Raw genomic sequence first — 71797 nt, forward strand, 5'->3', positions numbered from 1 at the left:
ACCAGCAATCCCGGGATATTCAAGTAACCATAAAAGTAAACAGATGATTCAAACACAGACTATACAACCACAATTTGACTTCATCTCTCAATGACAAGGAAAACAACCGAAGTCTCACGGCTTCTGCATCAAGGTCTTCAAATTTATTGCCCCACAAGTTTCTTGAAGTCTCAATCGTCTTTTGCACATCAAATTTATCGTAACCCTTGCATCTAATCAAGGGTGAAAGTTCAAGTACCCACCTCACTGTCTAAAAAAACCAATCTAATACCATAAACGAGTAGTGCATCAAAAGGGAAAAAATAGAAGCTATAAAATCTTAACATACACAAACAGAAAAAAGAAGGGCGCTAATGTTCCATCTTGGCTGCAGGCACAAACAAAGTCGCGATCCCATAACAAAAGCTGATGAATTATAACAATACAGCAGAAAGAACAAAATCGCGAAAGCATAAAAAAAAAAAATGAATTGCAAAAGAATGATATGGCTCTAGATTGGAGACAACATATTACTGATTTTAAGGAAACCATGATGTATGTTAAGGTAAGGGTCTGAAAATTCAGAAGAAAACGTAAGAGAAACATATTACTAATTTTATAACTCATTTAATAATAACCGAAGGAATATGCAACAACAAAAACAAATAACTTCACCAATTTTTTTGGGCGCATATAGATGTACCCCGTTTTTTTCACATTTACAAATGTACTCCTGTTTTGACCGTTTTTTGAAAAAACGGCTAACGGAAAGTTAACCTCCATGTCAGCAGTTAAATCATCCAACTCACTTGCAACCTCGTCTATTCTTCCACGTAAGTTGTGTACACGTTGCTGGTCCCTTAACAATCAACATTGCTTCAAAGAGAACTGTAATTCCAAACTCAAATTGAACTTGTGTAAGTCTCAGCCTGTGGAGAAGACAATCAATCCTTACTATTTTCAAAATTGTTCACTTAACAATCAACAGTGCTCCAAAGATAATTGTAATTCCAAACTCAAATTGAACTTGTGTAAGATGCAATAGTTATAGAAACAATAGTATATGAAGTATGCAAGGAATTCAAGAAAAATCTGCAAATGTAACTGCAATAGTAATAAAAGACTATCTATTTCAGTAACTCTCCACTGTCTTATCTTAACATAACATTCCAGAAATTGTCTTAACATTCAAATATAAAATAGAGTCATCATAAACACAAACCAACATAAAATAGGTACGTCTAAAGCTTCATATACTTCTTTGCTCTCTTCTTTCCTTTTGGGTTTGGAGCTGTAAAGGTTATGTTGTTGCTAACAGATCCAACATGGGTGTTGTGCTGACTGAAACTGGGCTGAGAACAAGATTCATCACCTGCCTTTCTCATGACACCTTTGGATTTTGCAGAATATGTTGCAGCTGGTTGGGAAGATTGAGCAACGCTTGTTTGCGTCTTAGATCTGCTAGCACAAGGTTGAGAATTTGCAGCAGATGCACCTCCAGAATTTGCAGCAGCTTTAGCTTTGTACTTTCTCTTTGGTGGAGCTTCAACTGTTGTCTGCTTTGTGCCATCAACACATGTTCTAGGCTTGAATACCTTAGGATTTCCTCCAACTGGACCACCAACACAAGTTGATGAGTAGTGACCTTCATTTTTACACCTACTACATCTTCTAGCCTTCTTCTGACCTCTTGGTTCATCATATGACAATATCCTCTTCAAACCAAAAGTCATGATTAAATGTTTCAAATTGTTCTTCAGGTATGTTACCAGCTACGCTAGACTGTGTTTGTTGTGTAAATTGATGAACATATACTTCTTCTTTATCTAAGTCAATGAATAACTTCTTGTTTGCTGCCTGACATTGGTTCTTCTTCTTAGACAGTCTAGGACTTGTTCTTATAGGAATTTGCTTGGTTTTGCTCACTGGTTTCTTTGGTGTTGAAGACTTTGTTGGTGTCAAATACTTGTGTGGAATAGCTACCTCTGTTAACCCTTCAGAATACTCATGTGGAATGATAACTTACATATGTAGTGTAGTCCAATTCTCATGTACTTCTGCATTATCCCAAAACCTCCAAAATTATTCTTCAGTAAACAATGACTCTGGTAAACAGGGGCCACTAAACCATACTAAATCCACTTCCTCATGTAGCTGCAACCTAAGTAGGGGCTTGATCTTTTCCTTCAATTGAAGGAGACCCATATCTGCTCTAGCCAAACCTTTGAATTCAAAAGTCATCACTATATCCATAACCTTAACCCTTATGTCTCTCTTAGCATACTTGTCTTCAACTTCATTTCTACGCCAAATGTACGTAAACAGTGTTAGTTCAAACATTCATATACAGAAACACATACACATATAATATTCCACAAAAATGAGAGATTCATGTGTTACATATATAAGAGATTCATGTTCAAAAATATATATAAGAGTTAGAACTATTTACATATATAAGAGATTCATGTTCAAAAATTAGAGATTCCACAAAAATGAAATAACAATCACTGGTTGCTTCTATAACATTATAATTTTTTCCACAAGCCATATACATAAAGACATTTTCATTTGCAGATTATTCACTGGCAGTTTCTATAACAATTTTTGCACGTTTCATTTGAGTAAATTAAACATTCCATCTTTCAAAGAGAATAGTAATAGCAACAGTAATCAAAAAATAAACCCTAAATCCATACATCTACTGTCATACACACAACACCATTTAATCAAAAAAAAAATACATACAATAACAGTTTCTAAATTAAACAGAACACCCTATAATCAAAAACATGTACAGAACACCCATAAATCAATAACAGTTTCAAAATCGTAAAAAAAATTATCTTAGAAATAAACCCTAAAACTGTATTTCACTCAATAATCATGAACTCTAACAGAAGACTCAAAATCGAAAAAAAATTAAAAACCCTAAATAATCATAATAATTTACATAATACCCAAAATTGAAAAACAAATTAACGGAAACCCTACATCACTGTCATACAAGAATACCCTATTTCATGAAATAGAAGAAAACCCTTTCTTTCCCAAAATCGAAAAAGAAAATGAAAACCCTAAATCTTTGTGTACAAGAAAACATTGGTGTTGCTAACACCATAACCCTTTCTTTCCCTAACCTTTCCTTTTCTTTTTCTGGTTTCTTCTTCTCCTTCTTCTTTCCACACCTTAGCTTCACCATCTTTACTGGTCCTTGAAACAGAGAGAAAAGAGAGAGACGAGGGAAGAAGATGAGAGAAAAGAGATTAGGTCGACCCTTCCTTCTTCTTTCCCCCTTCTTAGTTTTTTCTTTAATCTCACACCGTCCATTTTCTCATCTCGTTAAGATGTACGGTTAAAATTAGCCCACATGTTAAGATTAACGGTCCAAATATCACACACGTGTTGGCGGAGAAAAATACTACACGTGTTGGCGGAGGTAACAAATACACTAAATCCGAACCCTTGATTTTCAACGAGATCTCCTTTACCCAGATGTGTGACTGAGATCATTGCACATGGTACACGTATACGTGGCACTATTTTCTCACACGATTTAAACACGTGGCGTCAATTTCTCACCATAAATTGACCAGTGACGAGAAATTGACGAGAAATTGACTTTTCTAACAGTTTTGGATGGAAAACATCCAACAGGCCTATATTTGTAAATGTGAAAAAAACGGGGGTACATTATTAAGTCGGGTACAAAAACAGGAGTACATCCGTTTATAACAGAAAAAAGAAGGGCGCTAATGTTCCATCTTGGCTGCAGGCACAAACAAAGTCGCGATCCCATAATAAAAGCTGATGAATTATAACAATACAGCAGAAAGAACAAAATCGCGAAAGCATAAAAAAAAAAAAATGAATTGCAAAAGAATGATATGGCTCTAGATTGGAGACAACATATTACTGATTTTAAGGAAACCATGATGTATGTTAAGGTAAGGGTCTGAAAATTCAGAAGAAAACGCAAGAGAAACATATTACTAATTTTATAACTCATTTAATAATAACTGAAGGAATATGCAACAACAAAAACAAATAACTTCACCAATTTTTTTGGGCGCACACAGTTGTACCCCCGTTTTTTTCACATTTACAAATGTACTCCTGTTTTGACCGTTTTTTGAAAAAACGGCTAACGGAAAGTTAACCTCCATGTCAGCAGTTAAATCATCCAACTCACTTGCCAGCTCGTCTATTCTTCCACGTAAGTTGTGTACACGTTGCTGGTCCCTTAACAATCAACATTGCTTCAAAGAGAACTGTAATTCCAAACTCAAATTGAACTTGTGTAAGTCTCAGCCTGTGGAGAAGACAATCAATCCTTACTATTTTCAAAATTGTTCACTTAACAATCAACAGTGCTCCAAAGATAATTGTAATTCCAAACTCAAATTGAACTTGTGTAAGATGCAATAGTTATAGAAACAATAGTATATGAAGTATGCAAGGAATTCAAGAAAAATCTGCAAATGTAACTGCATTAGTGATAAAAGACTATCTATTTCAGTAACTCTCCACTGTCTTATCTTAACATAACATTCCAGAAATTGTCTTAACATTCAAATATAAATAGAGTCATCATAAACACAAACCAACATAAAATAGGTACGTCTAAAGCTTCATATACTTCTTTGCTCTCTTCTTTCCTTTTGGGTTTGGAGCTGTAAAGGTGATGTTGTTGCTAACAGATCCAACATGGGTGTTGTGCTGACTGAAACTGGGCTGAGAACAAGATTCATCACCTGTCTTTCTCATGACACCTTTGGATTTTGCAGAATATGTTGCAGCTGGTTGGGAAGATTTAGCAACGCTTGTTTGCGTCTTAGATCTTCTAGCACAAGGTTGAGAATTTGCAGCAGATGCACCTCCAGAATTTGCAGCAGCTTTAGCTTTGTACTTTTCTTTGGTGGAGCTTGAACTGTTGTCTGCTTTGTGCCATCAACACATGTTCTAGGCTTGAATACCTTAGGATTTCCTCCAACTGGACCACCAACACAAGTTGATGAGTAGTGACCTTCATTTTTACACCTACTACATCTTCTAGCCTTCTTATGACCTCTTGGTTCATCATATGACAATATCCTCTTCAAACCAAAAGTCATGATTAAATGTTTCAAATTGTTCTTCAGGTATGTTACCAGCTACGCTAGACTGTGTTTGTTATGTAAATTGAGGAACATATACTTCTTCTTTATCTAAGTCAATGAATAACTTCTTGTTTGCTGCCTGACATTGGTTCTTCTTCTTAGACAGTCTAGGACTTGTTCTTATAAGAATTTGCTTGGTTTTGCTCACTGGTTTCTTTGGTGTTGAAGACTTTGTTGGTGTCAAATACTTGTGTGGAATATCTACCTCTGTTAACCCTTCAGAATACTCATGTGGAATGATAACTTGCATATGTAGTGTAGTCCAATTCTCATGTACTTCTGCATTATCCCAAAACCTCCAAAATTATTCTTCAGTAAACAATGACTCTGGTAAACAGGGGACACTAAACCATACTAAATCCACTTCCTCATGTAGCTGCAATCTAAGTAGGGGCTTGATCTTTTCCTTCAATTGAAGGAGACCCATATCTGCTCTATCCAAACCTTTGAATTCAAAAGTCATCACTGTATCCATAACCTTAACCCTTATGTCTCTCTTAGCATACTTGTCTTCAACTTCATTTCTACGCCAAATGTACGTAAACAGTGTTAGTTCAAACATTCATATACAGAAACACATACACATATAATATTCCACAAAAATGAGAGATTCATGTGTTACATATATAAGAGATTCCATATATAAGAGATTCATGTTCAAAAATAAATATAAGAGTTAGAACTATTTACATATATAAGAGATTCATGTTCAAAAATTAGAGATTCCACAAAAATGAAATAACAATCACTGGTTGCTTCTATAACATTATAATTTTTTCCACAAGCCATATACATAAAGACATTTTCATTTGCAGATTATTCACTGGCAGTTTCTATAACAATTTTTGCACGTTTCATTTGAGTAAATTAAACATTCCAGCTTTCAAAGAGAATAGTAATAGCAACAGTAATCAAAAAATAAACCCTAAATCCATACATCTACTGTCATACACACAACACCATTTAATAAAAAAAAAATACATACAATAACAGTTTCTAAATTAAACAGAACACCCTATAATCAAAAACATGTACAGAACACCCATAAATCAATAACAGTTTCAAAATCGTAAAAAAAATTATCTTAGAAATAAACCCTAAAACTGTATTTCACTCAATAATCATGAACTCTAACAGAAGACTCAAAATCGAAAAAAAATTAAAAACCCTAAATAATCATAACAATTTACATAATACCCAAAATTGAAAAACAAATTAACGGAAACCCTACATCACTGTCATACACGAATACCCTATTTCATGAAATAGAAGAAAACCCTTTCTTTCCCAAAATCGAAAAAGAAAATGAAAACCCTAAATCTCTGTGTACAAGAAAACATTGGTGTTGCTAACACCATAACCCTTTCTTTCCCTAACCTTTCCTTTTCTTTTTCTGGTTTCTTCTTCTCCTTCTTCTTTCCACGCCTTAGCTTCACCATCTTTACTGGTCCTTGAAACAGAGAGAAAAGAGAGAGACGAGGGAAGAAGATGAGAGAAAAGAGATTAGGTCGACCCTTCCTTCTTCTTTCCCCCTTCTTAGTTTTTTCTTTAATCTCACACCGTCCATTTTCTCATCTCGTTAAGATGTAAGGTTAACATTAGCCCAAATGTTAAGATTAACGGTCCAAATATCACACACGTGTTGGCGGAGAAAAATATTACACGTGTTGGCGGAGGTAACAAATACACTAAATCCGAACCCTTGATTTTCAACGAGATCTCCTTTACCCAGATGTGTGACTGAGATCTTTGCACATGGTACACGTATACGTGGCACTATTTTCTCACACGATTTAAACACGTGGCGTCAATTTCTCACCATAAATTGACCAGTGACGAGAAATTGACTTTTCTAACAGTTTTGGATGGAAAACATCCAACAGGCCTATATTTGTAAATGTGAAAAAAACGGGGGTACATTATTAAGTCGGGTACAAAAACAGGAGTACATCCGTTTATAACAGAAAAAATAAGGGTGCTAATGTTCCATCTTGGCTGCAGGCACAAACAAAGTCGCGATCCCATAACAAAAGCTGATGAATTATAACAATACAGCAGAAAGAACAAAATCGCGAAAGCATAAAAAAAAAAAATGAATTGCAAAAGAATGATATGGCTCTAGATTGGAGACAACATATTACTGATTTTAAGGAAACCATGATGTATGTTAAGGTAAGGGTCTGAAAATTCAGAAGAAAACGTAAGAGAAACATATTACTAATTTTATAACTCATTTAATAATAACTGAAGGAATATGCAACAACAAAAACAAATAACTTCACCAATTTTTTTTGGCGCATATATACAGATGTACCCCCGTTTTTTTCACATTTACAAATGTACTCCTGTTTTGACCGTTTTTTGAAAAAACGGCTAACGGAAAGTTAACCTCCATGTCAGCAGTTAAATCATCCAACTCACTTGCAACCTCGTCTATTCTTCCACGTAAGTTGTGTACACGTTGCTGGTCCCTTAACAATCAACATTGCTTCAAAGAGAACTGTAATTCCAAACTCAAAATTGAACTTGTGTAAGTCTCAGCCTGTGGAGAAGACAATCAGTCCTTACTATTTTCAAAATTGTTCACTTAACAATCAACAGTGCTCCAAAGATAATTGTAATTCCAAACTCAAATTGAACTTGTGTAAGATGCAATAGTTATAGAAACAATAGTATATGAAGTATGCAAGGAATTCAAGAAAAATCTGCAAATGTAACTGCAATAGTAATAAAAGACTATCTATTTCAGTAACTCTCCACTGTCTTATCTTAACATAACATTCCAGAAATTGTCTTAACATTCAAATATAAAATAGAGTCATCATAAACACAAACCAACATAAAATAGGTACGTCTAAAGCTTCATATACTTCTTTGCTCTCTTCTTTCCTTTTGGGTTTGGAGCTGTAAAGGTTATGTTGTTGCTAACAGATCCAACATGGGTGTTGTGCTGACTGAAACTGGGCTGAGAACAAGATTCATCACCTGCCTTTCTCATGACACCTTTGGATTTTGCAGAATATGTTGCAGCTGGTTGGGAAGATTGAGCAACGCTTGTTTGTGTCTTAGATCTGCTAGCACAAGGTTGAGAATTTGCAGCAGATGCACCTCCAGAATTTGCAGCAGCTTTAGCGTTGTACTTTCTCTTTGGTGGAGCTTCAACTGTTGTCTGCTTTGTGCCATCAACACATGTTCTAGGCTTGAATACCTTAGGATTTCCTCCAACTGGACCACCAACACAAGTTGATGAGTAGTGACCTTCATTTTTACACCTACTACATCTTCTAGCCTTCTTCTGACCTCTTGGTTCATCATATGACAATATCCTCTTCAAACCAAAAGTCATGATTAAATGTTTCAAATTGATCTTCAGGTATGTTACCAGCTACGCTAGACTGTGTTTGTTGTGTAAATTGAGGAACATATACTTCTTCTTTATCTAAGTCAATGAATAACTTCTTGTTTGCTGCCTGACATTGGTTCTTCTTCTTAGACAGTCTAGGACTTGTTCTTATAGGAATTTGCTTGGTTTTGCTCACTGGTTTCTTTGGTGTTGAAGACTTTGTTGGTGTCAAATACTTGTGTGGAATAGCTACCTCTGTTAACCCTTCAGAATACTCATGTGGAATGATAACTTACATATGTAGTGTAGTCCAATTCTCATGTACTTCTGCATTATCCCAAAACCTCCAAAATTATTCTTCAGTAAACAATGACTCTGGTAAACAGGGGCCACTAAACCATACTAAATCCACTACCTCATGTAACTGCAATCTAAGTAGGGGCTTGATCTTTTCCTTCAATTGAAGGAGACCCATATCTGCTCTAGCCAAACCTTTGAATTCAAAAGTCATCACTGTATCCATAACCTTAACCCTTATGTCTCTCTTAGCATACTTGTCTTCAACTTCATTTCTACGCCAAATGTACGTAAACAGTGTTAGTTCAAACATTCATATACAGAAACACATACACATATAATATTCCACAAAAATGAGAGATTCATGTGTTACATATATAAGGGATTCCATATATAAGAGATTCATGTTCAAAAATAAATATAAGAGTTAGAACCATTTACATATATAAGAGATTCATGTTCAAAAATTAGAGATTCCACAAAAATGAAATAACAATCACTGGTTGCTTCTATAACATTATAATTTTTTCCACAAGCCATATACATAAAGACATTTTCATTTGCAGATTATTCACTGGCAGTTTCTATAACAATTTTTGCACGTTTCATTTGAGTAAATTAAACATTCCAGCTTTCAAAGAGAATAGTAATAACAACAGTAATCAAAAAATAAACCCTAAATCCATACATCTACTGTCATACACACAACACCATTTAATCAAAAAAAATACATACAATAACAATTTCTAAATTAAACAGAACACCCTATAAACAAAAACATGTACAGAACACCCATAAATCAATAACAGTTTCAAAATCGTAAAAAAAATTACCTTAGAAATAAACCCTAAAACTGTATTTCACTCAATAATCATGAACTCTAACAGAAGACTCAAAATCGAAAAAAAATTAAAAACCCTAAATAATCATAACAATTTACATAATACCCAAAATTGAAAACAAATTAACGGAAACCCTACATCACTGTCATACACGAATACCCTATTTCATGAAATAGAAGAAAACCCTTTCTTTCCCAAAATCGAAAAAGAAAATGAAAACCCTAAATCTCTGTGTACAAGAAAACATTGGTGTTGCTAACACCATAACCCTTTCTTTCCCTAACCTTTCCTTTTCTTTTTCTGGTTTCTTCTTCTCCTTCTTCTTTCCACGCCTTAGCTTCACCATCTTTAATGGTCCTTGAAACAGAGAGAAAAGAGAGAGACGAGGTAAGAAGATGAGAGAAAAGAGATTAGGTCGACCCTTCCTTCTTCTTTCCCCCTTCTTAGTTTTTTCTTTAATCTCACACCGTCCATTTTCTCATCTCGTTAAGATGTACGGTTAACATTAGCCCACATGTTAAGATTAACGGTCCAAATATCACACACGTGTTGGCGGAGAAAAATACTACACGTGTTGGCGGAGGTAACAAATACACTAAATCCGAACCCTTGATTTTCAACGAGATCTCCTTTACCCAGATGTGTGACTGAGATCTTTGCACATGGTACACGTATACGTGGCACTATTTTCTCACACGATTTAAACACGTGGCGTCAATTTCTCACCATAAATTGACCAGTGACGAGAAATTGACGAGAAATTGACTTTTCTAACAGTTTTGGATGGAAAACATCCAACAGGCCTATATTTGTAAATGTGAAAAAAACGGGGGTACATTATTAAGTCGGGTACAAAAACAGGAGTACATCTGTTTATAACAGAAAAAAGAAGGGCGCTAATGTTCCATCTTGGCTGCAGGCACAAACAAAGTCGCGATCCCATAACAAAAGCTGATGAATTATAACAATACAGCAGAAAGAACAAAATCGCGAAAGCATAAAAAAAAAATGAATTGCAAAAGAATGATATGGCTCTAGATTGGAGACAACATATTACTGATTTTAAGGAAACCATGATGTATGTTAAGGTAAGGGTCTGAAAATTTAGAAGAAAACGTAAGAGAAACATATTACTAATTTTATAACTCATTTAATAATAACTTAAGGAATATGCAACAACAAAAACAAATAACTTCACCAATTTTACTTCCTTATAAAGCTTAATCTAATTCCTCTATTATCTCTTCTCCTCAACATAAGTACCAGACTTAAGAGAAACCAAGCTTTCAGAATAATTCCCCACAATCATGCTGAAACTATGAATTTCACTCAGTTCTCTAGCACTTCCATGTTCTTAAATCATACAAAACTAATCCACCCGAATTCATGAATAGAATTTTACCGTTCTCAAAAGACCACAACGCAACTAAACTTAAATAATGGCCCCAGATAATGCTCTCATGAGTAATGATATAGCGTTTAGTCCAAGATTCATGAACTCCATAATCCAGCATCTTCCATACTTCAACATTAATTTTAACATGATTGACGTACGAGCTGTCAAGTATGCAAAGGCACCCTTCCAACACTCCCGGACTTATATATTCATCCTCACAACTCTTCTCCAAAGGTTCATTTGGCAGTTTCATTTCTTTGGAACTATCGTCACATATATCTAAAGAGAGTAAGAAAAACGTATCTTGAGCCTTCACTAACCAATGATGGTATCCATTAACAACCACGGCAGTATAACTAATCCTATAAGGCACAGTTGGCCCAAGTTTCCATGAATTTGATGCTAACGAATAGAATTGGAAAACTGTATCCTTGCTAGCTGTTACACCTACTGACAACTTGTAATCATCAGTCTTGTTGTCATAACCCAAAGCAAATATTTCAATTTCACCAAGTTTACTTTAATCATCGGTGGTAGTTTTTTATATTCTCTCGTTGCTGGGTTCCAAAGACAAAGAAACTCCCCAATAATATCATATGCCATAACATGATCCCACCAATAGATGAGCATAATACGATTTAAATTTGAATGGGAAATCGATTTCAATATCCCAGGAAATGATTTCAGATACTGATGATTCTAATGAATCATAACCGATGGAGCAAAGTCTATTACTACGGGAAGATGATTCAGAAGTTTCAAGCATGAGAATAGGTTTTCTTGTGTGGGTAGTAAACTGAAGATGCAATTTAACAAAATCAGAGGTAGAGATTAGGGCATACCAATTCTTGCAAACGGACTTACATACAAGTAATGTCTTAACAGGTAACCTCACTAGAATTTCACTGTAGATGATCTCTTCCAGAATGCAGCTTGACATTTTTTTTTAGGGATTTTAGGGTTTGAAAATTTCACAGAGAAAGACAGAGAGAGCTAAGAGCTTAGGGAAAATTGAACAGAGGTGTTGGATTTTGTAATGGCGGTTTATTGAAAAAGGGCCGTGCTTGGGGCATGAAGCAGGACTTTGTATTATCCCGACCGAGAGAAAAAAGGGATGTGCTCCAATGATATATTGATTTTTGAGAGAGAAACCCTAGTTTGTATGATCGAATTCAACGAGCTTGTGTTAAGCCAACTCCTGAAGACTCTGCTAGAAAGACTGCACACCAAGTCTCTTGACCTAGTTTTGTGTCAGATTCTAAAGCCTACATTTTTGGCATACTCAGTCTTTGATTCTTTTACCAAATCTGTAACAGATTATTTGAAAGTGTTTAATATAAATTGAACCACTCTCTGCACATAGTTTGTGTGGAAGTATTCACCAAAAACTCTTTTCTAACTTGGTATCAGCCTGATCCAAGCCATCTTCCGCTCAAAACACCAAAAAAATTCATGGCAGAAACAACAAATACCCTAAGACAGGTGCAGATTCATCACCTTGTCACATTAAAACACACAGAAACAAATCATATCCTCTGGAAGGCACAGTTCAAACCAATCTTAAAAGTCTATGATCTCAGTGGATTTGTAGATGGAACAAAACAAGTTCCTGCAAAGACGTTACCTGAAAGTGAAGATATAAATCCTGCGTATACAACTTATGAGCATCAGGATTCTCTCATAGTTGGATGGCTCAATTCAACTCTGACACCTGAAGTTTAAGTAATGTAGCTCACCTAACAACTGCTAAGGATGTCTGGGATAAACTAGAATCCGAATATGCCCCAAAAACTTTTCATCATCAGATGAATCTGAAAAAGCAGCTGCACAACATGTCAAAAGGTAACAAAACTCTCAAAACCTATTTGAATGATGCTAAATCTTTGTTTGCTCAATTGGCAGAATCTGGCTATGCTGTAACAACAAAGAAACAAGCCATTAGTAATGGCCTTAACCAAAGCTATGATCCTATTGTCACTGCTTTAAGCACTATTGAGGATATGAACATAGATACCTTTTACTCTCATCTGAACACCTATGACATACGCCAAGAGTCTCAGTTGTCATCACTGCAGTCTCCAGTAGCAAATGTAGCTGTCACAAACTTTCCCTCTACAAGCAGTGGTGATCAACGGAAGAATCAAGTCCAACAAAAATATCAATATTCCAACAATCATATGAATGCTCGTCAGCAGCAGAATCAGAAACCTCCTCAGTTCGTTGACAAGTGCCAAATCTGTAAGAAGAAGGGCCATCTTGGTGACAGATGTTGGTTTCGCTACGACAAACCAACAACCAACAACCGGCGTCCAGCGCAGACCTATATTGCTTTACCTGGAGACCAGTTTGGGAATCAGTGGGTGACAGACTCTGGTGCAACTCACCATCTCACTTCTGATATGAGAAATCTGTCCATTCCTCATGAATACAATGGCACTGAGCAGGTTCATGTAGGAAATGGTAATGCACTGGAAATCTCCAATGTTGGTAATGCATCTTTTACGCTTAATTCTCGAACTTTTTCATTGAATCATATTTATCATGTTCCTAAAATCAAGACAAACTTGTTGTTTGTCTCACAATTCTGTAGAGACAATAATGTTTATTTTGAGTTTCATGCTAGTTTCTTTGTTGTAAAGGACAAGCGCACGGGGATAATGGTGCTGAGAGGGTTTAACAAGAATGGCCTTTATATGTTTGAAGGGGTAGATTTGATTCAACACTCAATAAAACCTGAAGCTATGGTGACCTATACACTTCCTCTTTGGCACCAGCGACTAGGACATCCAATGCTTAGCACTGTGTCCAAAATCTGTCGTCAATTTTCACTTCCAATAACCAATAAAAACTTTGAATTCTGTCATTCTTGCCATGTGAGTAAAAGCAAGAAGTTATCTTTTTCTTTGAGTAAAACAATTTATAATAAGCCGTTGAGCTTAATTGTTTCAGATATATGGGTCTCACCTTCCTTATCAAGAACTGGTTTTCGTTATTACATTTTTTTTATGGATGTCTATTCTCACTCTACATGGATCTTTCCCCTAGTTCTAAGGTCTGATGCATTACAGACTTTTATTCTCTTTCGCAAACAAGTTGAGAATCTCACTGGTCATAAGATAAAAAAATTTCAATCTGATAATGCTCTTGAGTATCAAAAATTTACTTCCTATTTAAATGAGTCTGGCATTCAGCATTGTTTTTCATGTCCTCACACGTCACCTCAGAATGGTTTGGCAGAACGAAGAATCAGACATGTGACAGAGTCTGGTTTGTCCTTACTGTTTCATGCTCATATGCCTAGGTCTTTTTGGGAAGATGCTTTTGTTACTGCATGTTATCTTATAAACCGGCTACCAAATTCAGTGTCAATCTTGAAAACACCATTAGAACTGTTGTTCAACAAACTACCAGACTATTCCTTCTTGAAAGTTTTTGGCTGTCTTGCATATCCTTTCTTAAGGCAATATAATAAAGATAAACTAGAATCTAGGTCAATTCAATGTGTTTTTATAGGCTACAACAATTCACATAAGGGGTACATGTGTTTAGACAGAGAAAAAAACAGAATCTATATCTCTAGATATGTGCGCTTTGAGGAATCTACATTCCCATTCTTGCCTCTCAAGCATCAATCCCCAGTGCCAAATCCAGGTATTGTACAATCCATCACAAGTATTTTCTCTAAGAATCCATTTGGAATAGGAAATACTACTGTAATTCAGGGTAATGCTTCACAGCCTAATGCCGCACATACATCAGACAACCTGCATCTTTCAGCATCGACCTCAGAAAGTTTGGCTTACTCTGATGCAACCATCTCCTCTGTGGCTAATCCAGCAATTTCAACTTATGCACCTGCTTCAACTCTGCCATCTACATCTGCACCTATACATGATGAAGTCCAGAGTACAACATCCCATCCTATGGTCACAAGGGAAAAAGCCGGTATACACAAGCCTATTCAAAAAATGTGCTTGACTGCGTCCAAGAATCTTCTGCTTGATGACGATTTCATGGAGCCAACTTGTTTCTCGGCAGCAAGGAAAATTCCAGAATGGCGGGATGCAATGGATGTTCAGATCAATGCATTAATTAAAAATGGCACATACTCTCCGGTGAAATATGAAAAAGGTATGAATGTGGTGGGATCCAAATGGGTGTATCGAGTTAAACAGAATCCAGACGGTTCAATCAACAAGAGAAAGGCACGTCTAGTTGCCAAGGGTTATAACCAACAGCTAGGAATTGACTATGGTGAAACTTTTTCACCAGTGGTAAAGCCTTGCACTATTCGCCTTGTGCTGTCAATTGCTGTAATGCACAACTGGGATATCAAAAAGCTGGATGTGGAGAACGCCTTTCTGCATGGAGATCTGGAAGAGGATGTGTATATGCAGCAGCCTCAGGGGTATGTAGATGAGCAGCATCCAACCCATGTCTGCAAGCTGCACAAATCACTCTATGGCCTTAAACAGGCGCCTAGAGTGTGGTTTTCAAAACTAAGCAACTACCTGGTCAAGTTGGGGTTTAAGGGTTCAATAGTTGACACTTCTCTTCATCCGTCAAACGCAGGATTCCACATTGTACGTTTTGGTTTACGTTGATGACATAATAGTAACCGGTTCACATTCAGTTGAGATCTCTGGCTTAATTGAAGATCTCAGTGTTGTGTTTGCACTAAAGGATTTGGGTGATCTTTCTTTATTTTTGGGGGTTGAAGTCCTAAGGCAGGGTTCTGAACTGATTCTATCACAGCGTAAGTATGTTGCAGACATTCTGCGCAAGACAAAGCTAGATGGGGTAAAGACGGTAAACACACCTCTGGCAGTGAATGTGAAAATTCAGAAGCAAGGTTCAAAAAGGTTTCATGATTCAACTTTGTATCGCAGTGTTGTGGGTGCACTGCAATATCTGCACTTAACGCGACCTGATATTTCTGTGGCAGTTAACAAGGTCTGTCAATACATGTATGACCCATTTGGGAATTGGTCAAAAGGATTCTTCGTTATCTTAAAAATACAGTGAACTATGGTCTGCATATTCGTTCTTCCTCAGACTTCTCTTTTTCAGGCATACTCTGACGCAGACTGGGCTGGGAGTTTGGATGACATACGCTCAACTAGTGGATATTGTTTTTATTTCGGAGGCAACTTGATCTCTTGGAGTGCACGCAAGCAAAAGACAGTGTCAAAGTCCAGTACTGAAGCAGAATATAGAGGAATTGCAATAGCTACTTCAGAGATAATCTGGATCCAATCCTTGCTGCGGGAGCTTGGTTTCACAATTTCACCTCCATTGCTCTGGTGTGATAATTTAGGAGCCACGTACTTAACTTCAAATCCCATTTTCCATGCCCGCATAAAGCACATTGAGATTGACTATCATTTTGTCCGTGAACGTGTGGCTGCTGGTCTACTTCATGTCAAGTTCATCAGTTCACGGGACCATATTGCTGACATCTTTACTAAGGGGCTTCCATCGCCGAGATTTCATATTCTACGTAGCAAGTTGCAACTTCGCGAGCTGCAGTTCAACTTGAGAGGAGGTGTTAAGCCAACTCCTGAAGACTCTGCTAGAAAGACTGCACACCAAGTCTCTTGACCTAGTTTTGTGTCAGATTCTAAAGCCTACATTTTTGGCATACTCAGTCTTTGATTCTTTTACCAAATCTGTAACAGATTATTTGAAAGTGTTTAATATAAATTGAACCACTCTCTGCACATAGTTTGTGTGGAAGTATTCACCAAAAACTCTTTTCTAACTGCTTGCTTGAAGAAATCATATCTTGTCTAAGGGAGAAAGATGACGAGCGTGAGAGCTGCGATGAGATTTCCGGAGATTGAGGAAATCTTCAAATTTCGTATGTCGTTTGAAACTGAGGAAGAGATGCAGAAGCGATTAAAAGAAGCAGAAGCAAATCGGGTAAAGAAAGAGGTGGAGTTCCTTCAGAAAGAAAAGGAGGCCAAGGAGAAGAGGAGGGAACAGATGAAGAAGATGGCCGAGAATTATGATAACGTGAGGAAGGGGATCGACGCAACTCCCATGGAGGAGGCCATAGATGATGAGGAGATGATTAAGAAGATGCTGGCTCAAAAGAAGTATAGGAAACTGCCACGAATCAGGATTCTTGGTGAATGGAAGAGGATCAAGCCCAGGATGATGAAAAGTATATCTTAGTTATTTTGTTTCTCTAAAGCGTAACGATGGAACATTGAGCTCGCCTCATCAGTAAATTATCTATTTTGTTTCAGAAAAAAATGTATATGTTGGTTTTTTGAGATTTTTTCCATTTCATCTCAGTGACAATACATACGTACGAACGAAATTAGGGTTTTAGAAAATTCCAAAAGACACGTTATACATAATATTAGGAGATTCAAGAAAGTTTTATCTATTAACCTAGTTGTGTCAGAAGAACGAGTTACTGCTAGTGAAATTTATAAGTTTGTGAAGTGAGGTTATGCAAGCGGTTACGATGTGGTCGGGCCGCATACTCAAAGTATGTGGTCCCTTTTCTTTTTTTGACATGTATATAAAGTAAAAAATAAAGTGAAAAACACTTTTATTACAAAAATATTTAACTAACATTTTTTAGTTAACTTCTTATTTTTTCTCAAAAGATGAATATTTTGCGGAAATTTAGAGGAGGTAGGGTTTAAGTTTATAGACGTGTCAAAAAAAGAAAGGGGCCGACCACATCCTAGCCGGGGCGAAAATCATATACCGGTCTTAGAGCTGGGGCTATGGAGAGTGGTTACTATTCCACATTGAATTAGTTAGGCCTAAAACTGCCATTGTGTGAGCAGTAACTACTCCATTTAGCCTAATCTATTTCAAGTTCAACTCCATTTAGCCTAATCTATTTCAAGTTCAACTCCATTTAGCCTAATCCTTGAAGCAAGACAACGTTATTCGTCTATTTCCAGATGGATAGAGTTCTATACTACAGAGACAACGTACTTTTGTCTGCGCAAGGCCTTGATCAGCATGGGACCCCTTTGGTCCCTTGCCTTTTTCACTAAAACTTCACCCCCTAGTGCAGAAGATTAACAGCTCATGCAATCTTGACCTTATGGCATGGTATCTAGACGATGGTACCTTATAGGTGACACCAATGAGGTTACAAAAGCTCTCACTATCATTCAAACAGAGGGTCCTGGCAGAGGTTTGCACCTTAGCACTTCTAAAACAATAAGTGTACACATTTCTCTAATGTCAATAATAATATAAACAACAAATCAATCAATGCAAATTTGAAACGGACAAACTAAGGAAGACCTAAAATAAATTGAAGAATTGAATAGAACGACTATAACATATGGGATCCCATAACATATACATCGGGGTATAGGAAATTCTACCATTTGCAGCTGATATTTCAGATAACTCAACAGTTATGTTTAAACCTTATTGATACGTGAAATACATTTGGGTTTAAAATCTCCCAGGAAGCAAAATGATATCTTCGGAAGAATTTTGGTTTGGCGTGCATCACTACCGAAGTATGGACCAAATAAACTGAGAAGTCGGACTGCCCTTTTTCCATTAAAATTCTGCAGTGAATGTTCCCCAGATGTTTGCCAGCAATGCGTAAACAAAATTAAGAGTAAACATCACTCAAATTGGTTATCTACACAGTGAAAGTGGGTTTGGTAATGCATTTATCTCTCCCTTCCTGTAATTACCCATCAACTTTCACACATCAAATTTCTGATTAAGTATGGCAAGCTTTTGCCATTACGGTTTCTCGTACCTCCTGGAGGACTTTCGATTTCGGTCAATCTTTCATTCAACCTTCTACAGACGTGATGATCAAAGATTACAGATTTCGATGAAGAACTTGGACATATTACTTCTTTTATGGACGCATCTTATCTTCTCGGAGTGTATCCAACAAAATGGTGATAAACCATTGAAGATTTCAATTCCCCTGTCGGTTTACATACATTTAGATTTAGTACAAAATTTTGTTTTCGGTTCAAAATTATTGTATTATTCATGTATTTCGATTTATGGATGTAATTGAATATTATGTAATTATATTTTATTATCAATGAAGTTTGGGGTTTTCACGCTCCTCATTCCTTCAAAAAAAAAAAATCATGTACCACCGTTACGCCAAACATTATGGAGAAAGAAGAAACTATTCTTCCACATCGAATTAGTTGGTCCTAAAACATGATATGATGGGAACACTAACTAGTCTATTTTTAGCCTTTTTTTTGTTATTTTTGGGTTCTACTTATAGAACTTGATAGCTATAGATCTCTTTTTTAGTAAGTCAACTAGAATTATCTCCGTAAAAAGATTCAACTAGAATTTTTTTCTTAGGATCGGAAAAGTAAAAATTTACCGAAAAATTTATACAACAAATTGCAAGTATAAAAAGAACAAAAAGAACATAATTCTAAGAATTATAAGAGATTGTCATCCTGAAACAGGGCGGAGCCACACTAAGAGGTGGGTGTGCAATTGCACTCCCTCAAATGCTCAAACCTAGTTTGAACTAACTTATCCCAATTTTAATCATTCTAACCCTTTCGCACACCTAAAATATATTAGTAATATTAGAAGAGAAGACACGTCTGTCTAGGGGTGTAAATTCGGACAGGCCGGGCTGCCTGGCCTGTTTTCTATGTCAGGCCAGGCCATACGGGATTGTAATTAAGCTACCCAGAAGGCCTGTCGGGCCGGGCAGGCCAGGCACCTACACTAATTTTGAAGCCCAAACCTACCCAAAGCCTGAATATAAAACAGGCCAGGATGGACAGACCACTTTTTTCTAGTCTGACATTTGACATGTTTGAAAAACAATATAATTAAATAAGCTCACTTCAGAACGTCAACAATCTAATGAAACAAATACATAAACATTAATAGTCTTAGAGGATGCAGAAAAAGGAAAATTAAAACAAACATAAAATTCTTATCAAAATAATAACTAAAACTCTATGTCGAAATTGTTTGTTCTTAATTAGAAAATACTATCCATGAGCTCCTTGGCTTCTCTACATCGAAGAACTTCTTTATTCATGTACTCCAACAACTTGGTACTCTATGCTGCTTCACCTACATAGAGTAAAAACAAAGCAAGATTAGGGAGATACAGAGAAATCATATTACAAGAAAATAAAAATATGCTTTGTTTGCATATCCACTGGTTATCTTGAACTAATGTCATATATGCTTTGTTTGCCTATCCACTGGTTATCTTGAACTAATTTCATACATTATGAGGCAATTACTGTATCTAACGGACTGATATATCATAATTAAATTAGACATGCACAGTGCCTGACCCAGGCTTCTTAAATCTCCTTATTACATAAATGAGAGGTGAACCAGAAAACTAAAGACTCTAAAATAGAAAAAAGAAGGCATGATCAAGTGCTAGAATCCCTACTTGAGAGTTGTAGTCATCCATTTCCTCCACCTTCCGTTGACGCAGTTCATCCAAAAGAAAATCCTTGCAACTTGATAAGAATGGCAACATTAGCGACATATGGAATGTAACCTTAAACATAATTCATTCACTTAAAATGTTAACACGAACTTATGCAGAAATGCACTATAATTATTACATTGCATTGATCTAACATGATTTCCTGCAAAGTTCTTAGATACAAGGAATGTAACATGACATATGGAATATAGTAGATAATTATAAACTCAGTTGTCCACGAATCTTTCAAACACACACAACACTCCAACATTTCTGGCGTTAAGCAGCTGCGTCTACAACACGCTTTCCGAGAGAAAATGCTGATTCAGATGCAACCGTGAGTATTCATTTGAACTTCACTAGTATCCATGTTGTATGTTCCTGCTAACAACATAACACAGATAGTTAAGTATATGTATAAAGTACACCTAACACAACTTTAAAAGTTGTGCTGCAAAAAAAAAATCTAGCAAAATGAGATCAAAGGAACAAACTTATGTACCCGAACAGAAATTCAATTGGTTTTATGATTAATCAAAGACATGCAAAGGTTAAATGTTAGAAGGTCAAGAATTAATTTACACCTTTTTTCAGTATCAAACTATGACTAATCAAGGAACTTAGATCAAGCTTGGTACTGACCAAATATTAATTATTGTGCATCAAAAAAAGCTTGTACTTTTCAGATCTAATTGATAAAAAGAAGCAATGAATACAACTAGTTTGGCATGTATAAGCAACACACGTATTCAACTACCAGAAAAATTAACTCCATTGAGCTCTCTAAATGAAATAGAATATACAATGGTCATTTTCATTTTCAGGGTCAATTAAGAAGGATGATTCAATTACAGGAGGAACGATGAGTGGGTCTAGAATCTAGATATGGAAGAAGACAGTTTATAATGCAATTACCCGTTATAGACAACTTTACAAACAGTTGATAAGCATGAAATTCATTTCTCAATAATCATACTTTATATACTTATTATTAGAAATCACTAGAAACTAAAACATTAAATTTATAACAGATCTTCAATAAATATAAATTAAGTTTCAAAAAAATACTTACAAACACCACTGATTCACCATCAATTTTCATTTTGTAATTTTTGGTTGATGAAAATGCTTCTCTTGTTGAAACCCTAGAGTCAGAGATAAAGATAAACCCAAATCTAAGATGAAAACGAATCACAGCATATAAAGTAGACTAATTTCCTAAAATTTTGGGAAGAATTGCCGCAAATTTGATAAGATGAAATCTTTTTTCCACAGATATGGAAGGAAAGATAAATTTGTTTCCCCTTTACTGTTCTACGATGCTGGCTAATTTTAGGGAATAACTCGAACATATCGAAATAAAACAGGTACTTGGATTGGGCAGACAGAACGGGTAACGGACCAGGTAGTTCGGGTGGGCACCAGGTCGGGCAGTAAAATTTTGGAGGAAGCCTGAGCCCGCCCGTTCTTAATAACCAGGCCAGTCCGGGCAGTCCGCAGCAGGCCATAACAGGCTTTAGGCTAATTCGGGTACAGCGTGGGCTCGGGCGGGGGCGGGCAGACTGAGTATTTTCGGGTAATATTTACACCCCTACGTCAGTCTATTTAATCTATAATTAAAGTTCATCTCTAAATTAGAATAAAAAATAAAAAATAAAAAAAAAAGTGCATTTTGTGCCGTATGGTGAATATAATCACTATTCACCAAAATGGTAGATAGTTGGGTAGTGAATTGTTTTACCATTTTCATAGCAAGCATTACTCCACCTCAATAGTCACTGCTAGCGTGGTTGCTAACTAAGGCTACCAATTTACGGGAAAGTCCAGTTTATCTTATATGAGGTTTGATATCTTTTTAACCTCGTTTGATTGGGGGCCAGGGATTTTAATTGGGGGCCTCTCACTAAAGGCAAAAAAAAGAACACGAAATTGGGGATAAAAAAACTAATTGGGGATAGAGGAAAAAGACAAAAACTGGATCCAAATATCAAATCAGGGTCATCCCTTATCTAACTATTTTTTTAAATCCTAGTCTACCCCTCACTAATCAGGTTTAGTGGTTAATAATGATTAGTAAAAATCTTAAGTATTTGTTAAATGATTAGTGTGTATTTGTATTTGGGTGAATGAGATGAGAGTAGAAAGATAGAATTTTTTTTTGAGAGGGAACTTTTTTTGGCGAAAGTGGAGGACGATTGTGAAGAGAGAATTGCTGCTAAGAGTTTGAAAATTTAATTTTTTTCTTTGAATCCACCGTTGTTGCAGCTGAAATAGCTCGGTGCCGGCATTGTATTCAACCGAAAAAACCATGCCGCCATTTGTTGGAAATTTTCATAAATGTTTGCCACTATCCGGGGGGGGGGGCGTAGCTATTTTCTGGCTTTGATTTTCAAAACCTAAATTTTTTGGTTTTAATCAGTCCACTTCTGGCACAATCAGTTAATTTTTGAGCATGCCGGCATAGTATGTTGCTTAAATTTCTATGCATGAAAAGTATCCAGGAAACTTCAATTTTTTTCACTTGACTACCGGCATTGATAGATTTCTATCGTACATGCCGGCACTCAGTTCCGACATTGATAGATTTCTATCGAGCATGCCGGCACTCAGTTCCGACATTGGATGTTAGTTACCAAGTATGCCGACACCGTTTTCCGGCATGATATTCATCACTTCCGGCGATGTAATTTTTTATTTATTTCCGACTTGGTCTTCATCACTACCGACATGCTCTTCATCTATGCCGGCATGGTCTTCATCACTACCGGCATGGTCTTCATCTATGCCGGCATTGGTCTTCATCACTTCCAGCATGTCTTCATCATTTCCGGCATGGTCTTCATCACTTCCGGCATGGTCTTCATCAATACCGGAATGGTATTCATCACTACCGGCATGGTCCTCATCGCTTCCGAATGATAAAAAAAAAAAATCCTTTTCAAGGGAGTGGGGAAAACTCTAATTTGAAAGGGAGTGGGATAAATGGGGATATGATTTTGTTTTTTGATTTTTATTTTGAGCAAAGGGTATTTTAGTATTTTCATACCCAAAAATCACCCCTTAGCACACACCATGGGTTGGGGGAAGTAATGTATATCCCCCAATTAGTTTTTTATCCCCCAATTTCGTGTTCAAAAAAAAGGTCACCCAAACATAATTTGATTCACCCCTTATCCAAATATTTTGTAATGACTAATCTACCCCTTATCTAATTAGTGGTAATCTCACTTAATTAGTATTAATCTTACTTAATTAGAGTTTAATTTTATTTTTATTTTTTTTTCAAATTTTACATTTCCAAATCTTTTTTTTTTCTACACAAATATGTATGAAAAATCGTCATGATATTTAAGTGTTTTCAGTGACGACTCTAAACAATCGTTGTTGTTTTAGTGACGACTCTAAACAGTCGTTATGGATCGCCTAATTTTCCGTTTCGGGAAAAGTGATACTTTCGCCCCGTTTCGGAAAAAGTGATGCTTTCGCTTCGTTTCAGAAAAGTATCATTTTTTCTGAAACAGAGAGAAAGTATCATTTTTGTCGAAAGGGGAAGAAAGTATCACGTTTTCCGAAACGGACGAAAATATCACTTTTTCGGAAACGATATGTGAAATCATCACCTTTTCTTAAACGGGACAAAAATAATCGTAGACAAACCCCATCGTCAGATTTTTTTTTGGTCCGCCCTCCCACCGTGACAACTGTCGTACTGGTTAAAATCTATTGCCCCCAATCAAGTACCCCGTTAGCAGTGTTGACTACTAGTGCATTTTGATTTTGGAACCACCACTACGATTCGGTTACTCAACCCTAGGGCGAGGGTTAAGCGAGTCAATACCAAGAAAAAACAAAAACAGATAACACCCGACATAAAAATAAATAACTGTAACGGTGGCACTGTTTTCTCCCCACTCTCTTCTCTTTCATTCCATTTGGGGATTTTGGGGTTTCACAAAATCCAAATTGGTGAGAATCACTCACTGTAGTTGAAGAAGAAGTTCCCTCCAATCAGTATCAGGTAATCAATCCTTAAACCCTACTACTTGTGTTCAAATTGAGTGTTTGCTGCAAATTTATTTGGGTTTTTTTCCTTCTTCTGTAATGAAATTGGCTAGGGGTTTGCATTAGACACTTCTGTTTGGGTTTCGATTACATAAGTTTACATATTCGTATTTCAAATTGCAAGATATCTGAATTTGATTATGGAACTATCTGAATTTGGTCACTGATTGAGTTTGATTACGGAACTACAATTAGGTCTTGGAGGAAGAAGCAATAGTCTATTGCAGAAATTGTTCAGAACTATTAGTTTCTGCACCAGGTTTTGAATTTTTCTTTGTAAATTTCTTCATCCAATTTTCATTTTATCTCAACACTTTACCCTGCAAATATTAGAAAAGGTCCATGTTAATTTCTTGATGATGCTTGTACATAGGTCTTTCACTTCAATTGGGAATTTAAGGTTTCAAAAAATACAGTAGAAAACAAAATCAGTGGATTTGAAAGATTCACTCATTGTAGTGGAAGAACTTACTTGTGGTAAACCTTAAACAGTATCAGGTAATCTTTAAACCCTATTACTTATGTAGAGATTAGGGGGTTTGCTGTAAATTTATTTGCGCGTGTATTCGTTTGGGGTTACAAAAATTGGGGTTTAGCTTTGCATTTTGATTTTAGACACTTCTTATTGGGTTTTGATTGAATATAGTGTATGTACTATGCATATTTTAGACACTTCTTATGTTTGCAGGTTGCAGCTGCTAACATTGAATATGAGGTCGAAAAGACTGGAACTACAAGAAGCTCTCAAGAAGCAGAAGCTTAAGCCGTCAACAACAAGACGACAAGAAACTCTTCAGAACCAGAGTCTGTCAACAAAAGAACCACGCTCCGCATCTATCAACAACGGCAGAAGGGAAAAAGAAGTTGTGACTGATGCAGTTGGTGAAAGGCTCAACGCTGTTGATCTTGAGAAGCAGAGTTCGGCAGCAACAAAATCATATTCTGCATTCATCAACGGCCGAAGAGCAAAAGAAATTGTGACTGATGCAGTAGTGGGTGAAAGACTCAATGCTATTGCTCTCGAGAAGCAGAGGTCGTTAACTATAACACCACGCATTTCGTTCATCAATGGCCAAAGGGCAAAAGAAATTGTGACAGATTCGGTGGAGGAAAGACTCAATGTTGCTGCTCTCAAGAAGCAGACATCTTCAACAACAAAATCATGTTCTGCAATCAACAATGATAGTTGGGCAAACGAAATTGTGAGGATTGCAGTGGATGCAAGACTCAACGCTGTTGGTCTCAAGAAGCAGAGGTTGTCAACAACTGAACCATCTTCTGCATTTGTTAATCACAGGAAGGAAAGTGAAAGTTTGACCGATCCAGAGGATGAAAGACTCAATGCTGTTGCTGGGAGCAATACTGGAGATGAAGATGCTGACACACTTGATACTTGGACTGATACTAGAGATGAAGATGCTGACATACTTGATGCGGATGGAGACAGGTACGTGCAAGTTGCAGAGGACCAATTGTTATCCACCGACTCTGATGAAGACGATAACATACTTGATGAGGATGGAAACAGGTACGTGCAAATTGCGGAAGACCAATGGTTACCCACCGACTCTGATGAAGATGCTGACGTGCTTGATGCGAATGGAAACAGGTACGTGCAAATTGCGGAAGACCAATTCTTACCCGCCGACTCTGATGAAGATGCTGACGTGCTTGATGCGAATGGAATTGGTGACGTGCAAATTGCGGAAGCCCAATCGTCACCCACCAACTCTGATGAAGATGCTGACACACTTGATGCAGATGCAAACGATGACGTGGAGATTGTGGAAGATCAATCGCCACCCACCATAGAAAACTGCTCAAGTAATGGCCAAGGAAGCACTTCGATGCCATCAGGTGATTACTTACATACTGTAACTAGTTGTTTATATTTTCTATATTAGAATGTAAGTGTCTATATTGTAATGTTTTGTGCACTTCATTTACTAGATACCCGTATACCAATTATATTCGACAAATATGGGCGGCCTTGTGATGTTGGGTCGGAAGAATTTGTAATGGATATTGGAAGGATGCTACGAGCACATTGTCCTCCTGCAATCGAGTCTTGGAAAATTGTTCCAAACAGCATCAAAGAAAATATTTGGAAAGCTGTTGTTGTAAGTGAATTAAAATTATTTGAGTTTTTATAAAATCGTTATGATCAGTATATGATATGGAGATTGTCTTTGCAGATTAGGTATGTCGTACCTGAAGTTTATAAGCCCAGTATTTTGGCAAAGGCTAGAAAATCTTGGAAAAGTTGGAAGCATAATCTGCGTTTAGAGTTGGATAAATATGAGACTGTTGCTGAGAGAAAAATAAATATTCCATGGCGTCTGATTACAAAGAGAGAAGATTGGGAGAGTTTTGTTGATTTCTGCAATACCGACGAGGATAGGAAACGTCGCGCAGCTGGTAGGAAAGCTAGAGAAAATCTTGAATTTTTACACTCATGTGGCAGGAAAGGAATTTTTCGCAAAATATATGAATTGGTAAGAACTTTTTATTATTTATTACAGATTTTTATTCACTCTTTTGTTTCGTTAAAAATGCCGTTTTCTGTCCTCTAATGTAGGAAAAAGAGAATTCAACTGGCGAAGTTAGCAGAGCTGCCATGTTTGTTGACACCCACTTTTCCAAGAATATGAATGATCCTAAAATGGTAAGTTAAGTCACTTCCTTTGTCTTGCTATTGGAATATTAGTCCTTAGTTTATGTAATTCTGCATCTGAATTACTTTGTTCCTGCAGAGATTAGTTAAAGAGCTTGTAGAAGCTAATCCAGACGGTCAAAAAGATATCGACAATGATGCTGTTTCACTGGTTAGTGAAGAAACAATACTGTAATATATCTTTTGTAGACTTGAATCTTTTCTTCACGTGAAATACCTTAAACAACTCTTTCTTTCATAGGTATATGGACGTGATTCACGAGGTTCAGTAAAAGGCATGGGAGGAGGTGTTTCGAGGACTGTGATACATGCTTCGGCTCCAAGTTTAGAGATTCTTCGCAAAGTTCAGCAAGAAAACAAGAGTTTGCGGTCTGATCTCCATTTACTCCGAACACAATTAGGAGTACACACACCGAATGATACTTCTACACCATCAAATCAATCTGCCCCTCGGACACAAAATCGTACTTCTACACCACCAAATCAATCTGCGCCGCACACACAGAATCGTACTTCTGCACCATCAAATGGATCTGCGCCTCAGGTAAAAATTTATGTGATTCTTACAAATTGAATTTACATTCCGAATTCAGTGCTTCACAAAACTGTAACGGGAACAGTTGGAAATTCTTGTTTAACAGACACCAAAACTCGTTGTCTAGTTGATCCTCCCTCGATACTACGAAATAAGAAGTGCAAAGTAACCAATTATTTGTTTAGCTTTCACTGATCTCTCTGCATGTATAAGCATGTTTGCTTTTATGCATGTTTGTGGTGACATAAGTCCCTCCCTACAACGCATGAATTAAAGAATTCTCACAACGACAAGGTCTACTCGACATGAATTAGCCGTTAATGAAACCTTTAACAGGAATCTTTCACAAAACTCTCAACAAATATTATCAACTAATCAGAATGGTTGGTTGTTAGACCACGGTATTTGATTCGCCAAATACATCAACATCATTATTGTATACTCTTTCATATGTATGGCGTAACCCAATCCCTGTTTTTCAAGTTTCGAATCCCGTACTTTTTTTAATCTAAATTTATCAAAAAAAGGAAATTCACTCTTGACAGTGCTTTATGTTACTGAACACTCTTGGTTTGATGGATGTAGGCACCTGAAGTGTCCGACTTGCCTGCTCGTTCATGTTTAGCACCTGATGTGTCCCACTTGCCTGCTCGTTCACGCTTGGCACCTGAAGCGTCCAACTTGCCTGCTCGTTCACGCTTGGCACCTGAAGCGTCCAACTTGCCTGCTCGTTCACGCTTGGCACCTGAAGCGTCCAACTTGCCTGCTCGTTCACGCTTGGCACCTGAAGCGTCCAACTTGCCTGCTCGTTCACGCTTGGCACCTGAAGCGTCCAACTTGCCTGCTCGTTCACGCTTGGCACCTGAAGTGTCCAACTTGCCTGTTCGTTCACGCTTGGCACCTGAAGTGTCCAACTTGCCTGCTCCTTCACATTTTGCACCTCCTGTGTCCAACTTGCATTCTAGTTCATGTTTCATAAAAAACTTTAAAGGAAGAACCATTGCTTTAGGTAGTTTTAACGCTGCTGATCCACCAGTAGAGCATGTCTACAGTTTAAGCATCAAAGAAATATTCGACAGAGATGCAGATTTATTTGATAGAGATGGGAAGCTTGGAGATATTATGATTGGGGGCGTGATTAATTGGCCAAAAGCATGTGTTGAGTCCAACTTGCCTGCTAGCTCATGTTTTATAAGAAACTTCAAAAGAAGAATTATTGCTTTCGGTAGTTTCAACACTACTGATTCACCTGCGCTTCATGTCTGTAGTGTAATTGTCAAAGAAATTTATGACAGAGATGCAGAATTATTTGATGAAGATGGGAAGCTTGGGGACATTATGATCGGGGGAGTGATTAATTGGCCAAATGCATGTATTATGCCTTGTCAACCATAAACCATATCAGTATTGTTTTTCATTTCCCCATGTATTATGATTGGGGAAAGAGCTTCACTACTGTTTTTCATTTCCAGTACATAACTAGTATGTATAGTCTTGGCAACTATTTTTTTTTGGGTTCTAATTTTAGAAGCTTCTTTTTCTAAGTTGGATGCTGTCAGTTCAAGAAAATGCTTATGAGGTACAATTTAAGCATCTGCAGGAGACCAAGTAACTATGTGCTATTACAGGAAAGAGCAGATGAAAAGTTTCAAAATGATGGACGGACTTTAGCTGTTGAAGAAAATTGGCATTCGTCATGGGTTCGAGATCCGCCTGCCTTAGCTGGGAAAATGTAACGACACAGGTTAGTCATGGCCATACCAATTTTAGGCCTTTTCGTAGTCCTACTAAGATTTGTCCATGACTATTGCTTAAGTGTAGATTTGTCTTAATAGCAGCTGCAGCACTATCACTTTCCAGGATGCAGTACTGTGTTAATGTGTAGATGAGCAATCAGTTACCAGGCAATTGTGTTGAAACTTCTAGGAACTTTCTTGCGTACAATTCTCTAGTTTTGAGTTGGCATGACATTTGTACTTTTTAGCTGTAGTTGTTGTTGGAGGTTCTTCAACGTCATCATTATGTGATTATGAAATCATTGTCCTTTTAATTGTTTCCTGAATTGGACAAAAAAGCATAGTTAATGGTTCCAATCAAGTAAAGATTCTGGCTGGGTTATTTCATTGGTATTGCAATATGTAGAGTACTGTAACCTGATTACCTGATGGATCCATTCTTCAATCTCAGGTACTGAAAAATTCAGTTCGTAGGAGCTGAAACTGAGTAATCTTTTCTATATGAAGGGTTTTGAGGACTCATGAACTTCTAAGCCAACAGATGGGTAGTAAACAGAAATCTCAGGAATTCAAAAATTCAAGTGCTACTACGTTTGTCATTGGCGTCTTCATCCTCGTTATCTCAGGCTCCACAGCAAATGCCACGATCTTAACTATGCTTAGTGAAGATGTTACTGGTTCATCATCAGGTATATAGTCGAAATTTCCCCAAAAGAATGTGCAGTTTATTACTTTGAACTTGAAATCTGAATTAGCTAATCTTTATACATTTTCCTCTCTATGGGTATGTATAGATGCACAGATCATTGCGTCCTACTGCAAGGAGGATCCTAAGACCAGAGCTGGAAGCAAGGGAACTATTAATGGTACTACCAACACAAATGATGGGGTATGTATATTTGAGTGAGCAATTTACATCCTAAGCATGTTATATTATGTCACTCTGAACAAGACCGAATTCAGTATCATTCAAGCCCTTCTTCAACAAGCTAAAGGACATAGGATCATCTGTTGATTAAAACAAGGAGCAAGCATCTTTAAGCTTCCAGATTTCCTATTATAAAAATGCAGATACTGAAATTTGATTTCTTAGTACATTATTTATAGTGTTGCGACTTGCGATGCACTCGCGAACTATGAGAACATGACTGTTTGTTTTATTTTTTACTTCTTTACGAACTATAAAATTGTGACCGTGTGAATATTGTTAGAGCAAGTCATATTGTCTGAAGCATCTTGACCCCAAAGTTGGTGAAGACATGGAATTTTGCATTCCAGACTTAGGTAGAACCTACAGTAGAAAAGGGTTTTGAAATCGCATCGAGTTGCCTATAGAAGAGCTTTAGTTTAGCACATACGGGCATTTGTTTCTGATTTGTGATCAAGGGAGGGCACATTTTAGTACATACACTTTGCTAGGTAAATAAAAGGTCTACGGCAAACTACATGTTATACTACTCTGTTTCAGAAAAAATGATACTTTCTGTTTCAGGAAAAGTGATACTTTTATATAATCATCTTTTGCTTAAAATATGTTAAATTTAAAAAGTAAAAATATCAATTTTACTGAAACGGAAAAAAGCAACAGTTTTGTCATCTTAAAATGATTCATCCACCATCCTGACAAAGCTCAACATCTAGAGACGAAGTAAATGTCTCATTAATGTGCGCACACGTTTCGCATTCTCTTTAAGCAAAATCATTTTTGTTTTCTCTTTGTTCCAAGGAAAAAAATGAAAAGAGGGTCTTTCTTTTACATTGTGATTAGCATTTTGATTATTTTTCTTTGTTGGGATTATTATAATCAGTAAACCCCGTGATAAATAAAAATAATGTATCTCTGGGTAATAAATTGCAAGATAAAATAAAATGAACTGGAAACAACGAATATTAACACCAATAATGTTCCACTGTCATAAATTAATAATGTACCTAACCAAATTATTAAATCGAACTAATAACACCAACTATCATCAATCAATCAATGATATAACCAAAGAAATGAATTAACAAGATGAATATCGTCGCCGGAGACGATTACCGGAATCACCAATCATAGTCGCACTTCTCAGAAGTGAATGCAGTAGAAGAACCCACAGGAACTTGAAACTGACACTTAACTTTAGGCCCGAACCTAGTAGTCTTAACAAGACCAGCTTTGAATCTCATCTTAAGATAAAGTTTAACTTCAACATTGAATTTGCCATCAGCCTTATCTTGGTTAAACTCACCTAGCACATTTGGTAACAGATGTTGTCCTTTGAACACCGGACGGAGAATAGTAGTATTCTTATGACCCTGATAGAACGGCGTTAACATAACCGAATCGAACCTCTGACCATCGTAAAATGCTCTAGCTTCAATCTGATCATAGTAAACACCGATTTTCGTATTCGGGTTTCTCAAGTTTAAATCCACTGCAAGGTCGTAATGAAGCATGTCGTTACCGGTGACGTTGAACTGAGTAAGGGAAGCGTTATCGACTTGATATTTCAATGGGTTTATCGGACGAAGGATTAACCAAACGATAAGAACTGCTATACCGATTGCAACGAGAATAGAGAGAATGATTTTGAAGATACATTTCGGAACACAACATACTATGCTACTGAAACATCCCATTGTTGTGTGCTGCAGAAGAATATGAACAACCAAAAGTGGTGGCGCTGTGGTTTAGAATGAGTGGCTAGTAATGTATGCTGCGTAGATGAAAAAGATAAGAGAACGAAATGAAATGAGATATGGATTGATGGGTTGGTTTTTGGAGGTATATATAGGAAGGTGAATATCAGAGAAAGAAGAAGGGATTTGGTAAGTCTTAATGGAACACGAAACCGAGTGAATAACTTATTCGTAGTTTGTTGACATGTTCAGTTCTATCCGCGTTCTTCGTCTTGTTGTATTTTTCTTCTTACGGCAACATTTAGGATCGAAGGAACGTTCCTGGAAGCTTAGAAAGAGACGGCTTTGGTAATTGGATGTTGATATCCCACCAGTTGACATATTTAAGAAGCAGATGGTAGACTATGTACCCACCCACATGGCATAGTTTGATTTTTCAACTAATAATTATCCATGGATAGTAAAATGGTAAAGGTAACTTTAATGCTCCTTTTAATTATTTAACCTAACCATAGCTAAAATGGTTAGCAGTAATGTTGCTAAATGAGAAATGCAATTTCCTCTTCTTTTTTTTTTTTTTCATTTTTTTATTTATTTATTGTTCCATTTGATTATTTAACCTAACCATATCTAAAATGATTGGCTATAACGCTGTTAAATCGAAAATGCACTTTCCTTTCTGTTTCCTATTCTTTTCTTTCATTATTTATTTATTTATTTATTGCCACATTTAATTATTTAACCTAAATATACACAAAATAATTGGCTATAATGCTGCTAAATCAAAAATGCATTTTCCTCTCTGTTTCCTATTCTTTTCTTCATTTTTTTTTAATCTTTTTTTTTTCTTTTAATTTTGGTACGAAACTTCTTATATAATTTTGTATGCACCTACGTGTAGTTATAGAAAAAGAAAATCAACGAGTGTAAACAAATGCCACTCGACATAACACAAAAATTGTATATTTCAAGAAGAAGGGTGGTAAATTCCCTTTGAAGAATGTTAAATCTCCGAGTTTATTTAGAAATTTCGGTTTTTTATTAAAAAAATAAAAACACTTAACGGATTTTTTATTTTTTTCTTTTCTTATTGCAATAATGGTTGCCATGTTCTTTGAATTTTTTTTTTGATAAACATAAATGCAGACAACTGTTTCAAATTTTTTTTAAACTTGATGGAAATTACCATATGGATTCAGTGGTGAGGATTATTTTATGTAGAAAATACCATATGATCCTAAAAATAATATATTTGAGAGAGTCTAGTCCAATTGACCTAATCCAATTTACCATATGGTCCTAATTCTTCAAAAGATATTTTTCCCTCATCTAATTTTACAGCGAGTTGGCTACGTGGGTGAAATTTGACATCCCTTTGGAAACCATATAACTCCATGGATTTATATATTCATGAATTCTTGTAGTAGCCTACGTAATATTACGATCTGCTTACATACGCATGTGTACAACTTTTTATTTCACAAAGAAATAATTCGGTAGTTGTTTCTGTATCCAATAAACAACTGGTAATGGTGGGCTACCTACACAAACCAGAGCTGTCTTGTTTGAAGAATAGTCTCTGCAGTCGTGTGGCCGTTTCCCTATAAATTTAACATAAAATTGGTTAAAAGATCAACAATTCCTGGGTGAAATGGACAGTTAGATTTTGATACTGTTTAAATAGACAAAAATATAAAAATAGGCAGGATGTAACTAGTTTCATCGTGTCCATTTTCAAATATTTTTTCTTATTTTTAATTTACACAGGATGTATCCAGTTTCATCCTTGCTATTTTTTAAATTTAAGCTAGGATTGCTATTATTTTTTGGCCATTTCACCTAAACTATTTTTTACTCGTCCATTTGAACCGTGATTTAAAAATATTTGGACAAATGATCCATTTTCCGTAAATTTAATTTATCGTATACAATTGTGACTGCCTTGATCTGTTCTCAGTTTTTTATTATTACTGTTATTAAACAACTTATCATTGTATTTAAAATGGTTTATTCATCAGTAGAACTCGTAACCGGATTGTCACCAAAGTTGGATAAATATTGAATACGAAATCCGAAACATAATTTCGTACGATGAGTTCCCGTATATTTTGATATCCATTAACACCATCCAACATGCCCCTAGCAATACGCAGAAACCTCGTATATACTACTCTACACTGCTTAGATCTAAGGGAGGGGAAAGACTCGAGTGACCAAAACTCCATTTTCCAATGGTTAAGTAAATCTGCCAGTATAGGCCAACCGCCGATTCCACCTCCCCGAAAACTGTGCACTTTGAGACTCAAAACTACAGATGAGAGCTCTCGGAATCTTGTGGTGATAGTAGTCATTTTTGATTTTTGATGAAAACAAAAATCTATATAACCCTTATTATGTGCATCTACTAGCTGTTATAAAAAATGTAGCTCTATACTATTTTTATCTTTAAATACTAGTAATAAATTGAATTTCACCAACACTAGTATAAAAAATGCCAAGTGTTGATCGTGCTTGGCGAAATGCCAATTACTTGGTGTGGCGTCCATCCAAAATAGATAGTTGACCTGTACATGTCAAGGTGAATGCAATGACTCGAAAATCTTGGTGTGTCGTGTTGGTAATTACTTTTATTAAGCATGCGTGCCCTGTGATTTTTATAAATGCACACATTGTAAATTATATAACTAGATTATGAGATAGTAGTAATAATGTATTCTTTCTGCTAACTATGGTCGCCTAATTCTTAGCATTGAGCATAGAAATTTTCTTAATCCAGAGAAAACATCAATAACAAAAAGCATATATCACGAAAGAATGATGTAATGGCAACTGCAAGATGAAATTTAGCTTATATAAAGACAACTCTTTTTATTGATGTTTAGAAAATTTCTCAAAACTAAACACAAGCTCTAATCTTGCTCATATGATCAACCACAACTTTGGTGATCATATATATATAGAATTATAAATTCCTTTTCCTAGTCCTATTATCTTATTACATGTCTTACCTTTTCTTAGAACTAGATGACTACAAATTTCCTTAGGATTACATCAATTTCCTAATCTTGTCCTAACCAGCTTGTTAGTGACTTCTATGTTGAAGTTTAACCAACATTCTCCCCGTTAAGCTTCAACCTTACCCGTGACATATCTTGTACTCCAATCAATTGTCTCATTTCTTCAAACTTGATCCGAGCTAATGCTTTTGTCAATATATCTGCTTTCTGCTCAGTTCCTGGTATGTGTTCAACGTTGATGATCTCCTTCTCGATACATTCTCGTATGAAATGATACCTTTTGTGAATGTGTTTCGTCTTCCCATGAAACACTGGATTTTTAGTGAGTGCAATTGCAGACTTATTATCAATCTTGATGAGAACTTTTTCAGGTTTTCTTCCTTTGATTTCACCCAACAGTTTTTGAAGCCATATTGATTGTTTAGCTGCTTCTGTTGCGTCCATGAACTCAGCTTCACAGGATGAGAGAGCTACTGTGTCTTGCTTCTGTGAGCACCATGTGATAGGTGCATCTCCTAGATAAAATATATGACCAGTTGTACCTTTTCCATCATCTTGGTCAATAGTATGACTGATGTCACTATACCCAACAATTCCTTTAGATCCTCCTCGACCATACTTCAATCCACAGCTGATTGTTCCTCTTAGATATCTCAATATCTGCTTTATTACATCACCATGAGACTTGCGTGGACTCTGCATATAACGACTTGCTACTCCCACAGAGAAATCCAAGTCTGGTCTTGTGTGTAACAAGTATCTAAGGCATCCAACATTTCTTTTATAACTCGTTGGATCAATCTCTGCTTATTCTTGTGCCTTTGAAACTTTAAGTCCAAACTCCATTGGTATCTTAGTTGGATTACAAGTTTCAAGTCCTGCTTCTTTCATAATTCTCCTTGCATAAGATTCTTGTTTAATCTGAATCCCATCTACTCCTTGATGGACTTCTATGCCAAGGTAATAAGTGAGTTTTCTGAGGTTTGACATCTCAAACATTGATGGCATTTCTCTCTTGAACTCATTGATCACCTTAAGGGAGTTTCCAATCAAAAATAGACCATCTACATAGATTGCAATCACAAGAAGCGTTCCCTTTTCTTCTCTTCTGTATACTGATGTTTCTTTAGAGCACTTAACAAATCTGATTTCTCTTAAGATTTGATCTAACTTTGTATTCCAGGCTCGAGGAGCTTGTCTTAGACCATATAGATCTTTTGATAACTTATAAACCTTATGCTCTTGTCCTTTTACTTCAAAACCTTCTGGTTGTTCAACATACACATCTTCTCGCAATTCACCATGTAAAAATGCTGTCTTAACGTCTAAGTGGTGAATTTCCCATGAGTTTGATGTTTCCTCTGCAATTAATAAGCGTATTGTTTCAATTCTAGCAACTGGTGCAAAAACTTCATCAAAATCTATGCCTGATTCTTGTACATATCCTTTAGCTACAAGCCTTGCTTTGTATTTATTGACAGTACCATCAGCATTTCGTTTTATTTTGAAGATCCACTTAAGACCAATCACTTTTACCCCACCTGGCTTATCAACTAGACACCAAGTCTTGTTTCTGTTGATTGAAACAATTTATTCTCTACATGCTTGTATCCATTTATGCGAAAGCTTTGCTTCCTTAAAGTTTCTTGGTTCGTCATTAATGGACAACAATAATGTCTCGCATTCCTATGCTGCTTGAAGAACATAATCCACCATATACTGTGGCTTTTGTATCTGTCTTGTTGATTTTCGCAGTGGAATGGGTTGAGTTATTTCATCGATCTCCTCCTCTTCTTCTTCTTCTTCGTTATTCTCAGTGTTTTCATTATTCTCTTCTTCTTCTTGATTAACATCATTGTTTCCATTGGTATTGATGATTATGGGTCCTTCGCCTTCATCAATTACCTGACCCCATCTCATGTGAAACATTCCTGGATCCCTACTTGGTCCATCATTAGTTTCTTTCCAGTTCCAGTTTTCTTTTTCATCGAATACCACATCTCGACTCACTATTACTCTTTTCGTTGTTGGATTGAATAATCTATAAGCTTTGGATCCAGGCTCAATTCCTAGATGCACAAGAGTCTGAGATCGATCATCCAGTTTCTTAAGAGTTGCAGAATCAACTTTTGCGTATGCTTTGCAACCAAACACTCTTAAATGATCTATGTTTGGTTTTCTATTTCGCAAACTTTCAAATGGAGTCATGTCTTTCAGAGCTTTCATAGGTATCCTGTTTATCAGGTATGTGGAGTGTCATACAACTTCTCCCCATAGATAATTAGGTACCTGCATAGCCTTTAAAGAACTTCTTGTCATCTCTATTAGAGTCCTGTTTCTCCTCTCCACCACTCCGTTTTGTTGTGGTAGCCCTCGAACCATCTTGTTCTGAGACATAGTTTTTAAGGTTCTGAAACTTATGTGTCCTGACCTTGCGTGCCACTTCCATGTCTGATCTTCCAGTCTCATATTCAGACACAATGGCCTTCCAATCATGAGACTTATCTTGTAGAGTCTATTCTGTGAGCGTGAGACTCTAACTAAAAGTCTTCCACTTGGGTCATGAACTGTTAGATAATCTTGTCGCATTCTAACATCACATCCAACTTCTGTAGCTTGTCCTAAACTTAGAATGTTGCTTTGTAAGTTTGGGATGAAGTAGATGTTTGTGACAGGCTTCTGTTCTCCGGTCTTGCTCTGAAATAGAATTGATCCTTTTCCTTCAATTTCTACAGAAGATCCATCCCCAAACTTCACTTGTCCTTTGATTTTCTCATTGAGTTCAGAAAAGTAGTGTCTCTTACCAGTCATGTGATTGCTGACTCCATTATCTAAATACCAGATTCCTTCTTCTCCATCCTTTGATTCGTAGTTCTTTGGTATTAGTTTCCCTTCGTTTAAGAATACAACTTCGTGCATGAAAAGAGTTGTATCTGCTTCCCTTTTTTCATTCTTGTTTGCTTCTTCCATTTTTTGTATTCTTTCAGGGCATACATAGGAGAAGTGTCCTGGTTTATCACATCTGTAACAAATAATGTTTGATCTATCCTTCTTTTCTTTCCCTTGGTTTTGATCATTCTGACTTGTTGTTCTATCTTGTGAGTTAAATCTTCCTCCCCTTCCTCGGCCTCTGTTTACTCTACCACCTATTCCACGACCTCTTCCTCTTGTCGCAGAGTTTTGTTGGTAAGAGTTTGTGTACAAGAGTTTTCCTTGAGTTTCTCCATTGTTTTTTTCATCAAGGATTCTCTCTTCATATGCTTTCAATCTTCCAATTATATCTTCATAGCTAGTCTTCTTTAAATCTAAGACTTGTTCGAGAGAAGCTATGATATGAATATACTTGGATCTTGGTAAACTATTGAGAAACTTCTTTACCAGTTTATCTTCATCAATGGATTGTCCAAGTGACGCAGCTTTTGAGGCTATCTATGATAGCTTTCCTGCAAAGCTATCAATAGTATCAGTGTCTTTCATCTTCATTCTTTCAAATTCAGACATTAAGGTTTGCAGACGGGTTTCTTTAGCTCGATCAGCTCCGAGATTACGTGCCTTTATTGCATCCCAAATTTTCTTTGAAGTTTCATGTTCACCAACTTGTAGTATAAGACATTCTGGTATTGCTTGAAAGAGTAATCCAATGTCAACATTGTTTTTGTCTGGGTCCAATGTACCAGGATCAATTGTTTCCCAAACTTTGTAGATTTTCATCAGTACCTTCATTCTCATGGCCCATACTGTGTAGTTTGTGGTGTTGAGGATTGGAACTTGTATTGATGGTGGCGTGAACTTTTTTGCACCCACAATGGTGATTTCGTTTTCCATGGATCAGAAACAAGCTCTGATATCAATTAATGGCAACTGCAAGATGAAACTTAGCTTATATAAAGACAACTCTCTTTATTGATGTTTAGAAAATCTCTCAAAATTAAACACAAGCTCTAATCTTGCTCATATGATCAACCACAACTTTGGTGATCATATATATATAGAACTATGAATTCCTTTTCCTAGTCCTATTACCTTATTACATGTCTTACATTTTCTTAGAACTAGATGACTTCTAATTCCCTTAAGATTACATCAATTTCCTAATCTTGTCCTAACCAGCTTGTTAGTGACTTCTATGTTGAAGTTTAACCAACATGATTGATATCTTACCTCTCTTAATGCACTCCCGCTAAAATGTACTAAACCTTAGTGTCTACGTACTTAATCTTCACATCTACGCAATCTCTTTGTTTTTTTACTCGGTCCTGAAGGAGTTGTTGGTCTATCGACGTCTAATGATACTTGCACTCCGTTCTGCTACAATTTCCTTTACATTTGTTTCTCCAATTGCTTGCAAAGAAACAAAGCTGTTGATGTGCGGTACATTCACTTCAGTGATCCAGTGAGTTGATCGATACCTAATCTTTTTTGATGTTTCTGCTAGTTGGTAAGAGGTACAACCAACGACTTCTCGACCATCGGTTAATAAAACTTCACCCCTCTTTGTAAGGGAAAATATCGACTTCCCTACCCTATGGGTGTTGCCAATGTTGATAGTACTCTGTTCCAACTCCAGGACTTGAAATACAGGTCGTAACTACTACTACTATTATCCTCTTCATCTTCCTTATCCTTCAAATAAACCCACAATTCCACGGAGTCGTAGTGTTTATAGTATTCAACACACAAACGCCCTCTCATGACAAAAAGTGCGGCGGAAAATATGTGTATTCGGGGCACGGAGAAAGTGAAATTCCTCATCTGCCAAATCAAAGAGCACAATTTCGTCAGATTTATCACAGAGCCAATGAAGAGAACCATTGACAAAAACACCTGCTGGATCTTCCCCATAGTTATCTATGTACCGTATGTAATAGTAGTTGGTTTCTCTTGCACTTCTCCACCCGCAGCCACTCCCAAGCGTATACACCTCTACCTGTTGTTTGAATTCCGGGTTGCCTAAATAGAAAATTCTGACAACCTTATACTCATTAGTAGAAGGGTGGTGGCCAAATCCATACACAACGCCATCAATACTTTTCTTCTCGTTGACAATACCGCCGGTAGACTCACAAATTCTCTAGTAATGGGATTACATATGTATACAGGTGCATAGGGACTGAATGTGAAGCTACATCCAGGGGTGCCTTTATAGTGTGTCTTGGCTGTTAAACAAATCAATCCATTAGCTGAACCAACTAGTACTCCCCACATATCTGCCGGTAATCTGAGGTTGATCTTCCTTATACGGTAACTAGGGGGCTTCTCGGTACTGATCTCATCATTGGCGTAATACTCTAAGTACCAGAGAACTCTAGCATATCCGCGAAAACCCACGCGACTTATCCTCTCAAAATCAGTACCATGTTGATGCCATAGATGGAGATCCGCAAAGTAAGTTGTATTAGCATGAAACTGTACGAGATCTCTCCAAGCTTTACATACTAGTTTACAATCTAACACCAACTCGGCTGGTAACCTAGAAAATATATTCAGGTTGATTTCTTGGGGGAGAGCGTCTAAAGGATTATTTTCCATCTCCCTCCTGCCCTAAAAAAGTATAAGCTCCAGAACTACGCGTCAAGTTTTCTTTGTAATATCACTGCACCCTAGTAAGTCTTTTATTTTACCCCACTCGTCAAATTGTAATTAGTTTAGGAAAGAAACTTATCATTTGGAGTCCTAGGGATGATCAAACTCCCCCAACCTAACCCGGTCCAATTTTACTGGACTGGACACCTGAGCTGTGGATCGGGCGCGGGTTCTTTTCTAGTGGGCAGATGGTGTTAAAAAAATAATTGAAATATACAGAACCAAATCATCAACCAGTGATACAAAAAGAATGAAAAGAATGGAGAGTATATCGTCCACGGTACATAATCAATAACCAAATTTGCACTTCTCAGGAGTAAAGCCATTTGCAGGACTAGAACCCGCCAGAGGAACTTCAAACTCGCACTTAACTCTAGGCTTGACCTTAAAAGTTGTAACAGCACCAGCTTTGAACCTCATCGTAAGGTAGATTTTAACTTCAATATTGATCTTCCCATCTGCCTTATCTTCATTATATTCACCTTGCACAGAAAATTGTCTCCCCATAGAGGGCAAAAGCTTTTGCCCTTTGAAAACTGGACGAAGAATAGTCGTATTCTTATGGCCTTGATAGAACGGTGTCAACGTAACAGAAGCAAATCTCCGACCGTCGTAAAACGCTCTAGCCTCAATCTGATAATAGTGAGCACCAATGTTGTTGTTGGGGTTTCTTAAAGTTAAGTCCACTGCAAGATTGTAATGAAGTACGTCCGTATCTGTGAGATTGAACTGAGTAAGTGAAGCATCTGTGACGTTGAAGTTCAAGTGATTTATCGGGCGAAGGATTAACCAAACATTAAGAACTGCTAAACCCAAGGCGATGAGAATACAAAAATAATCTTGAAGATGCACTTTGGAACACAACATATTATTCCTAAACATCCCATTGTGTGTGCACGAAAGTGTGAAGTAGAACAATCAAAAGTGGTGGTTTAGAATGAGTCGCTTGTAGTTGCGTAGATGAAGAGATATGTGTTGAAGTGAGATATGAGGTTTTTGCAGCTATATATATATATATATATATAGGAGGTGTGAAGAGATTTTGGCAAGCCTTAAGAGAAGAAAAACCGAGTGAATCCGTAGTTTGTTGACATGTTTTGTACGCGTTCTTCTTCTTCTTATATTCTTATCACGGCAACATTTAGTAGCATCACAGGAATGTTCCTGGAAACTTGGAAAGAGACAGCTTTGACTTTTGATGATGAATCCATTTGACTTACTGACATCTAGAAAATATAAAGTACGAAGCAAATGTTAAACAATGTGCCCACCTGGAAGTTTGATTATTTTCAACCAATCAATGTACTCTTTCCTCTTGGATTGAAACCAATTTTTTTAATGTGTGGTTCTTGAAAAACTGTCGTCCTTTTTCTTATTGGAAAAGTAAGGCTAACCTCTTTCATTCACATGGTCTTAAACGGAAATGATAAGTTTACCGAATGATATCCGGATTTTTGTCTCGCCCATAATAAAATAATACAACCTGCTGCCCTATCAGGACATTTTGCTGTATAAAATATCGGTAAGTGTAACGGCTCCCGGTTATATCAAAGGTTAGAGGACTGACTATTTAGATTACAATCATCATAGTATTTTCAAAGACAATATATTCATAGGTTAAGTCATCACCATGTCAAGACTGCCCACAGATAGAGTAATTCCACCATTAAAACCATTGATTGCCAAAAGCAGATAATTTGGACCGTGTGGAAAGAAAGACACAACCGAGTATTCAAAAACAAGTCGTGGACGATTCCTAAACTCATCGAAAAAATTCACCATTGCTTAATGGTTGTACCTTCAGCCTGCTTTCAACGAGGTGTACGTAGCTGAAACAATTCATGTTAAAGTGGAAAGATGTCGTGTTCGAACCTCCTGATCTTTTCTTTTCAGTTCAGTTTGGTCTAGGTGTGAGGAATTTCTGGGTGTTGTGCTTGTTTTGTTTTTGGTTTTGAGTGGATTCACTGTCTTTCCTTTTGGTCGGAGATAGTTTGTATCTTGCGTTCATGCTCTGTGAACATCTTTCTCTTTTCTTAATAAATTTATTTACGGAAAAAAAAGAAAATGGGTTAAATGGCTATATTTGGACCAACACTAAACAAATTAGAAACTGCATCCTAGACCGAACCATATATCAAAAGTACAAATCCTAGAAAACACCAACCATATATCAAAAGTAAAAAAAAAAAACACAAAATTAGTTAAAGAGACCAAAATCAACATTTCTTCGTGAAATGGACAGTTAGATTTTGATACTGTTTAAATGGACAAAAATGTAAAAATAGGCAGGATGTAACCAGTTTCATCGTGCCCATTTTCAAATATTTTTTCTTATTTTTAATTTACACAAGATGTATCCAGTTTCATTCTTGTTATTTTTAAATTTAAGCTAAGATGAAATCAGTTTCATCTTATTATTTTTATTGACCATTTCACCCAAACTATTTTTTACTCGTCCATTTGAACCGTGATTTAAAAATATTTGGACAAATGACCCGAAAAAAAATGATAACTCGTTTTTGGAGAATGATGGGCCTCGGATGAATACCATGGACCCGATCCAGAGGTTTTTCATTTTTATTTTTTTTTGGTGTGCATGACGGTCTTATGTTTGGCCAGCCTTTTCTTGTGTGAGAACTAGTCAAGTTGTATTTGTTTGGCCAATTTGCAACAAATCAATGTTTGTCATGTGACAGCCTTGTTAAACATGCACATGCCCAGAAATAGAAAATCACCTGGTTATTATTGTACATTGTGATCTAAGGAAAGGGAAAGACTTCATTAACCAGTTTTGACTAAACTCCATTTTCCTAAATGAATATAGGCCGGCCAACCGCCGATTCCATCTACCTGCAAACTTTTCCATATCTAGTGTAACCGTCTCAAATTAATCACAACTACATCGCCGCTCATACACTAATTCATTTTTTTCTTTTTAAATGAATTGAATACAATATCACCAACAATGTACCACAATTGTCGAAAAAAAATGTACCTAAATAAGTTATAAACTTGAACTAAAAGGAACTGAAAGTATTGTCAACCACGGAATCAATAACCGAAGGTGCACTTTTGAGGAGTGAAGCCAGTTGCAGAACCCAAAGGAACTTCAAGCTCACATTTATACCCCGGATTGACCCTGATAGTCTCAACGTCACCAGCTTTAAATCTCATCTTAATATAGAGTTTAACTTCAATATTGAATTTCCCATCACTCACATCTTTATCGTATGCACCTTGCACATTTGGTAATAGCCTTTGCCCTTTGAAAACTGGATGAAGAATAGTCGTATTCTTATAATCTTGATAGAAGGGTGTTAACATAACCGAATCGAATCTCTGACCATCATAAAAAGCTCTAGCTTCAATCTGATCGTAGCAAACACCGATTTTCGTATTCGGGTTTCTTAAACTCAAATCTACGGCAAGTTCGTAATGCAGCATGTCGTTACCGGTAACATTGAATTGAGTAAGCGAAGCATTATCAACGTGATATTTCAATGGGTTTATCGGGCGGAAGATTAACCAAAAAATAAAAACTGCTAAACCTAAGGTGGTGAGAATGGAGAGAATAATGTTGCACATACACCTCGGAAAACAACATAATAGTGCGCAACAGCCTAATCCACAACACATTTTGTTTGCGTACAGAAAATATGAACAATGAGAAACTGGTGGTTTAAAGATGAGAATGTACGCTCTAGGTAAAAAAAAAAAATATGAAAGAATGGAATAAGATATGAATTTTCTGAAGATAAAAGTTTGATATGAACAAAGGAATTCCAACCGTGGGTTGAAACTCCTCCTTTGATGAACAAAGGATTTCCAACTGAAAGGAAAATATCAGTTGAAACCCTTTGAAGGTCTCTAAAATGAGATATGAGGTTTTCGGACGTATATATAGAGGTGAGCATAGCAGTTATTTTATGGCTAAAATTAGGATCTGAGGAGCGGTCCAAGTACTTAGAAAGAGTCAAAGAGATTATATATGGAGAGTAACGAAAACAAATGTTTGACAATAAGATCAATCATTTTGGTAACAAATACAGCATATTGTCATAAACAATAAATAATGTACTAGACAAATAAAAAAATTGAGCTAGAAACAACATATACAATAAATCATCAAAAGAATTACAAAGAATAGACTATAGACAGTATCGTCGCTAATGAACGGAATCAGTAACCGTATCCGCACTTCTTAGGCGTGAAGCCAATTGCAGGATTAGAACCTGCCAAAGGGACTTCAAACTCACATTTAACTCTAGGCTTGAACTTAGTAGTCTTAACAACACCAGCTTTGAATCTCATCTTAAGATAGAGTTTAACTTCAACGTTGAATTTCCCATCTACCATATCTTTATTATATTCACCTTGTACATTTGGTAAAAGCCTCTGCCCTTTGAACACTGGACGAAGAATAGTGGTATTCTTATGGCCTTGATAAAACGGTGTTAACATGACTGAATCAAATCTTCGACCATCATAAAACGCTCTAGCTTCAATCTGATCATAGTAAACACCGATTTTCTTGTTCGGGTTTCTCAAGTTCAAGTCTACTGTAAGATCGTAATGAAGCATGTCGTTGCCAGTGATGTTGAACTGGGTAAGCGAAGCATCTGTGACGTTGAATTTCAAGTGGTTTATCGGACGAAGTATTAACCAAACAATAAGAACTGCTAACCCTAAAGCAATGAGAATAGAGAGAATGATTTTGAAGATGCACTTTGGAAGACAACATATTATTCCGAAACATCCCATTTTGTGTGCGCAAAAGTATGAAGTAGAACAATTAAAAGTGGTGGTGTTGAATGAGTCGCTTGTAGTTGGCGTAGATGAAGAGATATGTGTTGAAGTGAGATATGAATGTATAGGTGGTTCTTGCAGCTATTTATAGGAGGAGGTGAGAAAGAAGACCAGAAGACATTCGATATATAAGTTTCGCTAAAACACGAAACCGAGTGAATTCTGATCATTTTGTTGACATTTTTTCACGCGTTTTTCTTTGTATTCTACTCTTCTTCCTCGTATATTCCTAATGGTTTCTTCTAATGGTAGGTTACGTATATTTACATATGACTGCGTTGTTTGAATGGTTTCAGTCGTTAATAGGGGGACCGGTTTACTTGGTGTATATCAACATACAAATAAACCAAAACAACATTTGCCTTGGAGTTGATACACCCCAAGCAAATCCGTACCCCATTAGCAGCCTTGGACTAGAGGCCACACCACACAATTCTGTTCTCAAGGCATTTAATCTAAAGAGAGGGTAGAAACTCATTGACCGACTTTGACCAAACTTTATTGACCTTGAAAAGTAAATGCTGCCAGTATAAGCTGGCCAACCGCCGATTCCACCTCTCCTCGAACTTTTTCCATATCTAGTGCAACCGTTTCAAATCAGTCACACCTGCAACCACCGCTCAGTCCCTAATTATCCCATCAACGCGTGTCCAACCCTACCTTCAAGTACACACGTTTCGCATTCTCATTGGTTCCTTTATTTCCTCCATCATCAAAATTTTCGAATACCGCGAAAACCAGTCTCTAAAGCAAAACTTTCCCCTAACAAGTGTTCGATAAAATTGAGGAAATAATTCTTCACAGAAACATTTTTTTTCTCTGCTTCACCGTGTAATGGTGAATCTTGTAAGAAATCGAAAGAAGGTTTTTTCTTTACATCGTCCTCCTGATGGAAGTGCCTTCCGAGAATGGTATCTCTCTTTATAGAAATCCTCTGTTTTTGAAACAGAGGATTTTGCTTCTTCATGTATGTTTCATTTGTATCTGTTAAGTCTTCTTAAGAATGTTGTTTTAGTGAACTAATCTGATGAAATTTTCCTTGCAGGGAAATTTCTCGAGATTGTTATTGTATCGGAGAGAGTTCGAGAAATGGAAGTGCATGTCAGTTGAAGAAAGAAGCCGGTTTGTCCCTGAGATGGTGGATTCGGCGTATGAGAGGATGTTGTTCAGAGATTTCCATGTTGAATGAACCGCTGGTAATTTGAACATCTGGAGGAAATTTGGGGATATCATAATGTGTTGATGATACTCTGGTGATTTCTTCTTCTTACCAAAGGCAAGTCATTTGTCACTTTGGCTATTGTAGAAAAATTAACATTAGGTATTTAGGATCGGTTCCTAACTGCGGATACACATTTTTCTCTTTTCTTTATCGGAGGGGTGTTCATAACGATTTTCTCTATGTAAAGAAAAATCGTTATTTTCAGAGAATTAGCTAAAGAAATTCTATCATATCAGATCTCTTCAGTTGGTGAATTACCGTAAGATAAAAGTGCAGTGGCAACATGACAGCCATTGCAGCTCTGAGGTTCTGCTCAACTGAATCGAATTTTCTTTGCAATGCCAACTTCAATTTAGAGCACATTCAAGTATGAATTTATAATTTTGCATCATTTTTAGGACTAATGCTTTCAGAATAATTTTGCATCATTTCCGAAGGATGTATTCCACATGAGCGTGCAGCTGCTAACTATTGTATGAGCAATTAGAATTACCATCCTCACCCATATAACAAAGTGGGATTGACCTGACTCTTAGCCACAAAAACTTCTCAACATTTTACCACAAAAAGTCGATGCGTTTACAAATATTGGCCATTTTTACCAATACAGTAACACCTGATGACCAGAGAAACTCAACATACGCGTAGGATGGGTGATGCAAGTAGTAATAGGGTCAAAGTAACAGCAAAAGGGGATGTGGTGCTAAACCTTCATCATTCATGCGAACACCAAATCCTCCTCCTTTATCCATATGTGTCTGACATTTTTAGGACCCATACTTATTTGAAACCCAATTACTCTCAAGCCCGACTACACCTGACTACACCCATGGGATGAACAAACTCAGAATTTGTTCATTTTGCTCCCACTATGGAATGAGCAAACATGAAAAATGGATGTTCAAAATTAACAGATTTGTTGATTTGAACATCGAGTCGTAACATCCAGCGCGCGTTTAATGATGCAACACGCGATTAAAGAACAAACGCCTGCGATCACCGAACAAACACCCGCGATTAACAAACAAACGGAGGCGTTCATGGGAAGATCGCCCACTACAAAAAGTTACAAACACCTCATTTCTTTTGATTTTTAACTATTAAAGAAACATTTTAATATTTATAACTTTTTAGTTTATATGAATAAAATTATTTGTGGAACCCAACTCTTATTAATTTAAATAAATAAAAATCATTAGGGAGACCCAATTCTTATTGTTTTTTTTTCCATAGTGGAGAATCTTGTTTGACCATCCAAGTGGCTGAACGAACAAATATATTTGAACATTATCATAGGAATTGGTCTAACATATTTATGTAAATATCTAGCATATTTATGTTCATGTAGTTGATCTGTTGAAAGAGTTACTAGCTATATTCAGAATTTGAAATAGATCATATGGGGATGTTATTTGAAGAAATCCAGGTTGAAATGCAGTTGTGATGTGGAGGAAATGTGCAGCACGATGTCGCTGTGTTGATACTCTATTAATTAACCTGTCATATTTGGCTTAGGAATAAAAACATGGAACACTAGGATTGTTATTAGTGGAAATACAGATTGTTCTCAAATTTTCCAACCCGCAGTTGAAAAAAAACACAAAATTGGTTAAAAAAACCAAAATCAACAATTCTTGGGTGAAAACGACATTTAGATTTTGATACTGTTTAAATGGATAAAAATGTAAAAATAGCCAGGATGTAAACAGTTTCATCCTATCCATTTTCAAATATTTTTTCTTTTTTTTAATTTACATCAGGATGTATCAAGTTTCATCTTTGCTATTTTTTAAGTTTAAGTCAGGATGAATCCAGTTTCATCCTTGTTATTTTTTTTTGTGTCCATTTCAGCCATACAAATTTTTACTCGTTCATTTGGACAAATTACCAATTTTCCAAAAAAAAAACACAAAATTGGTTAAAAAGACCAAAATCAACAATTTCTGGGTGAAGTGGACAGTTAGATTTTGATACTGTTTAAAAGGACAAAAATGTAAAAATAGGCAGGATGTAACCAGTTTCATCGTGCCCATTTTAAAATACTTTTTCTTATTTTTAATTTACACAGGATATATCCAGTTTCATCCTTGCTATTTTTTATATTTAAACTAGGATGAAACATCCTTACTATTTTTTTTGGCCATTTCACCCAAACTATTTTTTACTCGTCCATTTAAACCGTGATTTAAAAATATTTGGACAAATGACTCATTTTCCGAAAAAAAAAAAGCTAGTTAATTTCCAGCAATGCAATGAGCCCGCCAGTGCACGCTCTTGAACAAAATGGGGAATGGTCCAAATAATCCTTGCACCTTTCCATCGTGCTTTTGCATAAAGTAAACAAACCATAAGAACTCCCAACCCATGAACCAAAGCATCGGCATGTCTAATTTTTTTTGGCAAATATGCCTGCTAGAGTAGCTAGGAAATTCGATTCAATTCAATCCACATGTTTCATAGCACAATCACAACCGTACGTCTATGACAATTACCTCGTTCGGATACAGCCGTTGGATCAAACAATCGGTTCTATAACCCTAAAATATGAGCCTTAAATAGAGACCTCTTCTTGCTGGTTGGATGGAGCCACGGCGGAGGCAACCCCAATTAGTATTCTTCTTCTTCTTCAGCAACAAAAACGCCGCCACACTAGTAATTGTTCTTCCAGACACATCCAACAATCCTCCAACTCTTTCTTTCCCGGCCATATAAAAACTGTTGTTCCTGATGCCATAAAACTACCAACCATTAGGTAAGTAAGATCTCTATTGACGAGCTCTTTGAGTTAAGGGATTGAAGAAAAGAAAGAGAACTAGCTAGTGTTCTCTCTACCGTAGCTCATTCCAATCAGCTTTAAGAGCTGTCTATTAAAGGTTCAAAGACCTACCTTTTGAGTTTAGGTTGACATGTGATTTCCTATTATCACATTTTAACCCTAAACTGAACGGGGCAGATTTTTGATTTTTAAATAGAATTGATTCGATAGCTGAGTGGTTTTGATGATACACAACGGCGGAGAGAACCCACTTCCGTTCTTTTTTTTTCAGACCCTTCAGCAGTAAGCCAACATCAGATTTTTAACCTATGTTCACAAAACAAAACCATGTGTGATTGTTCACCGGCATCGGCAGGAAATAGCAGCTTATATCACATAACGGTCGTATTTCTCATCACCATCATTGGTTTATAATTTTGTTTTTATTTCAGCAGTCAAAAAACTGGTAACAAAATCATCTTTAGGTTCTTCACATTCTCCTTCATTTTTTTCATCAGACCCCTTCACAATTGACCAACAACATCGGATTTTTCATTCATGTTAATCAAAACAAAACAATGTCTTATTGTTCACTGGCATCATCTATGATCTAGTTTTCAAATATTAACTAAGATTATCTTTTTAATAGGTATATGTGCTCTGCCTCTGCGGTCCATTATTCGTAATAGAATGCATCAGCCGCGACAGGAATATGGATCTGCTGTGGTGGATCGAATACTCGCTGTATTGTACAGTAGTACAGTAAGACCGGTATCGACTCCACCAAATAGAACCTTCCGGCATCTGATTCACCGGGTTACTTTTAATTAAAACTTTTGGGAGGTTGCAATGATTCTTTAGTTGCCTGAGTAGGACACCATACGTAGCCGTCCTCTTTTCTTGAGCTTTTGGATTTTTGTACGAAGACCTTACTTTCTTGTCTGGTGCTTGCAGACCGGTCATTTTCATTGAGTCTCTCAATTTTTTGGATCATTAGTAGACCGTCAATCTACAATGAGAAGCAAATTTCAAGATACCCATCAGGCATTTTTTGAAAGACGATCCCAAATAAAGTGTTTCTTGCTAGCACTAGTATAAATGATCACTCGACAGATGTTACTTGATAATCCATAAATATTTCTTTAATAACGGTAGCTTAAACAACACATGTACAACCTTCTCGCATAGAAGTCGTTCCAGAGGTACCGCCCAAATAAACAAGGACAAAACAGTCCCTCACATAAACGTGGGCCTCATGGAATGGGAGTTTGCATGGGTTGGGGCCAATACAAGAGATATGTGAGGGGACGGTTTTGTCCTTATTTATTTGGTCGGTACATGAAGAATTATTGCTCAAATAGATGGCATTACAAAACAAGTAGCTTCTAGGGACGGCTGTTTTGAAAAAACCTTCCCTAAAGAAGGATATTTGGGACGGTGATGGCCTAACCATCCCTAATAGTCATAAAATATTTAAATCAAGGTTAAAATATGTCCGTTCCAAAAAGAAAACATGGTCAAATAGTATTAGTGACGGTGGAACAGGGAACGGTACATAAACCGTCCCTAATACCTCTTGGGACGGTTTTTTGTCCTCTTGTGACGTTTTTTGGCCGTCCCAAAGGGTCTTCTGTTTTGTAGTGTGGGTTCTGTGGTTTTTGGCATCAGTAGGAGGTCCATTTTTAGGGCCCATAATCAGAAGTTATGTGAGAAGGTTGTTTTTGGGTCGGTAAAATAGGCTGTATGTTAAAGAAATTAGAAAATGGAAAAACAATTTAAGACAAATTATTAAGACAATAAGTTGATGTTTCTGATGCCGAACAAGAATCAACATGCTTTTGTTTTAAACAACATTCCACAAAAGATATTTGTTGTTATGTTGTTGATGCACCTCTTTAGAGTTTGGGGGATTCACGAAATGAAGATAACTAGGGTTCTCTCCACTGTGGCTCATTCCAATCACCAATAGGAGCTTTATTTTGATGTTTAAAGATCTTCTCGTTTAATTTAGGATTAGTATGTAATTTATTGGTAATATGTTATTTATTAACCCTAAACTAAACGAACATATCTTTAAGCTTTAAATAAAATGGCTTCAATAGATAAGTGACTTTAACAAATCATTTCTTCAGGAAAGTAGAATTGATATACAATGACAGAAATATGATAATTCTCATTTTTTTTCATCAGACATCTTCGCAACAAGCCAACAGCATAAGATTTTTTTGCCAATGCCATGTTTAACCAAAATAAAACCATGTTCGGTTGTTTATCAACAACTTATCACATAGTAATAAGATTTCAAATGAACATTACAACAATTGAACTGATCACCTAAGTAAGGTTAAGGTTCCGTCGAAGAGAGTCATAGGTTTTCAAATGAACATAACAACAATTGAACTGATCACCTAAATAAAGTTAAGGTTCAATCAGAGAGAGGCTTAGGTTTTCAAATGAACATTACAACAACATAACTGATCACCTAAATAAAATTAAGGTTCCATCGGAGAGGCTTTTTTGATTTGCAAGCCGGATTATTTTCAATTTTCACTTGCTCTTGACTTTAGGTAATCGGTAAAGAATTTTGGCGCTAGCGAGTTTCGAACTCAGGTTACTGGTATCATCACCCAGTGACTTTACCACTGTACTACAGTGGCACCAGTATTTTTTCTTGATTTTCACCCAACAAAAGTACATGTTGGTGCCGGTGCCGTTGTAGTATAGTGGTAAAATCACTGGGCGATGATACCAATGACTTGAGTTCGAAACTCGTCAGTACCATATTCTGTACCATGGTTTTCAAAAGCGTATGCTTTATGCTTCGCTTCAATTTTTTTCAGAAGCACTCTGAAGCGTTCTGACTGTGAAGCGCGTAGTCAATGATTTTGACCAAAATTAGAAGCGCAAAATGGTCAAATTTCAAGAAATAATGTTCTAAAAATTAAAAAAAGATGGTGGGATTCAAACCTGCCACTTCGTGTGTGGTATTTGAATGCTTAAACACTGTTCTACATGATTATCTAGGACAATATTTAACTATATTTTATATTTATAAATATTTTTATACATACTAATAATATATCAAATACTGTTCACGCTTCAACCTACGCACAGAAAAAAAAAGTATCCTTTGGTCAACGTGAAGTCAAAAGATTTAAACGGTCTTGCCCTTGAAAAATGATTTCGTTGGAAACTTAGAACCACACATGTAGCTGTCCTTGAGTTTAGACCGTCATCTCATTGTATCTCTAAATCTTTTGGATTATTTGCAGAAAACTAAAACCAATTTCCCAAAACACACCAAAAAAATCAGTCCAAAAAACCAAAAAATGATAAATGGTGTGTTTCAAAACACGGTCCATCTCCTTATCTGTTCATATTATCGTGACAATCAAATCCGGCCCACCTGAACGATGATTAGTTAGAGCCCATTTCGTAATAAGTGATGCTCAACAATGAATTCCGAGTGTTGCAAGATTGAGTTTGTTTCACATATCTCGTGATTCATTTTGATCCTTAGTTTTCTACCGCCACGCAGCATGCTCGAACGTAACGTAAGATCTTTGATCTTTTAATGAGAAGGTTATTCGTACTTTCTGGTCCGGGGTTGTACTGTACTGAATCCGGTTTGGTGTTCATATGAGAAACAAACGCCACATACTCGGAAATTGAGAGCATCGTGCTGCAAGCTTTTATTGTTAATAATTTATGTCGAAGGAGGGGCCAATGACCGCGTTTGCAAGCGCGACACGGCGTCACCGCACTCGTGAAGATCGATAGTATTTCCTTTTGTTGCGCATAAATAATTCTTGTTCTAAGATTTCTTTAAGTAATGAAAAAAAGAAAAAAAGAATGAATTAGTAGGTAATTTCCATACCTACTTCCACAAACTTCTTTCTCTCAAAGGAACATTCTCCGTCAATTTGCCGACATCGACCTCAACATCTTTTGTAGTAATGAATATTTGCATGTCATTGTCACCAAAATTTTAGCTGATAACATCAGATAAAGTATGGGAAACTTTGACCTCTTAGTTAACGACGTTCATCTCTATGTATCCTCCTGCACACAGCTTGTGTGTTACATAATCTGTCTGTTTGACGGATCCAAGAAAAACAAAGTTAACGGCGTTCATTGACTCAACCCAAATTTAACAGTTGTCTGAACCCCTAGACCATCTGGAAGCCCCATAAAAGACTACTACTTTCATAGATATCGTCCAATCAAAGAGTAGAAGAAGAATCAAGGATTAGTCGCATATAATGTGTCATCTCACTGATCTTTCTCGTCCCTTGCCATGTCGATAAACTAGAATGAAAAATGGGAATGTCAACGCATCTGGAAATAAATGTTTGATGAACCGGTCCTCATGACACGTTACTAATCATGTATCTCGTGTTTAGAGTATGAGCATCTCGTCATGTGTAGTTGTAAATGTGTACATGAATCAACATTATGCAAGGTGTGTGTAAAGCAAGCAAAAACTAACAACTCCATAAAATATATAGTCTTAGACACTTAGTTACTCTTAACTTCTTTCCATGAAATCAAGACAAAATATGAATGTAGAAAGCAGGTGAGAAATTTGGTTTAAATACTCCTTTCACGCTAGTCACATTGTTATGTTTCTTATAATTAATTAAATGTATCGTGAAACACGTCCAAAATTTCCCATTAACAAGATATAACAAGTCCAACACTGCACAAAATGACAGTTCAAAACATCCTGCTCTATATAAACACCACATATATCTAGCTAGTGTATATGTCATCTCTCACTCTTCAATCAACTGACATTGAAAGAAATACTTAAAACACCTTGTTGTTTGTATCCAAGTCGGCGACTGAGTCTAGAAGCATCATACATTCAAAGAAAATATGTCTGCGTTGCATATTCAAATGATGGAGGAAGGAGTTTTAAGCCCCGAAATCAAACCTAGTACACCTTCAAAAAACATTAAACTCTCTGACGGTATTCATGGTGATGATGGTGGCGACTTGAAGTTGAAGATGAATAAACAATCTATCATGGAAAAATGGGGACTTCTCGTGTTGTACTGCATTTTTGCAGCAGTGGGTTTTATTGGTGGACCGTTGTTACTTCGAGTTTACTTCTTACATGGTGGTAGTCGTAAATGGTTATCAAGTGCATTACAAACAGCTGGATTTCCGATACTTCTCATGCCACTTGCTATCCATTACGCTAAACGTGATAAAGCAGTACCGCAAATCGATTTTTTTGCTTCTCCCAAACTCTTACTTTCAAGTATATTTATTGGTATACTACTAGGAGTTAGCAACTTCATGTACTCTTATGGTTTATCGTTCCTTCCCGTTTCAACTTCGTCGATTCTACTCTCAACGAACCTTATTTTCACAGCCCTTTTTGCCTTAATTCTTGTTCGACAGAAATTTAGTCCTTTTTCGATCAATGCTATTGTAATAATGACACTGGGTTCAGTCTTACTTGGTGTTGGGCAAAACGGTGATCGTCCTGAGGGTGTCACTAGTTTGCAATACTTACTAGGTTTCATTTTATGTATTGGTGCTGCTGCTTCAGGGGGATTAGCCTTACCTTGTATAGAGGTTGCTTACACTAAAGCCAACCAAGTAATGACATATCCTATAGTGTTGCAATATCAATTTTTCATGGCGCTTTCAGCTACGGTTTTCAGTATCATAGGAATGGCTGTAAACAAGGATTTCCAGGCAATGCAGAGAGAAGCAGATGAATTTGGATTAGGAAAGATGGAATACTATTTAGTGTTGGTCTCAAGTGCAGTAGTGTGGCAAATTTCATATATTGGAACATTAGGGATTATATTTTATGCAACATCTATCTTTGCTGGAGTTGTTAGCGCAGTGTTACTTCCTCTCACTGAAATCGCGGCTGTAATTGTTTTCCATGAGAAGTTTACAGGTGAGAAAGGAATGGCTTTGGCTATGAGTGTTTGGGGCTTCCTTTCTTACTTTTATGGAACGTACAAGGAGAGCAAAGTACAAACACAAATAGATAGTACTAAAAACCAGCCCAAGTAAATGATCATCACCGCAATAGCTAGTGGCCAGCTAGTTCAGATGATGAAATTAATATTGTATACTGGGATATTTTTATAATGGTTTAGAAGTGCACGCATATATATGTGTCTGCGATGAGTTGAGAGAGTGTGGGAGCTGAGTCATTTTTTATAAGTATTGTAATCAATAATTTCATACTAAGAAATATATATACTTTTTATGAATCATCTTTCAAAAATGTTTTATGGACAATGTTTGCAACACCATTATCTGTTCTTCCAATTTAAGGGAACCCCTAAACACATTCAGTTGTTACTTTTAATACCAGCCATGCTATTTATATGTGTACCTCTCTTGAGATGACAAAGGTCGAACCCCCGGCTAACTATTAAACCAGTGTTACTAGAATCATTCCAAATTTATAACTAGCAACAATCAGCTCTTCGCATTCAACAATTTGCGATAATGACAAGCATTTTATTTTATAAAAAGATATCTAATACTACAGTTAAGAAAGAAGATATATATGCGGGGTGTGGTCGGTATAAAGAGTTTGGGTTTGATCAAACTCTATCTTGACTAAATTTGTTCATAAAGTTTAGGAAATCTTAAGAGCCAAGTTAGGAGAACTTGTTTCCAAAGTTAGGGCTTCTTAAGGACCAAATTTGTTTCTCTATATATATGATTAGAATTATAGGTTTGTAGAAATCCAATCTAGAAGAGTGGTAAATCCTTGTGCTTAGGATTTTGGTCTCTTTGGTAGGCAGGGTCGTGTGCTACCGTGAAGGTCAATATCGGTGTGAGAGAAAAACTTGTAGAGAGAGGATTTTGGCGTTCTAATGTGTAGGGTTTGGGGCTTTTCCCGAAACCTAGTTTCTAGTGTTTCCCTGTTTCTCCTCTGTTACTATCAACTATGAAGATGGTGTAAAAGAGAAGACATGAGGCTGGTTTGGCAAATGTTAGAGAGTTGATTTTTATGATTTCTCCAATGGCGTTCTCGGGTATGTCTTGCTAACTCTTTGTCTTGTCTTGGGTTGCGGAATGAGCACGTAATGGTCTTTGATTTAATGGAAGTTTTTCTGGTGGTGTTGGTCGTGGATGTAGCCTGTAAAGGTGAACCACGTATATTTTTTGTTGTGGTTGTGTGTTTCTTTATCATCTGTCTATTTCTTATAATTTCTCTCATGTTTGGTACAGATCACAAATTGCCCTTTGTGATCCTATGATTCCGCTGCGCTCGGGGTGCCAATTTTCCCAACAATTGGTATCAGAGCCAAGGATGGGTTGGTGTGATTGAACCTGGAGTTGGACGATGGTTTATTGTTCGGGTGGAGAGATATGTTTTTTGAAGATAATGTTTCAACCGGTGCTTACACAAAGATGGATTTGTGATGTGATTTACAAATCAGAGGGTCAACTTGGTAGAGGTGTATGTTCTTCTTTTGGTTTTATTATGTAGTATGGGATGCAAAATAAGGATGAATGAGGTGGAATACATATTTACTTGTTGACGAATGTTAGTAATCAAACACTATAAAGAATGGGTTACAAAGTTTGAATAAAGAATGGGGTCATGAGATCTCATGTATAAGCAAGTCCAGCAACACTTCGAAATTATGCACGAGATGTTATAGATTTATGTTCTTAAGTCTATGTTAAAGTATTCTTGATGGCTTGCATGTAATATCAAGAATGTGCCCGATCTCGGAAGCATGTACCACGATAATATATATGGGCATTCACACGGTATATATTCTGAGCATGTTGGGTGTGATGGTGGTAAAACTATGTCTGGTTGGTGATGGCTTTGAGAATCGCTCAAAGGATTAATCCTGTTAATCACAGTGGAGATGTCTGATGATTCTTTTCCAGATAGACGGTAATCTTGACATGTCTTGGAGTATGATATTGAAGCTATTTATTCCTTTCTGAGTTAAAGTTCAATATGTGGTTAACTTACTGGTTAGGTGGATCTAGCGGTTATTCTTCTGGATGGTTCTCTTGTAAATCAATGATGGAATCTGTGCAAGGATTCATTGATAGTGATTGAAGATTTTCATGTTGTTTGTGAAGCGTGGCCAGTTTTACAAGTGTTCTTCATAAAGACGATGGTTTGAAGACTTTTATCAATGTCATGGTGCTTTGGTCGAAGAGATGGTTCGATGAAGATGGAAGTTCGGATTTGAACTTTAAAAGTAATTCTACGGGTAAATAGAGATGGTGAATAACTTTGGTGGAAGATGGAGGTAATTTCCTGTGATCGTCTCATTCTTGAAAGCATGATCCGAGGTGGAGAATTGTGGGGTGTGGTCGGTGGAAAGAGTTAGGGTTTGGTTAAACTCTATCTTGTCTAAACTTGTTCCTAAAGTTTAGGAAATCTTAAGAACCAAGTTAGGAGAACTTGTTCCCAAAATTAGGGCTTCTTAAGGTCCAAGTTTGTTTCTATATATATATATGACTAGAGTTGTAGGTTTGTAGAAATCCAACCTAGAAGAGTGGTAAATCCTTGTGCTTAGGATTTTGGTCTCTTTGGTAGGGAGGGTTGTGTGCTACCGTGAAGGTCAATATCGGTGTGAGAGAAAAACTTGTAGAGAGAGGATTTTGACGTTCTAGTGTGTGGGGTTTGCGGATTTGCCCTAAACCTATTTTCTAGTGTTTCCATGTTTCTCCTGTGTTACTAGCAACTATGAAGACAGTGTAAACGAGAAGACATGAGGTTGGTTTGGAGAATGTTAGAGAGTTGATTTCTATGGTTTCTCCGATGGCGCTCTCGGGTATGTCTTGCTAACTCTCTGTCTTGTCTTGGGTTGCGGAAAGAGCATGTAATGGTCTTTGATTTAATGAAAGTTTTTCTGGTGGTGTTGGCCGTAAATGTATCCTATAAGATGAACCACGTGTATCTTGTGTTGTGGTTGTGTGTTTCTTTATCTTCTGTCTCTTTCTTATAATTTCTCTCATGTTTGGTACAAATCACCAATTTCCCTTTGTGATCCTGTGATTCCTCTGCGCTTGAGGTGCCAATTTTCCCAACAATATATACATCTTATTAGGATTTTTTTTTTTTGTAACAGGATTACAAAGGGCAATTGGCAATTCTCCCAAAGCTCCTTGCATAAACAAGGTGCCTTTAAGAACAACACCTTTCCAAAACATAAACAGGTCCATCACTGTAGCAGGAACTATCCAATTCACATTACAAGCCTCCACAAATTATCCCAAACTTCTTTTGCAAGATCACATCGAATAAAAATATGATCTGCCGTCTCATCTTCCTTATTACATAGACTACACTATGGAAGGACTTAAAAAAGGTTATATTCTCACCATGTACTGTTCCGGCTCAAAAATTCCAAAAACGATATTTTAGACTTTTTGCAACGACATTATACCTTTTTTACCCTCCACAATATACTTTTCCCAACGGTTTTCATCAAACGAGGACCCTATCGTAACGTTAACCGGGTTATTACGAAATCTGGGTCTAGTTGACTGACTCAAGTAGACTATTAGTGCATCCAAAAAATTGTTCTTAGTTTATTCATTATGCAGTCGTGTACGTCATATTTCAGGGACATAGACGATACTTTTACATTTTTAGTCATATTTAACAATTTTGGAATTTTTTCTTATGTTTGGATATTACACGTAATTTCACCTTCTTTTAAATCCTTTTACGGAAAATGTCTCCTTTCTCCTGGGGTCGTACTAAATCCGGTTTGATCTTCTTACTTTGGGAAACAAATTAATTCCACATACTCGGAGATCGACAACATCGTACAAGTTTTTATTGTTAATTTGAGGGAAAGGAGACCGCGTTTGCAACAGCAACACGGCAACACTGCACCCATGTTCGTGAAGATTAAAATTATTTCGTTTTGTTGCACATACATATGGTTCTTATTTTTTAAGAGTTCTTTAATAAAACGAAAAATAAATAATGAATTAGTAGGTACTTTGCATACCTACGTCCGCAAACCTCTTTTTCTTGAGAGAAATTCTCCGTCCATCCATCCATCATTCATCCTCCTCACTATATTATATAGTGATGAAATTCTGCATATCATTGTCGCCAAAATAGTAGCTGACATCAGCCAAGGATTGCGAAATTCTCAAGTTTTTGCTGTGACAATAAACAAGATGAGAAACATACTGCGAGAAAAGATACATTAGTTGTCAAAACAATATGTATATATCGTCTAAACATTCCAATAATTTTTTTTCCTCCTCTGATCTTTTGGATCTTGATGAAAAGATAAAACAAAGAATAAAGAAGGATTAGTCACAGATAATTTATTATCTAACCAATTTCCTCGTTCCTTCCTATTGTAATAGCAAAAGCTTTTTATGTTCGTTCAGGATTTATTTTTTTTTGAAGTTGTATTAGGATTCTAATGAGTATTTTTATTTTTATTTTCTTTAATATAAACTAGTAAGGACACATGTGCTATGCACATGCTTGAATTTTACTCATCCAAGAATACTAGACTTGAAAGTCATTAGATTTTTTTTCCTGAAACAAAATTTTACTATTCTTATTTGTATTCGTTAAGTAGATAATTGAAAGAGCTTTTCAAATGTATAAATTTTACAAAAATCCGGTGTAAATTTTCCTGGCGGGTGCACATTTTAGGAATTTTGCCTCCATTGCCCAGGTATTTCTCGTTGGGTTGAATTTTGTTACAGAAGGCCTGCTAGACTTTATTATGACCAATATATTTTGTCGTCTGCACTTGGTGTCCAATAAGGTGATCCACCTGGTCCCCTGTTGTTTTCACTGACTCTGCATCTCCATTTGAAGTCTATTGCTTCCCGTTGCAAACTCGATTTACATGCTTGGTACCTTGATGACGGTACTATTATTGGTGATACTCTTGAGGTGGCCAAGGCTTTGAGCATTATAGAAACTGAAGGGCCGGATGATGTTTCCATCTAGATATAAAGAAGACGGAGGTGTTTTGGCCTTATGTTGATCCTAGAAGTACTGTTGAAGGTGTTTTCCCCCCTGATATTGGTAGACCTGCTAATGGCGTTAAACTTTTTGGAGGACCAGTGAGTTTGGATATGAATTTTGTAAGTGATGTGGTAGGGTGAACAAGACGATTCAACTAATGAATGCGATTAAAAAACTCAAGGATCCTCAGAGTGAGATGTTATTATTTCGCAATTGCACAGGTGTATCTCGTTTATATTTTACAATGCGTACTACCAATGCTGCAACTCTTCAACAAGCCACTGATCTTTTTGATGATAACCTACTCCATTATTTGAGACTTTAGTCACTGGGATGGTGTGGGTTTTGGGCATTTGCAGCAGAGATTAGATACATCGCCTATCAAAGACGGTGGATTGGGTATTTATACTATGACTGATACTAGCACCTATTGTTATCTTGTATCTTAAAGCGAGACTACTTCTGTGCAAAAGTTAATACTTGGCAACATATTCTCTCCAGACAAAGGTTCTGCTTATCAGTTGGCTCTTCAAAAATTCATCCAGGTATGTAGATTATCTTCTAGCTATCTGTTCGATGATACTGCCCCCCCTTTTATGCACTCCCTGGAAGTTACTTATTTTGATGCATTTAAGAAGCAAATCCCCAGCCAGTTTTCCATGTTTGCAAGAGATTCTATTCTGTGGCAATGTAATCGTGTCAAACATGCACAAGATTATTTGATGGTTGTACCCATTAGTGGGCTCAACCAATGTCTTGGCCCAATACAGTTCAGATCTGTACTTTGTTATAGCCTTGGTATCCCTTTGTTTGTGGAGAATGGTTCGTTTCCTAGTTGTAACAGATCTACGGATATATTTGGTGATCATACGCTCCATTGCGCTAAGGATGTTGGAATCAAGTTTCAACATTACGTAGTTCGTGATGTAATCACCGATATTTGTTACAAAGCTGGTGTGCCTGCCCGTAAGAAAGTTGCTCTTGGATTTTTGTCTGATGATAGCAGAGACTTGCGTCCCGCAGACATCCTTGTTTCAAGTTGGGATAGTGGTAAGGATGTTTGTATGGATGTCACAGGTGTCTCACCCTTCACTGGGGAAGGTGTTGGTGCTTTCGTCCCTGGCAAAGCTATCTCGAGTACTGTTTCACGAAAATGCACTAAATACTTGGGCAAATGTGTTTCACACGGCTATGGTTTGGGGGTTTTAGCTTTCTCTACTTAGGGAGAGCTTGGCGAGGATACTTTGTGTTTTTTTAAGCGTTTATAATTTTTTTTAGCTAGTAATGATGCCAGCTGCGACTTACGTAGTTTCATTTTTCATAGATTGGGTGTAGCTATTCAGAAAGGTGTTGGAGCTCAGCTTGTTGCTAGACTACCAACCAATAGTTCTGTATGATTTATATTTTTCTTTCAAGAATATATTTTAGATGATTAATTTATATTTACAATTTTTTTTTTCTGAAAGATATTAAGTTTTTAAATTTTTGATCTATTTTTAAAACAATGGTATTTATGTAAATATGTAAAAAATGGGGACAACAAAGTAATTTAGGAGGTCTCCTACCAAAAAGAGCACTTTTCTTTATATTAGTATCTGAGCAATTCCTATGGAAATGTTCAAATACATTTGTTTGTTGATCCACGTGGATGGTCAAACAGGATTCTCCACTATGGAAAACCAGTGAGCGACAGAATAGTAGACGCGCGTCTTCAACAATGACGCTGGCGCTCGACAGGAAAGGCGCTGGAGTTGTCATTGATGCCGCCTGCGATAGGACCATGAACGCCAGCGCTTGAAACACAATCTCCAACGGCAACGACAAGTTTTCCAACTGTCACCGGAACAACTAGTTTCCATTCTATAAATAGGCTCGAATTTGATCTCACAAATACACAACAATCTTTCATCTGATAAATCTTTTCTTAGATTACTATAAATTTCCAATCAAGACTGAATTCCTTTTCGTTTTCTTCTGAGGCATCATCTTCGTCTTCCACATTCACAAATTGGCCAGTTTTTTTGTGGGGGACTCAAGTTTGTTGGTGGGGGACTTGTTCGGTCTGGACTTGATCGGCCCGGACTTGATCCATTTGCGTATTCCATATAGCATATTGTCGTTCATTCATTTTGTCGCTGTCCAAGGAGAGTAACTTGTTTAGCTTAAAATCCTTGTAGTGCTGTTCTCGCGAAGATGACTTTTCTGTTGATTTTCTAAAGCAATGCACGGTCCCTGACTCTATCTGCCTCCATCTGCATCTCCATTTGCTTGTGATCAGCATAATTGGAATCGCTTGAACCTCCTTCTGCTGCTCGTTGGGCTGCGTCTCTCGCCGCTTTTGCAGCTTTCACACCACCTCCTCTTCTTTTCTTGCAGTTGGTGTTAACGTCTAGATTACTATTGTGTTGATCCTGACTACCTGAAGTTCCATCAGGCGAGGAAGTAGGCCCTCCATTCTGAAAATCCTGCGAAATTGGACCATGTGGTGATCTTCCAGGCACTTGATGACCTTCCATCAAGTATGGGTTAAACTTGTTAAGCACCCTCAAAAAGGTGAAACAACTTTCATGTTGGAAGCTTGAACCTTTGTGAGATCTTTGCCACTCTTCCCGATATCTTCGTTCCACATCTGGTTCGCTTTCACCACTTCTATTGTTGTTCCATATTAGAGTGATAATAGTTACATATTCACTAACGACTGTTGTAATTGTGCAAAAACGATGAGACAACCCATCGACATCACGATCATGTTTGTTACCGGTTTCTTCACAAAATTTTTGTAAAACCTTACCATAAAAAGTTTTTTTTTCTTGAGTACAACCATTAATATCATCTAATGTATATAATACATAATTTCTGCAAAGTAACTCGTCTTCATCCATTGTATACTTCGGACCACGAATTCTTGTGTTCCTTTGTTGTGATTGTTGTGTTTGTTGTGGTGTTTGTTGTTGTGATCGTTGTGGTGTTTGTTGTTGTCATCGTTGTTGTGATGATGACATATTTGTTAAAAATTAAATTTTTCTGAAAGATTGAATTGATATGAATAGTTTTCTTTGAAAAGAAAAAGAAAAGTTAGAGACGGTATGAAAATTGTGTAATATTGAGGAAGGTGCGAGTATAAGTCTCCAGACGAACTGAATTTATAGGGGAAGGGAGGGACTGATGGTGGGATGGGAATACCAGGTGGCAACATCACTCAAAGCGCTGGCGGTCATCACTAAAATCGCGCGTTTCCATAGAAAACGCTGGCGTCATGATGGCTTTCGCCCGAATTGTTGGTGATGGCGCGCGTTCTTGCAACAGACACGCGTCTGATGGTGCGACTCGATGTTCAAATGAACAGATCTGTTCATTTGAACATCCATTTTCTTGGTTTGTTCATCCCATAATGGAATCAAAATGAACAAACTCTAAGTTTGTTCATTCCATATGGATTGCTCTAACATTATTCATGAATAACAATAAACAAAAAACGGATTAGAGCAAGCCATGAAAATCCTCATTTTGAATCGACCACGAATTCACTGCAATGTGCTGTACAGCCGATACTTTGATTATTTCCTTGAAATCAATCTAGCAATCAAATCTATCGAGCCAGCAATAGAGAATTAGCTTTTGTCTTTAATATTGCTCTGATGCATGACTGTGTTGCCATTGGTCTTGGGTTAGTCATCGGGTTTGCCCAAAGCCATTTTGGGCCCAACCACATAACCATGTCAATGAGTTGGCCCGATAATCATATTTTGTAGTAATGCAAATCTGTATCAAGAGACATTCTCTATCAATTCGTCCATTCCCATGTCCATAAACTAGAAAGGAAAAAGGGAATGTAAATGATTGATGAACCGGTCATCATGACATGTAGTTTTATGTAGAGTATGAGCACCTCGTCATGTCTAGTTGTAAATGTGTACATGAATGGATGATATTTCCACACCCCACAATCAAAACTATGCAAGGTGTGTAAAGCAAGCACAAATTAACAACTCCATAAAATATTAGTCTTATTACTCTAAACTTCTTTCCATGAAATTAAGACAAATAAATATAAGAAAGCAGGTGAGAAATTCGGTTTAAGTTCTCTTTTCACGCTACTCACATTGTTATTTTTCTAAGAAACAATTAAATGTAACGTGAAACACGTCAAAAAAATTCCCATGACAGTCCAAAACATTCAGCTCTATATAAACACCATATATCCAGCTACTATTTCTCATCTCTCAATACTCTTCAATCAGCTGATATTGAAAGAAATACTTAAACACCTTGTTTGTTTGTATCTGAATCGGTATCTGAAATCCAATATCTTTCATTCAAAGAAAAAATGTCGGCGTTGCATATTGAAATGATGGAGGAAGGAGTCTTGAGCCCCAACATCAAACCTAGTACACCTTCCAAAAACATTAAACTCTCTGACGATATTCATGGTGATGATGATGGCGACTTGAAGATGATCAATAAGCAATCTCTTATGGAAAAATGGGGACTTCTCGTGATGTACTGCATTTTTGCAGCAGTGGGTTTCACTGGTGGACCTCTATTACTTCGGGTTTACTTCTTACATGGTGGTAGTCGTAAATGGTTATCAAGTGCATTACAAACAGCTGGATTTCCGATACTTCTCTTGCCACTCGCTATCCTTTACGCTAAACGTGATAAAGCAGCACCACAAACAAATTTCTTTGCCTCTCCCAAACTCTTACTTTCAAGTATATTTATTGGTATACTACTAGGAGTTAGCAACTTCATGTACTCTTATGGTTTATCGTTCCTTCCCGTTTCAACTTCGTCGATTCTACTCTCAACGAACCTTATTTTCACAGCCCTTTGTGCCTTAATTCTTGTTCGACAGAAATTTAGTCCTTTTTCGATCAATGCTATTGTAATAATGACACTGGGTTCAGTCTTACTTGGTGTTGGGCAAAACGGTGATCGTCCTGAGGGTGTCACTAGTTTGCAATACTTACTAGGTTTCATTTTAAGTATTGGTGCTGCTGCTTCAGGGGGATTAGCCTTACCTTGTATAGAGGTTGCTTACACTAAAGCCAACCAAGTAATGACATATCCTATAGTGTTGCAGTATCAATTTTTCATGGCGCTTTCAGCTACGGTTTTCAGTATCATAGGAATGGCTGTAAACAAGGATTTCCAGGCAATGCAGAGAGAAGCAGATGAATTTGGATTAGGCAAGATGGAATACTATTTAGTATTGGTCTCAAGTGCAGTAGTGTGGCAAATTTCATATATTGGAACATTAGGGATTATATTTTATGCAACATCTATCTTTGCTGGAGTTGTTAGCGCAGTGTTACTTCCTCTCACTGAAATCGCGGCTGTAATTGTTTTCCATGAGAAGTTTACAGGTGAGAAAGGAATGGCTTTGGCTATGAGTGTTTGGGGCTTCCTTTCTTACTTTTATGGAACGTACAAGGAGAGCAAAATACAAACACAAATAGATAGTACTAAAACCAGCACAAGAGAATGATTATCACTGCAATGGCTAATGGACAGCTAGTTCAGATGATGACATTAATATTGTATACTGGGATGTTTTTATTATGGTTTATAAATGCACGCATATGTATGTGTCTGCGATGAGTTGAGAGTGTGTGGGAGCTGTCATTTTTTATAAGTATTGTTATCAATAATTTCATACTAAGAAATATATATTTTTTATGAATCATCTTTCAAAAATGTTTGATGGACAATGTTTGCAACACCATTATCTGTTCTCCCAATTTAAGGGAACCCCTAAACACATTCAGTTGTTACTTTTAATACCAGCCATGCTATTTATGTGGGGGCGAAATGTGGCACAAAGCAAATCTACAACTTCGCTTTAGCTAAGACAACCACTGACACAGAGAAGAGAAAATTAGGCGAAGAGCAATTATGCGACAACAAGAAAGAAACGCGAGGATCAGTTACACGATACCTACCACACGACATTCATCGAGAAGAACACGAAGCAGCAGCGCGAGAGACATCGACATCTCCCCAAAGCCTGGCGAATAAGACAAACTGAAATAAGATCAGCCAACAGAGATTTTGCATGTGATCCTCAGTTATCTTTTATTGATGCATATGCCTATATAAGGATTCAAATGGTAGAGAGAGAGATGCCGAGATAGATTTCAGTCGAGTAAGAAAGCTAAGAAACACTCATAGAGAAAAGAGAGAAGGCATTAAGTTCACTCCGTGCTTTATTTCTTCCATTGTTATGTGTCAAATACCATTGTAATCATTGTAAAAACATCATACTTTCAATACAAAGTGTTTGAGAAAGATAATAGTAGTGTTAAAGTGGTGTATAATATCATTAATGTCTGAGTTAATTTCCATGACTTAGGCTTTGTGTTATTATCATCATAACGGGTGTAGTTGTGGGATTTTCCACAACTGCATTTTGGCGCTACAAATAGGGAGGATTTATCCTCACCTGCTAGTATTCAGCTAGAAATCATTATCTATCTGAGTTCGTTTGTTATTCTTACTACCACCATCTTTCTGTCCACCGTGAGAACTTGTGTGTTGGATGTTTGAAGTCATTATTTCTTTAAAGATCTAGACCCTCAATAAATTCACCTTAGCTTTCTCCCTCTATCAGATGTGGTAGACACAACACGATCTCCTTGTTTTGATTCAAAATAATCTCTAAGAGATTGTTCATCCTCTATGTTAGAGCATTGCTCGGTTGAACCCACCAAGCGTTGGTATGTCAAGTTTGGTTGTCATATTTTAGTGAATCAAAACTCATGTTAAGAGTTGCTTGATTATGTACTAGAGTCAACTTCGTATAGGTTAGCTTGAAAGTATTAGAATATGAGACATTACAAGTATTGTGAAGTCTTGAAGATGTGAAGAAGCAAGGATCTACAACGACAACAATCATCCTTCCCCTTGAGGTTAATGATATTTGACTTGAACTATTTCATTCCCTAACGTATCTTTCAAGTTTTGCATACTGAAAACATAACTGCGAAGCATATTTGAACTCTAGATAGACATAGTATTGAGGAATACAATACGAGGTTTATTGCTTAACCATTAAACTTTGTAGATAAGACATCACCATAATCATTTGAATGTTATTGTGATTATGTATGGGTATGAGGTGAGGATTTCATCCTAGGGAACAATGTTTACATGTGTTCTAAGGAAGTAAGTTCATAAACTTGTTTGTGGACCGAAAAGGAAATTGCCAGGTGTTATTGGTTTTGTTATTCATTGCATATCTTATGAACAACCAATATGTGTGATTGAGTATAACCGCTCACAACTTGTTGTGTTCTTGGAAAAACTATTCATTAAAGCCTGACTTATGTATTGGTATAACTTTTATTAGTAAAACGATCTTAAGTAATCACCTATGGTATGATCGGGTTTGTGTGTCTGACCGAATATGGGAGAGGGGAACGGATCATAGTAAGAGGTGCACTACATCACAAGGGGAACCGATCCTTGTATGGGGTGCATCAAGGTTTATAGCAGAAAGGGGAACCGGTCCTATGGACATGTGCAACACATATAAGTTAGATACTATATATATGTGGGGAACCGATCCTAATACCTAGTCAACCAAATTTTGGGAATCTAGTGTGACTATGCACAGTACTCACATGGAGATTGAACCGAAACTTGTTTTGGTAGAACCGCTAAACCCATGATTGTGATTGAATGTTGGTTTGATCAATCACATAGTTCTTGAAAGTCAGATGAACCAATTTTAAACTTGTCTAGAAGTGTGGAAAATCGGTTTCAAGGTTGTAAGTGTGAAAGAGAACTTACAAAGTAAAGATGTCGACAAACTTTGAACACATGTTGTGACTGTTTATTTCTATAATTGTTCAAATATATTCCTTAATGGCTAAGGGAAGAAAATCCCAGGATCGATACATAAGTAAGTTAAGAATCTTTTAATTAAGTTTATTAATTTCATTTTGTAGGGAAATTCCAGAATTAGTAATATGCATTTACTAATTAGAATTTCCGAGAGATTTGATCGTTATTTTTGGACAGAGCATTTCCAGGACTTATGGAAACCAAATTTGTGCCTTATTGAATATCTTGAGAATATTTTCGGTTTTGGAAATTCCTTGGTGTCCAAACCTCCTTGTCTATAGATACTTGAAGTTTGCCTTTCTAGCAAACTAATCCTTCGTAACAACATACTTCCTCTTTTGTTGTTGTTACTGGTGTAGCCGCCTATTCGGAGAGGAGAATAACCTAATTAGGTGAAATTTCTTACGACCGCTCAGTTTAAAGTCTTCTTTGATATTGGGAAACTCTAGCGTGTACCATTGGTGGGAAACTAGATAATTGCAGTTTATCTTTTGTTTTCGATTGATTTGATTGACTAACAGTGGTTGAAATCTGATTGCACCTACTTTGTTTATTCTTGAGAATCTTCTCTTCTGATATAAGATTCACTAAAACTAGTGCAGAGTTTCGACAGGGATCTTTAGACTGTTGTTAGTTCTAAAGAAGATCTTGTGATAATCCATTGTTAATAAACTCTGTTCTGTGCGTGATTGATCACAAGAGATTCAAGAGATTGTGTGCAGGTTTTTATTGAAGATTTAAGAAGATTTGAACACAAAGAATATATTGAAGATCTGACTTGGGTTTTATAATATTTGGTGTGCACAATACTTGTTTCGGTAAAAGAGGATCCAATTAATAATCGGTTTATCCTTGTGTTAGATTGGATTGATTAATTGAGTAGATCGACATCAACAAGGTTCTTCGGATTAAAGGTTTTGTTGGCTTAATCTTAAACGATACTTCGGTAATCGAACATAAGATAGACCTAAGGACCTGACGAAGGAGTCTATGTTAAGATAAACGAAATAGCTCTTGTCCGACTCATCTCACTTGGTTGAATAGAGTTGATACCAAAAATATTTGTTGTTCCTTTACTATTTGGAATACAAACCAAAGGAATTTTTCCAAGTACGTGACTTATTTATAAGTTGGAGGCGTGGGAATACAGACGAAACTAGGTGAACTATAGGGTTAGTTACTTGGTCTCAACTATACGAAGTTAGTTGTAATTTTGTATAGCAGCTTAATCCTGAGAGTATTCAATTCTGGACAAGGTCCGGGTTTTTCTGCATTTGCGTTTCCTTGTTAACAAATTTTTTTTGTGTCATTTACTTTTAATTTCCGCATTATAATTGTTTTATTATAATTAAAGTAAATTACACAAACGTTAATTCCTATTTACTTGATAAACAATCCTATTTTGTTTGGTTAAGTACGAACCCTTGTATCAAGTAAACATACTTCGTTGTTGTATTGTATCGATCTCATATCCATTGACGATCACAAGAAGTGTGAAACGATTAGTTGTATTGTCTCGACTCAGTCCATAGTCAATCACTTTTGGAGAAAGGACTTATAGGTAGGAAAAGTTTTAGCTTGAGGTATATTTGGGTACCCTCGCCTTTTCACTCTAAAAATACTATACCCCAAAACCTTCCAAACAGCGAAATTCCTAGCCATGCAAAGAGGCAGAATTAACGGCAGAGATGAGCAGAAACTGGCAGCTGTCGCGGAAAACCCGCAATATTGGACGGAGTGGATCAGGCCATATGATCCATAAAAACCAATGCTATACAAGAGAATGAAAAACCAGTTCTACCATCAAAATAAGAACGAAGAGATTCTCGCCCTCCAACGCGAATACTAAGCAAGGTTCACGCAATGGAAAAAAACAAAAAAGATGCTGATAGAAGAACGAATCAATATCGCTCAAGAGCATGGGCGATTGATGATAGAAAACCAGAACCTGAAAAGAAAGGTGCGAGAGAATGAACTGGGAATAAAATACGAGGAAAGTTACAAAAGATCCTGTAGGGAAAGATACATGGAAAGGGAAGAAAGAGTAAAACAAATGGATGGAAAACTGTGGAGCGAAGTGTACCAATGTGAGCGAAAGGGAAAAAAGATGAGTAGAAGAGCACTATATCAGAATGGACGACGGGCAAAGACGGCTCAACATGAGAGTCTCATCGAAGCCATGGCAAGGAGAAACCAAGGAACTGAAAATGTGATACAAACCACATCCATGTTAAGGAAGATCGAAGAATCGCACAACAGGACGCTAGGGAGAACCTCCAAGGGTGACAGCTGAAAAATCCACGCTGGAAGTCAAGTCCATACCCAAATCTGAAAAGTAAGGAAAGGAAAGACCAGCTACCGCGCCTCACTCGTCATGCGAAAAGTATATGAAAAGGAACAACACCTAAATTGCCGAAATGAAAGCAAGCTATGTATCGACTCAAAGAAACTTCAATATGAAGCAAAGTTCTTCTGATATGCGAGCAAACAAAGGCGAAACAAAGCCTCCGCGACCAATTTACAAAATCTTCTCGTAAGACCTCAACAATGGGCAGTAAGTCACTATTTAAGACCTCTAACTAGGGAGGCTGGGAGTACGATTGTGGCGTGTCAACTTAGTTCGCGTGGTCGTGTGACGACGTTTCGAACGATCATGCAAGAGGCAACCATAAGCCCAAACGCGCGTCATAATTGGGGCATCCTGGAGAAGTCACTATAGGGGCGAAATAAAAGCCTATTCGCGGGAGGCCACTGATAGAAGCATTTATGTGTCTATTTTGTTCTCAATATTCTGTATTGTTAGACTCGATTAAGTACTTATTGTGTTATTTTGTGTTTTTGTAGATGTTTTTAGAGAAATAAGCCCTTGCGGCGAAATGGGCTCAAAAAGTGGTGTTTTACACCCCGGAGAAAATTACTAAAGGCACCCCAGAAATGCACCGGAAACGCCCCAGAAATGTGCTTGAGGAACCCAGAAAAATTACTATTTCCACCCCAATTGATATTCGCACCCCAGCTCTGGATAAGGGGCACCCTTCTTCTCAAATTAAAAAAATAAATTTTGGCGGGAAATTTTCTTTATACACTGGTAGATTTTCCAATCGATTTTTGAAGGTGTTATAAGGAGATTAAATCGCTGAAACTTAATGGGTATATGTGATATGGATATAAGAAGATATTGTGGTGGTTGGGATCGATCAAATTTTGCCAGATAATCGATTCTCGATTAAAGCAGGAAAGAAGAGATATCGGTTAAACTTGGAAAGAAAATTACGTAAAGATGCTGCATGGGTTGTGGAAGTTAAGTGCAAATATTCTCCTAGGTTGCATATCAACAGATTTTGGAAATTATCAAGACAATTAACGCATGCAGAGAAAGAAAATAAGAAATTATTCCCAAGAATAATTTTCCTTTACTGTGAAAATTTTGAGGAATTAATGGCGAGATTTGATGCGCCTGGAATGTATAAATAGGAGAAACATGAGTCCTAGAAGGTTGTCGAGAGTTTGGGG

The 71797-nt window shown here is 36.8% G+C and overlaps 8 protein-coding genes across 14 annotated transcripts; 3 read left to right on the forward strand and 5 right to left on the reverse strand.

The window, feature by feature from the left end:
- Window positions 1-10957: 10957 nt before the first annotated feature.
- On the reverse strand, window positions 10958-11956 carry LOC113280114 (F-box protein CPR1-like). Its single transcript, XM_026528769.1, has 3 exons — window positions 11885-11956; window positions 11633-11812; window positions 10958-11488 (listed from the first exon to the last, which is right to left on the reverse strand). Exons 1-3 carry the CDS (start codon window positions 11954-11956, stop codon window positions 10958-10960), a joined length of 783 nt encoding a protein of 260 aa, XP_026384554.1.
- Window positions 11957-24349: 12393 nt separating this feature from the next.
- On the forward strand, window positions 24350-30667 carry LOC113283742. 7 transcript variants are annotated; one of them, XM_026533085.1, is made up of 13 exons: window positions 24350-24476; window positions 24716-24779; window positions 24894-25018; window positions 25209-26377; window positions 26471-26640; window positions 26716-27015; window positions 27099-27185; window positions 27274-27345; window positions 27436-27738; window positions 28315-29211; window positions 29330-29473; window positions 29917-30154; window positions 30260-30667. In XM_026533085.1, the coding sequence occupies exons 4-10, from the start codon at window positions 25231-25233 to the stop codon at window positions 29122-29124; spliced, it is 2889 nt and encodes a 962-aa protein (XP_026388870.1). In that variant the 5' UTR covers window positions 24350-24476; window positions 24716-24779; window positions 24894-25018; window positions 25209-25230; the 3' UTR covers window positions 29125-29211; window positions 29330-29473; window positions 29917-30154; window positions 30260-30667. The 7 variants fall into 7 exon arrangements, with proteins under 7 accessions (XP_026388870.1, XP_026388871.1, XP_026388872.1 ...); XM_026533086.1 differs by having other exon boundaries at window positions 29358-29473; XM_026533087.1 differs by having other exon boundaries at window positions 25209-26048; window positions 26130-26377; window positions 28315-29473.
- Window positions 30668-31320: 653 nt separating this feature from the next.
- LOC113283743 (NDR1/HIN1-like protein 10) lies at window positions 31321-32298 on the reverse strand. Its single transcript, XM_026533089.1, has one exon. It carries the CDS (start codon window positions 32085-32087, stop codon window positions 31512-31514), a length of 576 nt encoding a protein of 191 aa, XP_026388874.1. The 5' UTR covers window positions 32088-32298; the 3' UTR covers window positions 31321-31511.
- An 8581-nt stretch (window positions 32299-40879) lies between these two features.
- Window positions 40880-41753, reverse strand: LOC113278194 (NDR1/HIN1-like protein 10). Its single transcript, XM_026527096.1, has one exon. It carries the CDS (start codon window positions 41567-41569, stop codon window positions 40976-40978), a length of 594 nt encoding a protein of 197 aa, XP_026382881.1. The 5' UTR covers window positions 41570-41753; the 3' UTR covers window positions 40880-40975.
- Window positions 41754-43408: 1655 nt separating this feature from the next.
- Window positions 43409-44544, reverse strand: LOC113278195 (NDR1/HIN1-like protein 10). The gene has a single exon (XM_026527097.1). It carries the CDS (start codon window positions 44321-44323, stop codon window positions 43739-43741), a length of 585 nt encoding a protein of 194 aa, XP_026382882.1. The 5' UTR covers window positions 44324-44544; the 3' UTR covers window positions 43409-43738.
- Window positions 44545-44762: 218 nt separating this feature from the next.
- On the reverse strand, window positions 44763-45558 carry LOC113278196 (NDR1/HIN1-like protein 10). Its single transcript, XM_026527098.1, has one exon. It carries the CDS (start codon window positions 45446-45448, stop codon window positions 44867-44869), a length of 582 nt encoding a protein of 193 aa, XP_026382883.1. The 5' UTR covers window positions 45449-45558; the 3' UTR covers window positions 44763-44866.
- An 8720-nt stretch (window positions 45559-54278) lies between these two features.
- On the forward strand, window positions 54279-55509 carry LOC113280115 (purine permease 3-like). The gene has a single exon (XM_026528770.1). It carries the CDS (start codon window positions 54349-54351, stop codon window positions 55507-55509), a length of 1161 nt encoding a protein of 386 aa, XP_026384555.1. The 5' UTR covers window positions 54279-54348.
- A 9257-nt stretch (window positions 55510-64766) lies between these two features.
- On the forward strand, window positions 64767-65927 carry LOC113280116 (purine permease 3-like). The gene has a single exon (XM_026528771.1). The coding sequence runs from the start codon at window positions 64767-64769 to the stop codon at window positions 65925-65927; it is 1161 nt and encodes a 386-aa protein (XP_026384556.1).
- The last annotated feature ends 5870 nt before the right edge of the window (window positions 65928-71797 follow it).

The sequence above is a fragment of the Papaver somniferum genome, chromosome 5 (genome assembly GCF_003573695.1).
Source record: "Papaver somniferum cultivar HN1 chromosome 5, ASM357369v1, whole genome shotgun sequence".
Classification (NCBI taxonomy): Eukaryota; Viridiplantae; Streptophyta; class Magnoliopsida; order Ranunculales; family Papaveraceae; genus Papaver; species Papaver somniferum.

Excerpts from the sequence above, each read along its gene's own strand:
- LOC113280114 (XM_026528769.1), bottom strand. The coding sequence starts at position 11,956 with ATGTCAAGCTGCATTCTGGAAGAGATCATCTACAGTGAAATTCTAGTG. Across the intron at positions 11,813-11,884 it reads TACCTGTTAAGACATTACTT|TTTACTACCCACACAAGAAA; the intron begins GTATGTAAGTCC and ends TTGCATCTTCAG. Across the intron at positions 11,489-11,632 it reads CGTATTATGCTCATCTATTG|ACTGATGATTACAAGTTGTC; the intron begins GTGGGATCATGT and ends TATGACAACAAG.
- LOC113283742 (XM_026533083.1), top strand. The coding sequence starts at position 25,231 with ATGAGGTCGAAAAGACTGGAACTACAAGAAGCTCTCAAGAAGCAGAAG. Across the intron at positions 26,378-26,470 it reads AAGCACTTCGATGCCATCAG|ATACCCGTATACCAATTATA; the intron begins GTGATTACTTAC and ends TTCATTTACTAG. Across the intron at positions 26,641-26,715 it reads ATATTTGGAAAGCTGTTGTT|ATTAGGTATGTCGTACCTGA; the intron begins GTAAGTGAATTA and ends TTGTCTTTGCAG.
- LOC113283743 (XM_026533089.1), bottom strand. The coding sequence starts at position 32,087 with ATGGGATGTTTCAGTAGCATAGTATGTTGTGTTCCGAAATGTATCTTC.
- LOC113278194 (XM_026527096.1), bottom strand. The coding sequence starts at position 41,569 with ATGTTTAGGAATAATATGTTGTGTTCCAAAGTGCATCTTCAAGATTAT.
- LOC113278195 (XM_026527097.1), bottom strand. The coding sequence starts at position 44,323 with ATGTGTTGTGGATTAGGCTGTTGCGCACTATTATGTTGTTTTCCGAGG.
- LOC113278196 (XM_026527098.1), bottom strand. The coding sequence starts at position 45,448 with ATGGGATGTTTCGGAATAATATGTTGTCTTCCAAAGTGCATCTTCAAA.
- LOC113280115 (XM_026528770.1), top strand. The coding sequence starts at position 54,349 with ATGTCTGCGTTGCATATTCAAATGATGGAGGAAGGAGTTTTAAGCCCC.
- LOC113280116 (XM_026528771.1), top strand. The coding sequence starts at position 64,767 with ATGTCGGCGTTGCATATTGAAATGATGGAGGAAGGAGTCTTGAGCCCC.